Below are 72,089 nucleotides of genomic sequence, written 5' to 3'. Positions count from 1 at the left end.
TCTCTCACTCGCCTGGGCAATGGCACAGCTTGGATGGATCACAGGCATTGCCACTCTCTGCATTTTCTCATGCATTACTCTTTACACTTCAGGCTTCTTAGCAGATTCCTACAGATCTCCCGATCCAGTCACTGGCAACAGAAATCACACCTACATGGAAGCCGTCAAAGCCAACCTTGGTAAAATTTTTCTTAATATTTTATTTTAGAATTTCAGAATTAGGGTTCTTACTATTTTTTTTTTTACCGCAACTTATTCCATCAATTACTGAAAATGCATCAGGTGGAAATATGTATAAGATTTGTGGGTTGATCCAGTACACTTACATGGGTGGTTTGGCAGTGGGCTATACAATCACCGTTTCTATAAGTATGGTGTAAGTAATTAATGTTCCTATATAAATACAAAATACTTCTTGTCTAAACTCTGACTCTAAATCGAGTCAAAATACAAATATCTTAGATTTGTGAAGAAACTTATCTAAATCGGATTTATATTAACGTGTAAAATAGTAGTAGAACTCGCATGAAATTTCATGTATTTATATTATGGGTCTGTGTAAATTCTGTTAATTAAAATATATTTTTAATTCACATATACTAGACCTAAAAAATCTATCGATACTTTTAGTAGCTTGTACTACGAATTATTTATTTGTATTTTATAATTAATTTAGATCGATACTCAAATCAAATTGCTTCCGAGAGAGAGGTCGTGGAGCTCCATGCAAATATTCCCTCAATCCGTACATGATAGGAATGGGAATTATAGAGATTTTACTGTCTCAAATTCCAAACCTCCACAAGATGTCATGGCTTTCGTTTATCGCAGCAATCATGTCGTTTGGGTATGCATCGATTGGATTGGGCCTCTCATTGGCAAAGATCAGTTCAGGTAATATCCAATTCTGGATAATTAAGTAATGCAAAATAAATTACCAAAGCTCATAGCCTAGTGATCGAACATCTATTATGGATCAAGGTTTGAGTTCACCCTTGTTGCTGTAATAAAAGAAAAATAATGACGTAATATATGTACGTCATTCATTTTTTTTTTAGCATGTGCATGTAATAGATGGACTTTTGAACAGGAAAAGGAGAAAGGACTACATTGACAGGAGTGGAAATTGGGGTGAATTTAAGTGAAGCTGATAAACTCTGGACGATGTTGAGAGCCATTGGTGATGTGGCATTTGCTTGCTCATATTCTGGAGTCTTGATTGAAATTCAAGTAGGTCCTTTGAGATCTCATATCGATTATAAATATGCGTGAATTTATATATCACTAAAAAATCTTGTCAAAACTATTATGATTTTGATTTAAATTCAGTGATTATGTTCTGTACGTGTGAATTTTATCTTTTGATACCAAGTATTTCTACACTTTTATTAACAAGATTTCATTTAACTAATTTATTTATGCGATACAATAATTTTAACTAATATGTTATTTATTTATTAGTCGTGAAAATTTTTTTCTATGTCAACGTAGTCGCTCAACTCTTATTTATTTCATCCAATAATGGGTGGGTTTGATTTGAAATTGGTTATCAGGACACACTAAAGTCATCACCACCTGAAAACAAAACGATGAAGAAGGCCAGCATGATAGCCATTTTGATATCAACAGCTTTCTACATGATGAGCGGCTGCTTTGGCTACGCTGCACTGGGGAACAATGCACCTGGCAACATGCTAACTGACTTTGGCTTTCTTGAACCCTTCTGGTTAATTGACCTAGCTAATATCTTCGTTATAGTGCATCTAGTGGGAGCATATCAGGTACATTTCTTAGATTTATTTTCTCATTCAGCATCAAACTAAATGGTTATTATTTTTTAGAAAAAAGATGGTTCATTCTCTGAACTCAGAATTTTCAAAACTTAATATGTACAGGTATTGTCTCAACCAGTGTTAAATGCAGTCGAGTCCTGGGCCAGAATGAGGTGGCCGGAATCGAGATTTGTGACCAATGAGTACACTCTAGACATTATTGGGAAGAAGACTATTAGAGTAAACTTGTTGAGGTTAACTTGGAGGACAGTGTACGTGGTGATAATAACTGTGGTTGCCATGGGATTTCCCTTCTTTAATGATGTACTTGCTCTGCTTGGAGCCGTTGGTTATTGGCCTATGTCAGTGTATTTCCCTGTGGAGATGCACATTGCTCGGAAGAAGATACAAAGGCAAACAGTGAGATGGTTCTCTCTGCAGCTCATGAACTTGGTTTGCTTACTTGTTTCCTTAGCTGCAGTTTGTGGTGCTATTCAAGGACTCAGTCATGGTCTTCAAACATACAAGCCCTTCAGCTTTTAAGGGCAACTTCCAAATCTGGGATAAATATATATATACATGTACACTATGATCAATAAGCTAGTCAGTTTACCATGTAAAATTTTAAGTGAACTTCTTACCAGCTTCAATATCTATGCAAGATAACGTAAACATAAAGTTCTGAAGCTTGTAGAGAAGCATATTAACTCGCTTTTTTGGATCGATATTGAGATACACTCTCAAAATTCAAGTCTAAGGAAGTGTTTTTTTTCATTCTGTGATATGGAAAAAAAGGAATATTTGCAATGGAGGAGCTTCGTCGCTAATACTCTCATCACTAATATTCCTTGATGGTTTATAGTGTCTTTCGCTAAAGTTAGCAACAAAAAAAAGCCATCGCAAATGATAACCGATGGAATTGTGATGGTGTTTCTTTTGTAGATTTTTTGTGACGATTTATTCATAGAAAATTTCTAAGTTAATTCTCTGTTTAGCACAATTTATTTTGCTATAAAAAAATTTAAATAAATTCTTACAAAAATACACACCATTTCATTTTATTTAAAAATAAAATTTTTGTAAGTTAAAATAGAAATGAATTCTTATATTATAAACAAAAAATTTAATAAAAATAAATAAATTGAATTAAATTTTTATGAAATTTTTTATTCTAAATAAATGTTAAATGTGTATGACTATTTCCGGTCTGTCGGTAATGTTGTATTTATCGTCAAATGTAAATCCATTTACCGCTAATGTGAAAATATATTTTTTATTTCCATATAAATTAAGAGCACACTCAAAAGTAAATAAAAAAAATAATTACAATATTATTAATAAACATTAGTAAATGTCAAATATATAAATTAGTAATAATCTATTTAAAGTGATGAATTGATATCCGATGGGTTTATAAGATGAAAACACCTGGATAAAAGTTTGATCTCACGAGTAAATCAATGGGTCGGGATTGGTGAGTTAATAGAACTAATTATTGGTTTAGGTAGGTTAAGTTTTTCGGAGTAGTGAAAGTACGAAGTTATTGGGGAGTTAATTCCGTCGAATTAGGATTGGTTCTGAAACCAACACCCTCGACTCATACATCATCTTTCATCTTCTGGAGGAGTCGTTTTGGCCCTGGCGGTGGAGTTTCTTGGAGCGATCGTGGAAGTTTATCATCTTCCCTTTCTGAAGCGTCGAGATCCATCGTTTTCTTTCAGTTTTTTGGCGATGTATATTCCTTTTGTTGTCTGGTCGCAACTCCTTTCTTTTGCTCTTTTGAAGGTTTTCCATGGTTGATGTTTGGTTCCTTCTCTTTCGATATGTTTATGCTTTGGTTACATTTTTGTGAGTTGGTTATTTACTTGCCATTTGGCCAGAAAGAGGGATGGTCGAAAGATGGCAGATTGAAGGGCAGCACAACTATCTGTTTTCTCTAGGTCTAGAAGCAGGTCTTTAGTTTTCGATTAGTGTTGGATGGATCTAGAGTTTCATCTTGAGTTTTATCTGGTTGTCTTTTTATTTGGGTCTTAATAGGTTTATGGTGATTGTATAGTCTGTTTGTACCTAGGCTTTGAACCTTTTTTCTAAACATATCTTTTAAAAAAAAAATTGTGAAGTACCGAAAATCGACTTTCAAATATAAACTTTAAAGATGTTCTTGGACCTTCTTTATTACTCATGTTCTTGGACCTTCTTTATTACTCTATCTATCATTCTAATTCTGTTTTTCTAAAAAAAAAAAAAATTGAATCCCTCTTAATTTTTCCATTATTAATTCCATAAATAAAAATATGATTGTGAATTTTTTTTTTCAATTGAATCAGGTTCATTTGTATTTCTTTATTATTAATTCCTTAAATGAAAATATGCATGATGTAATTTTATGCACTCTATTTTTATTTTTTTTTTAAATGATTAATGATAATATGCACAATTATGCAGTTTTAATATTTCAAAATACTTAGATATTAGGTTTGAAATCGATTAAAATAGATTGATTCGTTTAAATTTTGTTATCTTGGTACGAGTGGAGAATAACAAGATAAATTTCCAATTTGAAATCCACATTCCGAGATCAAAGGGGCCATAATCAAATTCAGAAAAGGATGGGGGATAGAGTCATATTTGAACTCTAATTCCCAGACAAGCTGTATTATGAACGATGTTATGGGCATAAACATACTTGATGAACAGAACCCAGCTTTAAATCTGAAAATAAAACAGATAACTCTCATCTGTCAAGCTGTACTCGATTTTGATTTTTGATTTTAGCTACTTGTATTTAGGACTCTTAGCACTATAAAAAGGGGGGCATTCTAATATATCGATCATCTCGTTTTATCTTTCATCTCTTATTTTGAGCCATGAACATGTGTGGCTAAATTCCTTCTTTTTGGTTAAAGGATAGTTAATGTTCCAGTTCAATCAGTTGTGAGATTTATGTGATTTTATAGTTTTTTTAATTATTGGTATTTATATTATTTCTGCATTTATTGCTTAATATCATTGTGTGGGTTGTGCATTAATGCGCCATTGTTCAATTCATAAAATGGTAGGTTGCTATTCAGGTTAATTAAATCCGTAATTGCTTAATTAAATTGAAATAAGTAGCGAATTAGGTTGTGTAAGGCCTTCCTAAGGAATAATATAATCTAACTTAAATGAACCGAGAGTCTCGCGTTTGTTAGTTAGAATCATGTCCTTTTAATTCTTAATGCAATAATTGGGTTAAATTCTATGAGCATCTCCTACGGTTATCCAAGAGTTAGAGCTAGTTAACGAGCGTCTCTTAACTAGTTTAAAATTAAAAAATAATTGGATACCTGAAGCGTCTTCGATATATCTATAACTAGTTTATCTATAATTGATATTATTTTGTATCTGTGATCAACCCGCAAGAACTGGAACTAAAATTATTCCTTTAACTGAATGTGTCTCATCCTGATCCTCTCTTAAATTTAAATTGTTTCTTCTTTTGGATTAATTTTATTTATCTACATTCAAAACCCCCCATTTTATTTTAATTGATTTTATTTTATTTTATTTCAGTTTATTCAATAGAATTAATCTATTTACCAGTGTCTGTGTGATCGATCCTACTTACCATTATCACAAATTTTTAAGCAAGAATTTATTTTTGGTGGTTTCGACGTCCATTAATTAACTTGATCAATAGTCAGTATAGGCTGAGTAGCATAAGCAATTGAGCCAGAGTTAGAGATAGATAATCCAGGAGTGTTGGGTTTTACATAAGAGAAAGAGAAAAATAGATGGGAGAAATTGTGTTTTGTATTGTATTGCAATTGACTTTTAAATAGACTCTGTATAAAGATAAATACAGTTATAAGAAATAAGTTTACAAATATACAAATATGAAATTTAAACTAAATCGGTTATGATATTGCTTTATCACTCCCCCGCAAGTTTGAGGTACCATCAAGGACACCAATCTTGGATCTTTTATGAGTAGAACTGGTTTTGACTAATGGTTTTGTTAGTAAATCAGCCAATTGATCCTTAGAGGTCACATTAGCAACTCGTATTTCTCCTTTTTGAACCAAGTCTCGTATAAAATAAACATCAATTTTGATATGCTTCATTTTTGTATGAAATACTGGGTTTTGAAAAGTGTTAGTAGAAATGTTGTCATAATAAATGGGCAGTGAATTGTCTTGCAACTGAACTCCAAGTTCAAATAATAGAGACTTGACCCACATTACCTTAGAAGCTATTGTTGTAACCGCACGATATTCAGCATCGTAGATGACCGAGTAACAGATTTTTGCTTTCTGGAAGACCAAGAAATTGGAGTTTGTCAAGATACAAGATATACCTCATAGTTGATGTTATATCCATAGGATCCCCAGCCTAATCCGCATCTGAAAAAGCATGAAACTTAAGAGAAGATTGCGGTTTAATAAGAATGCCATAATAAAGAGTCGACTTGAGACAACGAAGGAGTCATTTCAAGGCTTCCCAATGCGACTTTGTGGGGCTTTGCATAAATTGAGAAAGCTTATTTATTGAGAAATAAATATCAGGTCTTGTCCAAGTCAAATACTGGAGTGCACCTATTGCCTTTCTATATTCAATTGCATGGATAATTTCTTCCTTTTCTGTTCTCTTCAAGAGTATCACAGAAGCTGCAAAGGGTGTGGTAATCGACTTAGCTCCTTCCATGCTATGAGTAGCAAGTAATTTCCACACATAATATTGTTGAGATAAGAACACTCTCTTTGAAGTTTATTACATATCAATACCAAGAAGCAAATTCAAAGTCAGCGGATTCTTTAATGAAAAATGGATAGCAAGCTTGTCAATGAATATTTGCATGAAGGTCTTACAACTTTCTGTAACAAGAAGGTCATCAACATATACAAGAAAATAACATAATATATTATCATTATTGTAGACAAATAAAGAGTGATCACTACTAGATTGCACAAAACCAAGAATAAGAACACAACTTCTCAATTCTTAATACTAAGCTCTATGTACTTACTAAAGTCCATACAATGCTTTGACCAACTTAAACATATCCCGGTTTAGTTTTGGCAACAAACCCAAGAGTCTACTTCATGAATACTTGTTCCTGTAATGGATCATGCAAAAAAGTATTATTAACATCCAATTGAAATATAAGTTATTTGTAAGTCACTGCCAAAGTTAAAACTATCCAAATAGTTACTGGTTTTAAAACAGGACTGAAAGTATCCCCAAAATCTATTTTGGGTTGTTGACTGTATCCTTTCGCAACAAGACGGGCTTTATATCTATCAATACTACCATCAACATTCTTTTTAACTCGAAAAAGCCATTTATAACCAACCAAGTTATGTTTCGGATCAGGTGGTACCAATACCTATGTTTTATTTCTTACTAAAGCATTAAACTCGTCAGATATAGTAGCACGCCATTGAGGATCAAGAAGAGCCTGCGAAACACATGTCGGTTCAAAAATTTTTGGAATTGGATGCTTAGTTACTTGATTAAGATTTTTTGGCTTAAATATGTTATTTTGGGACTTAGTAACCATCGGATGGGTTCGAACAAGGGGTTGGATAGGAGTAACAATATTAACATTAGTGTCTGAAGCATCATCGTTGGACGAAGTAAACTGACCAGTATTTGAAGGAAAACTTACAGTATTCATAGGCAAAGAAGAGAACTTACAGTATTTATAGGCAAAGAAGACTGACCCGGAATGTCTAACAACAATGGAGACTGACTAAAGTATGAGGAACTCAGTAAAGATGGATTGGACAAGTTGGAAGTGGAACCTGAACAAGATGAAGACGTTGAAACAGGTTCTACTGCAACAAAAAAAGGTATGACAGCAACTGCACAAAATTTTCCTGTAATTAAAACGAGACAACAGTACTAGAATTTGACGATGCGGACTGGTCAGAAACAAAATCATACCAACCAGAATTATCTAACGCAGACAAATCAAGTGAATGCCCAGAAAATTGATCCTCAACAAAGACGACATGTCGGAAAACAAACATCTTGTTATTTTATAATCAAAGCAAATATAGACGCTTTGATTTAAGGAATAATCAAGAAACAAGCACGGAAGTGATTTAAGAGAGAATTTATGTTTTGCATAAGGATGAATGCATGGATAACAAAGACAACCAAAGATTTGTAAACCAAAATAATTTGAAACTTTACCAAACAATTTAAGAAATGAACAAGAATAATTTACAGTAGATGTTGGTAACTTGTTGATTAAATATACAGCCACACAAAATGCATAAAACCAAAATTCAGAAGGTAAAGAAGCATATTGAAGAAGAGTTAACCCGATTTCAACCACATGACAATGTCTACATTCAGCAGCTCCATTATGCTATAGAGTATGAGGAGGCGTTTGAAGATGATTAATGCCATGAGCTTGAAAAAGAGATTTTAAAGCAATAAACTCCCCCTCTCCCATTTGTATATGTAGACACAATTTTTATTTGAAAGGTATTTTTAACCAATTTCTAAAAAATTGAAAAAATAATAGCAACATCAGATTTAGCTCGAAGAGGATAAAACCAAATATATTTAGTATAATGATCAACAAAGATTAAATAATATTTATAACCATCTCTAAATTGAACTGGAGCAGGACCCCATAGATCAGAATACAATAATTCTAAAGGACGAGAACTCGACAATGACGAAATACCAAAAGAGAGTCGATGACTCTTATTACAACGACAAGAATCACAATTTATTTTATTAACTTTAGAAACTGATAAAGAAAAATGAGACACGACATTATTGAAAATTTTTATAACTGGATGACCTAGGCGTTGATGCTATGATGAACTAGACACACGAACACTGTAATGAGTAGAAGGATGAAAGGAAAATCTGGAGGATGATAGAAGATATAACGACTCCTCAATTTTGCCCCTTTGAAGAATCTCCCCTGTAAACAGATCCTTAACAACAAAAGAATAAAAGAAAAATTCAATCGAAACATTATTTATATGACAAAATTGAGAAACGAAAATAATATTCTCGTTAGCTTGTGGAACACATAAGACATTTTCTAATGAGCAGAATTTAGATGGAAAAGATAATTTTTGATCCAACATGTGTTATGCACAAACCTGATCCATCAGTGAGGTGCAACTCATCTAAGCCATCATATGGTTTATGCAAGGACAGATTCTGAAAGTCATTAGTGACATGAAGTGAAGCACCTGTATCAAGAACCCAACTGGTCTCACTTGAACTATCAGTATTAACAGAATGAGCTTGAGGTCTAGGAAAATTATTTTTGAAAAAGTCCTTAATCCGGAAGCATTGACGAGCACCGTGTCCTGCCTTTTCACAAATCTGACACTGAATCATATTAGAAGAACTTCGAGTAGTAGAAAATTTTGAGATATTATCAGTTCTGGTTCCATAAGCAACCGAGCTACCTTGACTATTAGATCGAAAATTTTAATTGGGATAGGAACCCTTTCGAACACTATGAGCAATTAATGAAACAAGATCATAAGAGGAATTTGTACTTTTAAGATATATTTCATGAGCCAAAAGTTTATCCTCAAGTTCTAAGATATATTGTTGCTGCTATGTCACGAAATTCTAATCCGATACCATTCAAAACATAGACAATCAAATCCACATCAGAAACTGAATAACCTGAAAGAGCTAAGTCTTCTGCAACATTTTTTATTTATTGCAAGTAATCAGAAACCGATTTGTTATCACGTTTAGCAGTTGATAACTTTTCACAAAAAGATAAAACTCTTATTGTTGACTTATTGGCGAAGGCAACTCAAAGTGTTTCCTATGCATCAGCTGAAGTTGTGGCTGAAGAGAGAACATGCATAGCTAAAAAACTTGTTGAAGCTATGATCGCTGCTAGAATAAGCTGATCTTGACAAACCCAAAACTCATAATCGGGATTTGCTATTTCTTTTGTTGTGTCTTCCTCATCGACTCGAGTAAAAGCAGGTGGAGGTGGCAAAGACTTATCCACATAATCCATAAGATTGTGACCACGAAGAACAAGAAGAACCTGTACTCGCCATGTAGAATAATTTTGTGCAGATAGTTTCAATGAAAACTGATTAGAATTGAAAGAAATCAAGTTTCTGCAATTAGAATGAGGCAGACTTGTAGGACTTGATGAAGACATGGTGAATAATAGAAAATGTGATTTAGGATCGGAAAAAGTAAGTATTCTTTTTATGGCTCTAATACCATAAGAGGAAGAGAAAAATAGATGGGAGAAATCATGTTTTGTATTGTATTGCAATTGTCTTTAAATAGACTATATATAAAGATAAATATAGTTACAAGAGATAAATTTACAAATATATAAATATGAAATTTAAATCAAATATGTTATAATATTAGTTTATCATTACAATCGTAGACGAACCAAAGCTACACATCCTTATCCTCAAACTTTAATTTACTTTTTCATATAAAATCATAATGTTAAACACATGTAATACAATAGTATTAATAATATATTGATACGACATCATAATCGTCCAAAATAAGTTGTGTTACTATAAGACAGGGTCACGTGGCAAAAATTTGATCATAAATGTCTCACCTATAGAAAGGAATACCCAGACATCATAGCACTCAGTTTTTCACCAAAACTTACCCTCTCTCCAGCAGGTCGAGTGTTTATAGAAAGTTATTGTTTATGAATATAATATAGCAGATCCTCACTATACTTACAAATGTGGAATCTTCTATCCACTAGCCGAATTTTCAAAAAATTCGACAAACAACTTCATTTTCTTACAATATAAAAGTAAATATACACAGAGATCAAACACGCATTCTTACACACTAATTATGATATTAAAATAATTTATTACATTCGCTCATTTTATCAATTTACTGTCTTGAAAGTCGAAGTGATTGCTCATAAATGCCAACCACCTCACATTTTCTCTATTATAGATTGACCGATTGCAGTTCAATTTTATTTTCAATCACATCACATATCAAATTATGCATAAAATTAAAAAAAGAAAAGAAAAGAAAAGGAAAGTTAATATATACAAACGGGAGATTCATATAACCTAGACATTAATTGAGAAGAATAATATATGAGAAGAAAAGAGGTAGATACAAAATCTTAAAAAGCTGATATACACAGAGACTTCAATTTCGATTTTTAATGTTTAGTGTAGAATCTGTCTCTTATTATTACCCATCCAATTTTGGTTTCATATACAAAGATGCACAAATGCTTGAAGCTTTTTTGGACTTTTGTAAGTGGTAATTAGATATGTGTCGTACCTTTGATTGAGTCAAAATGGAATTTTGCCCTTTGATAGTTGTGGAGAGGTAGGTGTATATCTTATTCAAACTCAATTTGTTAAATTTTAAAAGAATTATTGCTAATGGAGTCTCTGTTCATCTCCCCAGGGTGGGAAAATTATTGAATTATCCTGGTATACTAATTCACTTTTAAAATTAAATTAAGTCAAATCAATTTGATTTAATTTAATTTAATTTTAAAATTAATTTTTAATTAATTATGTGCTTTGTTTAATTGAATTCATTTTAATTCATAAATTCTATTATAATTTGAACTCAAAAACTAGTAATTTAAATCTAACATAGAAGCACTTGATTCAATACAGTTTTGGCTGAAATTTTTTTCTTTTAAAATCAAACTGAATTGATCCAATAAAAATTATTAAAATTTAAAATTAAATGAATTATTTTTATTTTAAAATCCAATTAAATTTATGAATTACATCTTTTCAATTTTTTTTATTTAAATCGAATTATGTTAATTCTACTGTATTTTAAAATTTAAGCAACGGTTTTCTTACAGCATTCGTAAAATTGTTATTTTAATATTATTAAAATAATAATTTAATCATAATTTAAAATTATTATAAAAAAAATATTTTTTTATTATGTATAATAATATATTTTAATAAAAAATTATTTTATACTACATACTTATGTTAGTGGGTAAGTAGGTTTTGATAGTTAATTTTAAATAATATATTTATTTACTGTCATTCTTTGGATACGCTACCTCTTAAAGTAGTGGTATTTACAGTGCCCCTAATAATTTTCCATAGAGATGATACGTGTATATGAGTTAATTTTTAATATATAAAATAATAAATATTATTATATTATATAATGAGAAAATATTTTTTAATTATAATTATAATAATAAAAGTAATAGTTTATCTGATTAATTAATAAATTTTACTTTTTAACGGGAAATATAAATGATCGTGACATGGCATCATATTTTTATTTAAGGAATTAATAATAAGAACAAATTAAGAATATTCAATTATAAAAATTAACAACATTCAAATTAAACAAAAAATTGTGATTATTTTTCCTCTTATATTATAAAATTTGAGAAAATTTATTATATGCCTATAAGAAAGGAATGTGTGGATGGGAGATGCGAGCATTTGGTCGGTTCGGTTCAAAATTGAATCGAATTGAATAAATTGAAAATCGAAATTTTAGTATTTATAAAAATCGAACCGAACTAATTTTGATCAGAAACCGAATCGAATCGATTCAATTCGGTTCGGTTTGATCAGTTTCGATTTTTAATAATTTTTTTATTTTTTACACTTTATTTTTAATATTTTAAAATTTAATTAAAATATTTTAATCTTAATATAATTTAATTTCTCTATATTATTAAAAATAATATATTATTATCATTAATCGATTCGGTTCGATTTTTTTGATTTTTTCTGATCAAAATTGAACCGAACCGAAATAACTGAAATTTTTAAAATTAAAAACTAACCAAATCGAATTGAATAAAAAACCGAACCAAATTTTAAAATTAATTTAGTTCGGTCGATTTTTTCAGTTTGAACCGAATACTACTCGGTTCTAATGGATAGGGTATGTTTATTACTGTAAATGTTAAAATTATCAAATTATCATAAATTAATTTTTCAATAATATTGAAATTTTCTTTAATGCTATAAAATTATCTCTATTATCATACCCTTTATTTAGTATTATTCATTTTATAAGAAAAAAAATTTTAAAAATGTTTGTAAAATTTTTTAAGTTAAAAAAATTGAATTATTTCATTTAAAATTAAAAAATTTATTAAAAAACAATCAATTGAATTGAATTTTTTTTAATTTTTTATTTCAAACAGAGTGATACTGTTAAAAATTTCATAGACAATTTTCCAAAAAAATCTAAATATTGAATTGAGGAAACAGACTTTTAATTTTAAATAAAAAAAATAAAAGTAAAAATAATAAAAATTTATATTGCTTAGAAAAACTTATAGTGTTTTTAAATCGTAAATTTCTTATTAATTATGGGAACTGAATTTTGGATGTATTTTCTTATGGACTAAATTATAATTCAATTCAAAAAATTTTATGATACTACTCGAATTGAATAAAAATAGAAATTTCTATCGAAAGAGTGGGTGAGGGCCGATAAAATTATAAATAATTGTATTTTTTTATTTATGTGAGATTTCGATAAAATTAGGGTTTTGAGAATTCTGACCGATTATATTGTTATATAGTTTTATCTTTATTTTACTGAGCGGATGTAGATTTTACAATAAATCACTTTAAAGTTTTTTATATCTTTTTCTCTCTTATTACAATTATTTTAAGTGTTGTGTTGAACCAACTTGGGTACACCGAGTGATGCAAAATCTTAATTTGATTGGCTTTCTTGCCTAGGCGAGATAGTGGAGCCTCAAGACTTTGTCTCAACAACTTTATAAAGCAGTAAAAGAATTCCCACCCAGTAACAAGATTCTGTCATCATCAAGTCTCCCTTATTGACTTCAACAATAGGCCACTACAACCTCCATTGCCAATTAAGTTTCTTTCTAGTCCATCAATATTAGTACCACAAGAATTGAAAAAATTTGTTCAAGGATTAGATATTCGAGTGCTTTTGAGATTTTTATTTTCATATAACTTTACAATCTGATGTGATTTTTAATTTAATAATGGTAACTGTATGATATTATTCTCTTAAATATAAAGAAATTCAATACTTTCTATTCTATTTAGTAAACTGCACTATTTTGAATTTACATATCTTTTTGAATCGAGTTTATAAATATAACTCATTTAGAGTTTTGTTCGTTTGCGGCTAAATAGATTTACGATGGTCGTGAAATTTTCTTTGTGATTAGAATTTTTTTAATTAAAATTTATCTTAAAAAAAAGTGCCCAAGCCAATCAATTCATAGTGAACCTATTGCAATCTATTTTGCAATGTGTACTCATGGCTGACAACAACATCAATGAGCTAATGGTGGTCAAGAAAAAGTGTTTTTCTTTGTCTTTGCACTCACAAGTTCGACCATAATCAATTATTTTTCCACCTTTTAACTCCAATCTCCACACACCAGCAACCGAAACAACCTAGCAAGTTCACACCAACCCACGTCCGTACACAAAAATAAATAAATAAATAAAGCAATGACAACCCAATTGCACACAAAAGGGAAATCCAAAAGAAAAGGGATATTAGTTTCTCAGTCTCGAGTTATTTTAAAATTAATAAATACAACCATTTATTTTTAAAAGATTTTATATTCTGATTATGTCAAACTGAAAGAGTTTTCAATTCATATTCAAAAGTATAATAAGTTTATAAGTACGATAAAATCAAAATATAGAAACTAAATATTCAACGGTTAAAATTAATAAAATAAAATAATTAATTAATAAATTTTTAAAATTAAGAAGTTAATTAATAAATTTTCTTCTAAATTTATTTTTACAAAATTTACTCGAACCTCCACTCACCAGCAACCGAAACAACCTAGCGAGTTCACACCAACACTCGTCCGTGCACAAAGAATAAATAAATAAAGCAATAACAAGCCAATATGTGCATCTACTTTTGAAACTCAATAATTTAGTTTTTTATATTTTAATTTTATTATATTAAAAGGGTTCTTCTGTTTATATTTAAAATATTATTTTTATATAAATTTAATAAAATTAAAATATAAATCTTTTAAAAAAATCGAATGATATAAATGTTAATTATAACGTTATTTAAGAATGAAAAAGTAATGTATTTTTAAGGATATTTTAATAATTTTTTTATAAAATTAACGAAAAATTGAGGGGAGAAATTTCAACTTAATTAAATTATTTTGTTTTAAACATGGTTTGTTAATTTTACAGAATACAACATTTAAAAAAAAAAAAAAAAAGAAGAGATAGAGAGAGACTAATCTCAGCTGGACCACAACACAAGAGAGATTACACACACAGGTTGCCCTATTTATTAATGAAGCATGCAGCAGCCATCCCATCAAGTTCTTGCGCTTTTTCACTTCAAATTCAGAACTCAAGCAGAAGAAGAAAAAAAAAGTGAGACAATTCTGCAATCGATGGCTCAAGAATTCCGACAAGAAACCTTGGAATCTGGTCCGGTTTCTTTTAACGTTGCAAACGGAGAGCTAGACGACGATGGAAAACCCAGAAGAACTGGTATCCATACAAACACTACTGTGGTCCTTCCCTCTCTCTCCTCTCTCTCTCTATACCCAAAACTTGCAAAAATGGCTTTTATATTACTGTTTAAATACAGGAACCATGTGGACTGCAAGTGCGCATATAATAACAGCAATCATAGGGTCTGGAGTTCTCTCACTTGCCTGGAGTATTGCGCAACTTGGATGGATAGCTGGCGTAGGAGCCCTCTTGGCATTCTCATGCATTACGTACTATACCTCTGGTCTCCTCGCTGATTGTTACAGATACCCACATCCTGTAAATGGTGGGAAGAGAAATTACACCTACAAGGCAGCTGTTCGTGCCTATTTAGGTAACTCTCTGGCCCATGCACACACCACTGCGAAGAACCCACAATTTGTTTTTAGCAAAAATGGTTTAAGTTTTTGAATATTTGATCAGGTGAAAAGAAGCACAAGGCTTGTGGATTTGTTCAGTTTATATTGCTTAGTGGGTCGGCAATTGGCTATACAATTACAGCATCTATAAGCATGAGGTTGGCTGATTTGGGATTGATTTAATTAATTAGTTAATTGATTTTACTAGTTTTTGTTATGAAGAGTTGATTAGGATTTGATGATATGATTTAGGGCTATAAGAGAATCAAATTGTTATCACAAGGGAGGACATGGAGCTTCTTGCAAGTATTCAAGTAGCTGGTACATACTTGGATTGGGGATTACTGAAATTTTCGTGTCTCAAATCCCAAATTTTCACAAGCTTTCGTGGCTTTCCATTATAGCTGCTATCATGTCTTTTGCTTATGCTGCAATTGGGCTTGGACTCGCACTCGTCAAGGTCATTTCAGGTAAATTTTACTTTAGTGTAACTTTTATAATCTCCTAGTCTTGCCATGCTCCATCACACTATCACCTTTCTTCTTTAATTTTTCCTCTTGCCTCGTAGTTTTAGAGCCTCTGTCCATTATTGTGTTAATGTTAAAGATATGCAGCTTTGTTTTTCGAAAATTTATTGGATATTGAACTATGATCGAAAACTTTTGTCATATAATAGATATTTGAAACATCCCAGATCGTGGGATTTTGTTAAAGTAGAATTTATAATTTTTTAATCATAACTGTTAAATAATTTTAATTAATTACTTTAGATCAATTAAAAATATATTTAAAATTCTTCAAAAAAAAAATATATTTAAAATTTATTTAGTTTAATTTTAATTAATTTATTATAATTTACATTAAAATTCTAGAAAAATTATATAGAATTAATGAAAAAAAATACTAAATGTGTGATGGATAAAACTTATAGAAATATTAGCAAACTACAATGCCATGAGTTCACTCTTATTTAATTACTATATTTGTTTCCACATGTTGGTTTTTTTAATTAGAAATTAAAAATTAGGAGAGTTGATATACTTACCACCAGATTAAAAAAAAATTACTACTTATTTTTTGTAATATAGAAAAACTCATTAGTTAATTTTTTATTTTAAAAAATATATTAAAATATTTCTAATTTTTTAAAATATTTTAAAAGGTCTATTAATTAATTTTTTCGTTAATTTTTTTATTAATTATTTTATTATTTAGTCCTTATAATTTTAAAAATTTATTAATTGATCTATCATATTTTTAAAATTAATATGTCATATTGAAAATATTTTAATTTATTTTAATTTTTAATAATTAAAATTAATGAAAAAATTAATTAATATATTTTTAAAAAATATTAAAAATATTTTAATATATTTTTTAAAATAAAGAGATGAAATAATTGATTTTTTCGTATCATAAATAGGTTAAAATGAAACATTCCACTTGTGGATTATCATCTGACTATTTTAAATTAAATACAAAATAAATTTAAAAATTATTTATAACGATTTTAATCAACTGTTACAATATGAAAAATAAAAAACTTGTTAATATGCAGCATTTTGAAAAAATGTCTGAATAGTGATTTTTTTAATTAAAATTTATTATGTAATTAATTTTAAATTCGTAAGATTGAAAATTCGGTAGGTGAGTGAATTACAAGGAAAAAAAAAGGTAGAATCCATTTATTTTTTTCTTGGATTTATCATAAAACTGAATTTAGACGCAAATTTGGTTAGGTTCTGTCTATATAAAGTGAAATTACAAACCCCTTTTGCACATGGTCTCGGTTAGGGGGAATGAGTATTCGGTTCAAATTGAAAAATTTAATCGAATCGAATTAATTTTAAAAATCGGTTTGATTTTTTATTCAATTCGGTTCAGTTTGGTTTTTAATTTTAAAAATTTCAGTTATTTTAATTCGGTTCGATTTTGATAAAAAAATTAAAAAATCAAACCGAATCGATTAGTGATAATAATATGTTATTTTCAATAATATTGAAAAATTAAATTATATTAAAATTAAAATATTTTAATTAAATTTTAAAATATTAAAAATAAAGTGTAAAACATAAAAATTTTATTAAAAATAAAATCAATTAAATCGAATCGAATCGAACCGAATCAGGTTGATTCGATTCGATTAGGTTTTTTGACCTAAATCAATTCGATTCAATTTTTATAAATACTAAAATTTCGATTTTTAATTTATTCAGTTCGATTTAATTTTAAATCGAACCGAACAAATGCTCACCCTTAGACTCTCTGCTTGCTCAATTTTATTAAAAAATCACATCATCCTGGACTTTGTTTGTTCCCATTTTAGCCCAAGTTTTCTTGTTCATCTGGGCCCAACTATTTTTGTATACTTTGAACATATAGGAAAACAAGAAACCAGTAATGGATGTGCGTTTTTTGCCCTTTTAGTGTTAAAAAAAAAATAAAATTATTTATCTATTTAGCTCTAAAAAAATTTATTTGACAAAGATAGATCTAACCCTTGATATAGCGGTCAGATTCTTCAGGCACATGTTTGATTAGTGCTAGACAGAAGTGTATAATTTTTTTTAATTAATATATTAAACTGCTCTCACAGTCATGCAGTCATATAATTTAATTACACTATAATATTAATTTTACATCATTGTGATGATTTGAAATCCAGAAAATAGAATTTTATAAGAGTTGAGTAAGTTTAGATTGAGAGGAGAATGCTTCCCCGTTTTATCATTTTCCTTCGTTTGTCATTGATGTGTTACGGCCTCACTGCTATTGGGTCATCTGTCTCTGCTATACGGATACGGACATATGAAAATATCAGATTTTTGCTTTATGCGTAACGGTCATTTAATTCCCCCTGATACGCATGCGGATGTACCCACAAAATAAATGGGTTGGCCATCTTTTCTCCTCCGGATCTGCCTAGGAAGTGAGGCTAGAACTGAAACTCAAGAGAGGTATGAGCTGAGGGCCGAAAAGACTGGGCCGGCCCGACGTGAGAGGTTTAATAAGGGGTCCGGTCTTAAGGTCAAGTGGGCTAGACCTGAATCATGCGAGGGGCTTAAAAGCCTTCGGGTAAAGAGCTATCATCGTGGATCAGGCCTCAGACCGGAATAGAGAAATCCAGCTATCATTAATTAAATAGTATTAATAATATATTTTTATTTAAATATTAATAATATAATTAAATACTTTTTATAATATATAATATAAAATTAAAAATATTTTTCTATTAACAACATTAACTCTTATACAAAATATATTTAATATTTTATTAATAAAAATTAAAGGATATCATAACAAAATTAACTAAATATATTTTATTTATATTTGAAAACGGAAAACATACTTTTATTTATTTATAATAATCTTACAATTTTTTTAATAATTATCTATATAATATAACTAAAATTTTATAAAAATTTAATTTTTATAACTTTAAATATCCATATTATTTTTTTTTTAATTTTAAATATCTCTTTTGCTAAACGATTTCGAAATGATGTAACAATAAAACATAATTTTTATAATAAATAATATTTTATATCTTAATTTTACAGCACTAAAATTATACAGTGCTTTCGACATATTTAATGGTAAGTACTTAAAATATTTTTTTTAGTATCTCTATATTTTTTCTAATAATTATCTATATAATATAAATAAAATTTTATAAAAAATATGATAATAGTTTATCAATAAATTTATAACAAGTACTATTTATGTTAAAAAAATAAAATATATTATAAAAAATAATTAAAAATATTTATTATTATAAATAACACAATCTAATTAATATAATATAAATATATTATTATAATATAATAATTATTAAAAAAATAAAAGTAAGATAATTAAAAAAAATTTTAAACATTCAAAGTCTGGTAGACATATGCCACCTCTGAGATTTAACCGATACATAGGCGGATCAATCTCTCTTTCACAAATAGTTTTGGGTCAAATTTAAAAAGATTTTTTTTTTCAACACCAAAACTAAAAAGCCCAATGTATGTTCTAGAACTTTCCGACCCGATATTGATTCTTCAGCAGGCTGAAAATGGAGTGAGCGATCTAAATGAGAGAATTAATCATGTATTCAAGGACATAAATGAGGTTTTTTAGCAGCGTTTTTGGCCAATTATAGACATGACTTTTCTGCAAGTAGCTTCTGACAAATATAGTTATTTACAAAAAAAAAAATTTCGATTTAAATTCAAAATGTCAAAATGTGTAATGTGTTGAGTTAGTCGTAAAGAAGAATAGAAGAAATAAATTAATATATTTATTATGAATAATTTACTATCAATGATTTATTGAATTTAATCGATTTGAAGTTTAAACTTATAATTGATGATTTTATTGATAATAGAAAATAAATATCCTTGAAGATATTCTGTTCTGATAAGAGAGTGAATGCATTAAAATTTTATATTATAAAAATCCGTAAATTTAACTACCATGTGAAACAGGGGACGGAGGAAGAACAACTTTGTCTGGAATAGAAGTTGGGATGAATTTAACAACAGAAGATAAAATTTGGAGGATGTTTAGAGCAATTGGTGACATGGCATTTGCTTGTGCATATTCTCCAATTTTAATTGAAATCGCAGTAAGACAAAAATCCACTGTCATCTCAAATTCCAATTCCAGAATAGCAATGATATCTGAAGAAAAATGCTTACAATTAATTTTATTCCTTTAATGGAAAATGATCAGGACACTCTGAGGTCATCACCACCAGAAACCAATGTGATGAAGAAAGCAAATGCAATAGCTGTTATAACATCAACAACATTCTACATGATGTGCGGTTGTTTAGGCTACGCTGCATTTGGTAATAATGCACCTGGCAACATGTTAACTGGCTTTGGTTTCTACGAGCCCTTCTGGTTGATTGACCTCGCCAATCTCTGCATTGTTGTCCACCTCTTGGGAGCTTATCAGGTTCCTTGCTATTTTCCTTTTTTTCTAAAATAAATAAATACTACACAATAATTTCAGGCTTATAGCATTGTCATTTCCTTGGTGACAGGTTCTATCCCAGCCTGTATTCAATACAGTAGAATTATGGGCTAAAATGAGGTGGCCCGAGTCTAAATTTGTGAGCAGGGAATACCCACTTAGCATCGGCGACAAAAAGTTCAATAATTTTAGCATCAACTTGTTAAGGGTGGGTTGGAGAACGACGTTTGTGGTGGTGGTAACTGTGCTAGCCATGGCTCTTCCTTTTTTCAATGACATACTTGCTCTCCTTGGAGCTCTTGCCTATTGGCCCATGGCTGTCTACTTCCCTGTGGAGATGCACATTGCTCAAAACAAGATTAAACGACGTAGCATAAGGTGGTTAGGGTTGGAGATTTTGAACTTCGTTTGCTTCCTTATTAGCATTGGTGTGGCTTGTAGTGCCATTCAAGGTTTGAATCAAGGTCTCCATACTTACAAGCCATTCAAGTTTTGAGTTACTTCTTATACAATCAAATTTTATGCTTCTTGTAATTAGTTTTCTTAATAAATTTATATTAGCAGGCACATAGATGGTAATTGAGTGATCGACTTGATATGTATTTAATGAGAATCAAAGAATTTTAATATAAGATATCTTCAGTGAAAACTCTTCGACATTCAAGTCACGATTTATAAAATAGAATAATCATTATAAGTAAATTAGAGATAAAGTCTGACCGACTGTGAGAAGGAAATCTCCCTTTTGAGAGAGATAAACTTTATTTATAAAATCTATCAATATTAAAAAAGAGTTTCATTTATCTTGTTAAATATTATTTACATAAAAATATAAAAATATTTTTCTTGGCATATTTCAGAAATGAAATCTATATTTTTGAATAAAATAATATTATAATATTTATATGTTAATTATTGATTATAATTTAATATTTCAATAATGGTAAAACAAAACTGAGAACGATTATTTGTTTTATTTAATAAAATATTATTTCTTTAGTTAGTTACTATTTATAATATGAAATGTAACCTTAGGTTTAAAAAAATTTCAAATACATCAAAATAACTTACAATAAGTATATTTCGTTAAATTTATATTTATTTTTGATATTTAAAGAGGTTGACACAAATATAATTACATTATTCAAATAAAATCTTCCATTCTAAAATTAATTTTCCCTATTTTTCCGTAAATCAACCGCCTACAACGATCGATAAAGATTCTTTAAACAATTCAAATTACGTTTCTAAATCTAAGTATTCACATGAATATCAGTAACAATTAAAACTGACAAAAAAATTAAAAGAAAACAACAACGTGATAATCCTAAAATGTTAGGATAAAATATGAAAATAAAATATTTATTTAAGTAAAAATATAATAAATAAAATAAAATTAAAAAAAAAGAGAATATATAAATTTATTAGGTAAATTATATACTTTAGCTAAATATTTATGTAAAGTCGTTCTAAACATATAAAACTTACTTTTTTGACTCCGTAAATCATATTAAAATCAATTCATTATATTATTTCTATAAATGCTGTAAAATTAAACATAAAATTTGATTGGAAGGAAATTGCAAATCCGTAGAGTAAAAGGACCGCAAAGAAGCACAATTTTCTCTTAGATGAGGTGGATGAAGCCACCTACCGCGAAACAGATAAGGCTTAAAACGATCTTGTGAAGAGGAGGCGAACTCCCTCAAGTCAAAAATCAAAAGACAGTGTTTCTCCCTCTAAGAATCAGACCACTTAAATTATTAGGGAATCTTCATAGGGAGTTAGGCACGTAAACACGTGCGTAGAGTCATCTTTACCAATTAAAGGCCAGCATTTTCATGATGTTGATTCTTCTTTTTAGTTTTCTATGCATTAATTGGATTTTTTACTTTTTTTTTTTTCTAGAAAGACTCAGCTTTATTGACTCTGCGTTATAATTCCACGACAGCAGCAGCTGGGAATTCATTCTCTATTTGTCCTATTTTTAATACATTTCATGTCAACATATTAATTAACAACGTATTTTCTTGAAATAATATATCTCAAATAATTTTAATTAATTATATTATTATTTTTTAATTTTGAAATTTGATAAATTTAATAAATTAATTTACATATTTTAACATTATTATTTAATTCTAATATTTATCACAATAAAATACACTAATTAAAAGTTTGTATAATATATATATTAATATGAAAAACTAAAATTTTAATTATAATTATATTTATTATTCTCTTTGTACTATAATTTTTATTCATTTTATTTTAATTATAATTTTATTATAAAATTGGTATTATAAATTTATAGTAGTAAATTTTTATATTTTTTATAATAAAAAATTTTACTATTAATTTTAGTATTTATTTTTTTTAGTGTATGCATTTTTATCATAATTACTTTGAGAAAAATAGTATTTTAAAATTATTTTTTCCAAAAAACTATGAAAATTTTTTCGAGAAATGTTAAAAGAACTTGCTATTTGATTGTCTCATCCTTGAACATAAATATTTAAAGGAGAGATTTTTTTTTATTATTATTATTTAACATTTTTTTTCTTAATCAAACAATATTTTTGTTAAAAATTGATTTTTTGGAAGGAAATTTTCAAAAAATTATTAATAAAAAATAATTTTATTAGAAAGTTTTTATTATTGAGAATATTTATAAAATTTCATAAGTTTTTAAAATCTTTAACTAATAACAAATATAATAAAGTGAATAAAAGGATTAAATATTAATAAAATAAAATGTTAACTGGGAATAATCAAATTTGATACTAAAAATAAACATTACATATTTATTTTGTTAAATTTTAAGATTATTAATATTTTATCCGACATTTATGATTAATTTAAAAAAAATCATTAATGAATTTAACTAGTAGGAAATTATATATATATTAGACTCGAGACTTTCAATAATGAGAGTTTAAAAATTAATGATTTTTATTAAAATTTTTAAAAAATTGAAAAGTGAGTCTTAACTAATTAAAAAAAATACTCTTTATAATAGAAAAAAAAATTTAATATATAAAATTATTAAAATATTTTTAAAAAATAATTAAAATATAAAATTTATTCGTAAAATTTTTATCTCAAATTTTATGATCGATCAAAATTAAGTCTGATTTAAATTTATCATAACGTTTCAGCTAATTACTCTGCAGTATATTGCAAATATGCCAGACTAAGGCATTTTTCTATGAGATATACTATAGCTTTCTCTCTTTCACACATGTAGCTACCAATCTCCACTTGCAATTTTATTCAAAACTATATGCAATTTGAGTTGGAGTTATCTGCTCAACCACCATTTACTTTGCAAGTTTTACTCCTCCACTTCTAAAAACCCTAATTATTTTTTCCAAAGTGAAACCCTAATAATTGACTTTTCTAGTTTGCTAGCCCTAGGTTGGTACAACATCCATAATCGAAGTGCTCTGGAGAGAATTACTATTATATTCTTGGATTTTTTTTAAAAGGAATAATTTATTTTATTTTAAAAATTACTCAATTAAAATATTATTTTATTTTATAAAATTCTTTTAATTCTTTTATCAAATAAACTATTAATTTCATTTAATTTTATACTATTTAATTTTTTGTAATTTAAATTATATATATTATTTAATTGTTATAATTTTAAATATTTATATTATTTAGTCTATTTTATTAAAATTTAAATAAATTAACAGTTTTTTATAAAAAAAAAATGTAATTTTATGAAATATAAAAAAATTTAATTAAGTAATTTTAAAATATAAACGAATTAGTAAATTATAGAACTACGTCATAAATGATAAATCTACATATAATTTTCTTTCTATATGCCATCATTGGATTTAGTACTATTTTTTTCTGGAAGGACCGCGCTTTGTCGACTCAGCTTTCGTCAACAACCGAACCTCGTTCATATTTTCCCACGAAAGCGCCAGCTGGAGTGAAATTGGCAAAGATTCATTCCACTTTTTCAATTCTGGATGCATTTCGTGTGTTCAGATTAACTAACCACATATTTTCCTGAAATAATATATCTAAAATAAATTTTATTTATTTATTTCATAAATTCGATAAAATTAATAAATTAATTTAAATAAAAATAATAACATATACTTGAGTTTATAAAAAATTTAATAGTTTGTACCTGTTTCTTCATCATTTAATTAAAATATTTTTATATTTTATAAAATTAAAATTATATAATTTTTTATTAAAAATTAAATAATAAAAATATTTAAAATATAAAATAAATAATAGGATAATTAAATTATAAAATTGAATAATATAAATATTCAATTTATTTTAGATAATACTGTTATTAATATTTTCATATTTTTAATTTATGGTCCAATTATATTCCTTATTTGTGCTAATATAAAAATTATTTTTTAATTTCTATATTACTAATAACGTTTTTTGACATTTTAATAAATATATTAATTAATTATTTTATTAATTTAAATTATTAAATATTTTATTATTTAGTTCTTATTATTTAAAAAATTAGTTAATTAATTTTTAATTTTATAAAAAATATTAATTAATTCTTTTATACTGAAAATATTTTAAATTTTTTTACTCTTTTCTATCTATAATTTTTATTTATTTTTATATATATTAAAAAATATAATTTTTATTAACTTTTTAATTATACCACTTTAAATATATTAAATTTTATTAAATATTAAGAAATATTTTTAAATAATTTTAAAAATAAAATTATAATAGTAAATTTATATATTATTATAGTAAGTTTACTATTTTAATATATAATAATTTATCTTTCTAAAACTTCGAGTATTATTTTTCTCTTGACTAAAGGTTGATATAAATTAGACTCTGTATATTTTTAAAAAATAATTTATATAAAAAAATATATTGTGTTATGTTAAAAATATTTTTTAATAAAATAATTTATTTTTATTATTTAATTTTAATTTGAAAAATAAAATGTATTAATAATTTATTTATAAAATTTTAATAAAAATACTAAAATATAAAAAATAATTTTTTATTTTTTTAAATTATAGATTTAATTATTTCGATTGATTTATAATAATAGATTTTGAAATAATGGTAGATAAAGTTGTGTACACTTAATAATTGTTAATTTGTTTTTTACGTAAAATTAAGTTTGTATCAAATGCATCTAATTATTAAAGGTTATATCATTTATTGCATTTTGTTATTTATTCAACGTTATTTCCTTTTCATAGGCACGTCGACACGTGCGTGGGGTCATCTTGACCAAATAAAAGTGAGCATCTTTTATTTTCATAATTTTATATTATATATATATTTTTTTAATGATAAATTAGTACGAACATTGAGTAGTATTCTGTTAAAATTAAAAAAATTAATAAAATTAAATTAATTTGAATTTTTAATTTAATTTTTATTTATTTTGATTTAATTTTTAATTTTAAAAATTTTAATTAAATTTTAAAATATTAAAAATAAAAAAAAATTATTAAAAATTCAAACCAATTAAATTAAATTGAATCAAATCAGATCAGTTCAATTCAATTCGATTTCTGATCAAAATCGATTTATTTTAATTTTTATAAATATTAAAATTTTAATTTTTAATATATTCTATTGAAATTTTAAACGAATTGATCGAATGCTCACTAATAATTATTTAATATTTTTATATTTATTAAAATTGACTATTTAATTTATATTATTAAATTATGGCAATTAAAATATTTTATAAAATTAAAATTTTTTTATTAAGTAAATTATTAATCAATTAATTTTAATTTATAATATAAGTATATTTAAAATCAAAATAACGTATAATTTTTTTATTTAAATATGAGAATGGAAATTTAAATTTAAATTTAATCAGTTCTAAATAATATAAATATTTAGCTTAAAAATTAAATAATATAAATATTAAAAGCTATTGAAACCTTATTCGTAATTTTTTCAATGAAAGCGTCAGCTTCGGACACATTTTTCAATAATTTGAGTTAGGCTTAGACCGATTTCATGTTAAATTTCCACACTCATTTAAGATATTAATTAATAATATAATTTTTAAGGAATTTGAGATTTAGACGCTTCTATTAAGCTAGCTTTTTTAGAATAGTTATTTTAATAAATATTTATATATGAAAATATAATGGATTTAATTCTTAAATAACTATGGATTTATTTATTTATTTTTAATAAGTATTTATTTTTAATAAATATTTAAAAAATATACTGAAAAAACTATTTTAATTTTAAAAAATATATTAAAATATTAATAATATTTTAAAAAATCAATTAATTAATTATTCCGTTAATTTTGATTATTAAGTATTTTAAATTATTTTATAATATTTAACGGTTAAAATTAAAAAAAAAATAATTAATAAAATTTTTAAAATGTTAAGTATGATTTAATATATTTTTTAAAATTAAAAAATTAATTAATAATTTTTTTATTGAATATTATATAAATAATAATTAATCAATTGCAACCTCATACCAGAATAATGTATTTAATGAATTAATTATCAAAAAATTAATTAATTCTAATTTTGAGAATGTAAATAATAAGAATTTTTAAATATTATTTTATTTATTTATTCATTATAAAATTTATTATTTTTATTAAGAGTTGAGAGTTATCAAAGTATTCTATTAATAGCGATCACTCATTCCAAGTGATTATTGAAAGAAAAATACACGTGCACATGCCAGAATTACTACTAATTTCTTGGATTTTTAAAAATTTATCATACTTTAAAATTATTTAATTAAAATATTTATATATTTTATAAAATTAAATTATATAATTTTTTATAAAAATTATTAATAATTTATTTTAACTGAAAAGACTAAATAATATAAATATTTAAAATTATATAACTAAATAATATAAATATTTAGAGTAATTAATTATTAATTTGATAAAATAAGTAAAGAATTTAATTTTACAAAATAAAAAATATTATATTTATGTATATACATATGGCCAAATGTATAATTTATTATTTTTTTTGTTCTTTTAAAAAACAGTATATTAATTTTATTCTCCACTATTATAAGATTTAAGTTATTTTTAAAAAAAATAAAGACATTATATATTTACATCAAATTAATTAAATTTTAAAAATTTTAAATTTAATTTATCAAAATTATTTTCAAACTCAAACTTTCAATTATTTCAATAGTTATAATATGATCGTCCATTTATTAGGTATAATATAATCAATATTTATAATTAGGGTTTCCATTCAGTCGATTCGGTTTAAAATCGAATCAAATTAAATAAATCAAAAATTAAAATTTTAATATTTATAAAAATCGATTGATTTTGATCAGAAATCAAACTAAATCAAAATTTTTTATTTTTACACTTTATTTTTAATATTTTAAAATTTAATTGAAATATTTTAACTTTAATATGATCTGATCTCTCTAAATTATTGAAAATAATATATTATTATCACTAATCTATTCAGTTTGATTTTTTTTAAATTAAAATTAAACTGAAATAATTAAAAATTTTAAAATTTAAAATCAAACCAAACTGAAATATAAAATCAAATTTATAAATTAATTCAGTTCGATCAATTTTTTTCAATTTAAATCAAATAATGGTCATCCCAATTATAATAGTTATAATACAATCCTTCAGTAGGGAAGCCACGTACGATTTTAGGTATGCAAATGCCTTTTTTCTTTTTTAATTTTAAAAATTTTCTTTATTTTTTTAGATTTTATAATTTAAAATTAATATTTGATCACTTTTTATAAATTTTTAAATTATTTTTCTTTTAAAAAATGAATTTGTATTAATATAAATTAAATTAAAAATTTTAAACATAACTAGATCAATGATATTACTAAAAATTGTAAAAAATACTTAAACATATTTAATCATTTTCATTATACATACAATGTACAATGGTTATACTCTAAACACTATATTTTTTTTAAAAAAAAGGCAATTCTTTTTTAAATTTAATTAATTAAATAATATTATAAGTTAAATTTATTTTTATTTTAACAATTATTATTTGGTTTGCAGTGCCTTTTGAAAGCCGACACTCGTAGACAGCAACCATCAATATTGGTTATTGGCCTGCCACACAAATCCAACAACATGTTACATGCTGCCTCATTATCACTCACCATCTCAATTAAATATATTTATTTTTAACTCTTTATAACTTAATAAATTAAAAATAAGGATACACTGCAATTTAGTTCCTCTGATTTAGTGAAATACAACATTTTGTCCCTCTGTTTTAAAAAACTTTCAATTTAATCCTTCACATTTAAAAAAACTGCAAAATAGTCCCTACCGTCAAATTTTCAGTTAACATTCTGTTTATTTTAATGAAAATGACTAAACTACCCTTTTCTCCTCATCCTTTTCCTTCTTTTCCCGATCCTCTTCTTCCTTTTCTCCTCATCTTCCTCATCATCCTCCTCCTCCTCCTCCTCCTCCTTCTTCTTCTTTTTCTTCTTCTCCTTCTCCTTCTTTTTCCGATCCTTTCTCCTCCTTCTCCTTCTCCTCCTTCTCTCGATCCTCTTCTTCCTTTTCTCCTCATCTTCCTCCTCCTCTTCCTCCTCCTCCTCCTTCTTCTTCTTCTTCTTTTTCTTCTTCTCCTTCTCCTTCTTTTCCAGATCCTTTCTCATCCTCCTCCTCCTCCTCCCGATCCTCTTCTTCCTTTTCTCGTCATCCTCCTCCTCGTCCTCCTCCTCCTTCTTCTTCTTTTTCTTCTTCTTCTTCTTTTTCTTCTTCTTCTTCTTCTCCCGATCCTTTCTCCTCCTCCTCCTCCTCCTCCTTCTTCTTCTTCTGTGTTGGGATGGAGTGAATACTGTTTGGTTGAGTTTTTTTTACTTAAAGGGTAGTTTAGTCATTTTCATTAAAATAAACGGAATGTTAACTGAAAATTTGACGGTAGGAACTATTTTGCAGTTTTTTTAAATATGAAGGATTAAATTGAAGGTTTTTTAAAACAGAGGAACGAAAAGTTGTATTTCACTAAACCAGAAAGACTAAATTGCAGTTTACCCTAAAAATAATCGAGTATATAAATTAATTTCAAATATTTAAAAAAAAACCTTAATTACATCCTCATTTATTTCAATTTTTTTTATACTGACTAAAATCACTTCACTTATTTAAAATTCCAAAATTTAAGGTGTGAAATGCAAATTTTTCAAAATTTGTGGTGCTATTAAGCTCTCCAAGTGAAAGCTACGGATAAAATATACATATTCTTTGGTCTGTTTTTTTTTTAATAGAAAATAGGTAAAAAATTGAGTAGAATTGACAAATTATACAGAATTTTTTATTATAAAGGTTAATGAGGAAGAATAAGTAAATAAAGAGATTTGAATATGATGATTACCGGGTGTCGGTCACTTAGGTCACGATCGAGCCTTTGTAAAAAAAGTCAGATCTAAAACTCACCATAGTTCATTACGCGAATCTGTCCACTAACATACAATTCAGATCACGTTCAAGCAGGTCCAGTAGACTAGGGTCCGGACTCAACAAAGAGGGATTCAGCTCATTTGACTTGATGGGTCAGTGGGAATGGACCCATCTGCACTCATAATCCTGTTAGCATGTGCGCCGGAGGGAATTAAATAGTCGCCTGACGATGGAGAGAGAGGAGGATACGTCCGTATGATAGCGACAGGTGACGTTGTAACAGGGTTGCGGTTATAAGTCACTAGAGGACAAATAGAATAGGAAATAAAGAAAGAAGGCGTGAACCATTTAGGTTAGGCTTACTTACGCATACCAAAATTCTACCATCTTCTGGATCTCAGATCATTAATTGGGATCGTCTGTGAGAATGAATGAGATCTTTTCATCACCGGAGTTTTCATCCTCATTATCCCCACTGAGATCCACATGGCCAAACATAGCGAAAATCACACCGGAAATACCCCAAACGACCTAAGTTCCACCTACGAAGGTCATCAATTTTCATTCTCCAGTCCTATAGCCCCATCTAGCCAACCACCTGCATTACTCAACCCATCGCCGAGTTCGGTAGGGAACGTGCCCAGAACCACCCTTTCTGACCAAGAACTACAAAATATGACTATCCAACTACAGAACACCATCCACTGGCTAGGGCAAATGTTACAACATTTAGAACTCAGTACTCCATTGAGTGTACCACCTATGGCTGAGGGCTTCAATGTTAATGAGTATCAGCCTACCTTGAACCACCAAGTCCCTCAGCAAAGCAGCAGGAGGACTAGCGAAGGAGGTGAAGAGGCCTGCATAAGAAATGAGCCAACAGCCAGAAGCCAGAGTAAGGGACATAATGGTTAAAGAGCTCATCGAAAATGATGAATTCGAGAGCTATTCCTCTGAGCTGATATGAGGATTGGGAGGTGAGGAGCTGGAAGGAGGATACCGCCTAGAAAAGAGGCCGAGACAGGAAGAGACAGATGTGGACTAAAAGCTAAAAAGGTTGAAGGAATAGCTCCTAGCAGAATTGGGGGCACGAGATAACAGCAACCCCTGCTGCCCATGTCCTCCCCGTTCATGAGATGGGTGCAGCAGGAGACTATTCCCAAGAAGTTTACGGCAGCTTATGACAACACAGGAAACCCCCGAGAGCACGTCCTAAATTACAAAACGTTTATGGAGCTCCAGACTCATTCGGATGCCATGATGTGCAAAGTCTTCCCCACTACCCTCACAGGGCAAGCTTGGGCATGGTTTAACAGCCTGATAGGCATTCGGAAGGCCCCCTTATATATAGCCTCATTCATCTTGTGGAGGCCTTATACTCCTCTAGTCGCGCCTCACAAGCCTGGTGAATTATATCTTTAAACTCGAAAGAGTCTTTATACTCCTAAAGGTGCTCCTTACAAGCTCGCTGACCCTATCCTTTGCAGCCCAGGCATCCTTGAATAAGGCAGAACATCTCTCTTCTAGAGCTAGAGTACTGACCTCTTGGCGGAGTTATTGTTGCTAAAGGCGAGACTCCTCCGCTGCCAAGGCCATGCCTTTCAGGTCTTCGATGTGTTTATTAAGCTTTTGTTGGAGGACGACAGCATGGGCCAAAGCCTCGTGGCGCTGATAATCGCTGGGCCTCGAGCACCCAGGCCACGGTCGAGCCTTCGTAGAAAAGCCATACCTAAAACCCACCAGAGCCCACTACGCGAGCCTGTCCACTAGCACACAACACAGATCACGTTTAAGTAGGCCTGGCAGACTGGGGGCCGGACTCAACGAAGAGGGATCCAGCTCATTTGACTTAATGGGTCAGTGGGAGACGGAACCATCTGCACCCATAACTCTATCAGTACATGTGCCGGAGGGAATTAAATAGCCATCGACGATGGAGAGAGAGGGGGTACGTCCATATGTACGGCTCTATTTGACAGCGATAGGTGGCACTATAGCAGAGTGGTGTTTATATGTCACTAGAGAACAAATGAAGAAGGGAATAAAGGAAGAAGACGTGAACAATTTAGGTTAGACTTATTTACACTGAAATCCTACCCTTTTATGAATATCAAATTATCAAAATATAATATTTTATCTATATTAAAAGTGAAAAAAAAAAAATCCTAAGATTACTTAACTTTTTTATATATATATATATAGAAAGAGAGGAAAGAGAAGAAAAACTAAACATTCTTAGGCACATGGTTGATGATCCCAAAATTGCTGTCATGTTCATTCACTAAAATATTTTATTTTTCTTCTGGATTAATTTTCAGAATACTATAATTTATAAATAAATACTGCGATAGATACGGCAGTCCCTTTATTGTTTTAAAAAATTTAGGTCAAAAGTATGAACTTGAAATACTTAAATTAAATAAAACAAAATGGAATATTATAAAGATTATCTTATCTAATTTTTTTTTATATCTTTTTCTTAAATAATAATAATAATAATAATAATAATAGACCAGTGATGTTGTCGTGCAGCAGCAGCCCATGAAACGCGGTAGAGTCGATAACTAGAAGTCACGCAACTTGGTGAGGTCACCCTGGTGCAATGTAGGGTCGTTCTCCTAATCATTTTTATGGGATAAATTAATATCTAAAAATACTTTATCAACAAAATTATTATTTTGAATTTTGAATTCGTCATCATTCACAGAATTTTAGTATATATACTATTCTGCATTGATGAGAATACTACATATTCTCAATAGGTGCAAATTATTCATAATTAATTTTTGAATAAATTATTTTCATAAATATTTAAATTTTATTAAATTAATACTAGTTAAATTATAATTTTCGACTGCAATTTAAATATTCCTATTACAGATAATATTGATTTAATTTTAGAATTATAATAAAAATTAATTATTTAAATTTATCTTCTGTTATAATTTTAGTAGAGATAATGTTAAAATTACAATTAAATATATATATATTTTAAATTTTAATTTTAGTAATAACATAGTAATGATGTTAAAATTCCTATTGCAATCTAATATCAAAATACATTATTTCACTTTGACATTAACATAAAAGATTATTTGGCATTTTAATCTTTTTATAATTAATATTTAATATGGACCTAATTTTTATAAATTGTAATTATTTAATTTTTAATAATTATATTTTATAAAATTTAAAAATTAAATAGTTACATTTGTAAAAATTATGCACTAAATATTAGCTATAAAAAGAATTTTTATGTAAATTTTAGAGGGTAAAAACAGATTTTGCCATATTAAAATTTTAACATTAATATAGTTATTAGATTTAATTATTTTATTAAATATAATTTTATATAATAAAGGAAGGAGAATTTTCAATTAAAGTTAGTCAACATTGAACCGCTCCTAGAAAAGCGAATGAGTGGAAAATTTGAAGTATGAAAGTTCCTCCAAGTTGGCTTTTGGCGTCTCCATTAATTTTGTTTGTCATTATTATAACACTAACTTTGACCAAAACCATTGTGAAATCATCATCTTCAAAATTACACAACTGCCCTTTCATGTCCAACAAGTGGCGTCAGCATTATCCATTGAAATCGAAAAAATTAATTCAATCTAATTAATTTAAAATTTTAATTTTAATTTTTATTAATTTAGTTTGATTTAATTTTTAATTTTAAAAATTTTAATTAATTCGATTCAATTTGATTTTATTATAAAAAAATTAAAAAAATTAAATTAAATTTATTAATAATAATAATATATTATTTTAAATAATATAAAGAAATTAAATTATATTAAATTTATTCTAGTTAAATTTTAAAATATTAAAAATAAAGTCTAAAAATTAAAAAATTTATTAAAAATTTAAACCGATCAAATCGAATTAAATTAAATCAATTTAATTTTTAATCAAAATCAGTTTAATTCGATTTGATTTTTATAAATATTAATATTTTAATTTTTAATTTATTTAATTTAATTTAATTTTAAATAGGTCATAAATGTTTTTAGACTATTGTAAGTTTGTTTCTCTATCGCCGCTTTAAAATTTTATTTTTTTAAAAGATAATTTTTTAAATATTTATAAAATTCAAATAATTTTTAAGTAATAAATCTAACTTTATAAGTTAAATTAGAATTTAACATGAGATATTATCAAAAAGACGGTAGGTATTCGGTCGATTTGATTTAAAATTAAATTGAATTAAATAAATTAAAATTTAAAATTTTAGTATTTATAAAAATTAAATTAAATTGATTTTAATTAGAAATTAAATTAAATCAAATTCATCTAATTTAATTTTATTCGGTTCAATTTGATAAATTTGAATTTTAATAATTTTTTTATTTTTTAAATTTTATTTTTAATATTTTAAAATTTAATTGAAATATTTTAATTTTAATATAATATAATCACTTTATATTATTAAAAATAATATATTATTATTATTAATAATTTTGATTTGATTTTTTTTATTTTTTATTAAAATTAAATTAAATTAAAAATAATTAAAATTTTTAAAATTAAAATTAAATTGAATTAAAATAAATAAAAAATTAAATTAAAATTTTAAATTAATTTTATTCCATCGATCTTTTCAATTTAAATCAACTTAACGGCCGCACTTTAACATTTGTTGGTAAAGATACTGCTTGCTAATTAAACCCACAGAAAAACAAAAACATTGAATACATAATAATCCACTTTCTATTAGGTGAAGAATTTGCGGTTAAGATTTAAAATAATATAAATAAAAACTTCATTCTGGCTTCAACGGTTATTTTTCACTAAATATTATTTATTAATTAAGGTTCTGTCTATTTTATAAAAAATATATATATTTTAATATTTGAAATATTTAAAAAATTTGTTTAATAAAAAATTAATTATTTTTTAAAAATGTAAGAATATTACTAAAGTTACTGTATAAATAGATTAATATTTTTTATTTTTTATTTTTTATATTAAAATTAAGCAATAAAAAATAAATTATAAAAAATATTTCTCATAAAAATATTTTTTAAAAACAAATTATTTTTTCACAAATAAATGAAAGATAAATTTTCAATTCTTTTTTTAAAGGAATATTTACGTACGGAATTTTATACTTTTAAAACTATTTAACTCAAATATTATATATTAAATTATAATTCATTAATATTTATTTTAAGGAATTACTACCGTTTGAATTTTTTTTTTTATATCTTATTACAATGACATTATCTTTTTTTTTCTTTTAAATTTCAGTATCATAAATTTTGAGTTGGATTTTTTTTTCTCTTAACTTTTTACAATTTCTAAAAATTATATTTTTTAATTTTATATTTTAATTCTATTTTTCTGGCATTAAAAATAAATCATTTAAGCTAATTTTTAAAATTAAAAAAAAAATATACATTCCAACTAGAATATGAAGATCATTAAAATATTTGGAATAAATCATCTAAAAAGAGAATTATTGAATTTTTATAAATTTTATAAAATAAAAAGAATAAAATTACTTTTATTCCAAACATGAGAATTAACAAAAAATTCAATTAAATCAAATACACATAATTTTTTTTTAAAATCCGAATTGGATGTTATAAATTGAATAAATAAAATGTAAGGTTATGGAGAGCTTAAATTTATATGAGAAAAATTAACTTGGCAAATATAAAAAATATTTAGTAATACACTAATCATGGTCTGATTTAAAAAGAAAATATATAATTTAAAACTGAATTTTAATTAAAATTTAAGTTGATTAGAAATCAATTAAAACTGAATTTCTATTTAAAAATTAATTATTAAATTAAAATTCAAGGGAATAACATCTAAATATAATTACTCAAATTAAAATTTCATTCAATAATACTAATTAGGGTAAATTGTAAATTTCTAATTAACATATTAATCTCAATATTTTTAAAATTAAATATTTAATTTTTTTTATAATCCTAATCAGTTAATCCAATTGAAAAATATTTTATATTGTATAAATTATATTTTAGTAAATTAATTTTTATATTTTTTAAATTAAATTTTTAAATTTTTTTATATTCAACTCATTTTAAATTATAATTTTTTTCATTTATTATAAATATTAATTTAAAGTTAAATGGGTGGTCAAATATCTAAAAATATAATTTATTTTTAAAATACTTTTTATAAAAATTTATAATTTATTTATAATTTATTTGATATTATTTAAAAATGGCAGAAATTATAAATATTTTTTAAAAATTTTAAAATTATCAAAAATATTTTAATGAATAAAAATTAAATAATAAAAAGTGTTAAAATTTAGTTAAACATAATAATCTAATATAAGTTAATAATTAATAACTGAATAATAAAGTATTAAAATGTTTAAATTTTAATAGAAGAAAGAAAATAAATAAGATTCTGACTCTTTAATATTTTTAATTTAAAAGAGAAATAATAAAGATATTTTTATATTTATTAAAATCTAAATGGATCATTATTGAAAAATTTAAGTGTTAAATTTTAAAATTTATAAGAATTAATCTTTTAATTATATTCAAATTTAAGGGTTATATATAATTTATCTATTTTAAAGAATAATAAAAATATTTTTACACTTTAATGATTAAATTAAATAAAAAATATTTCTATTTAAATGAACTGATTATAAAAAAAGTTAAAATATTTAATTTTAAAAATAAATTTATTAATTATACTAAAATTTAAAAATTAAAATACAGTTAGTCTATTAATTATTTTAATACAGGTTAATTGTTTTGATATTGTGCTTTCTATTATTTAGTCTCTCATATTAATATTTTAATTAATTTAAAATACTAAATATTATCTTTGAAATTATTAAAAAAAAAAATCAAAACCAATGGTTTGGCACAAATCAGTAGAAGTATGATAGTGGTGGGTTCGTGCTAGTACGAAGACTTTACCATTGTGGGGAAAAAAGAAGACTTTACCAGTTGACGACTCCAATCGCTCTCTTCCAGTGGACCTGTAATTATTGCCAATTTCAGTGGCATTTCCCCAACTTCAACCCTTGCATATTATATCCCCTAGCTCACCGAATTTGAGAGCCAGCAGTTGGCCTTCTCTTCCTGAAACCAACTGAAACCTACTCCAAATGTCTAAACTACCCCTCACATTTCTGAACTTCTTTCTGTTCTTCTTCCTAACGTCTATACCCTCCTCTGTAATTTCACAAAATGTCATCACAGAGCAAGCCATTCTCTTGAAACTCAAGCAACAACTGGGGAATCCACCTTTACTCCAGTCATGGAACTCCTCATCATCGCAGTGCAATTGGACGGAAATTACCTGTACGGACGGCAAGGTTACCGGCATTTCTCTCCAAACCAAGAACATCACAACAACAATCCCGGCGACAATCTGTGACCTCAGAAACCTCACTGTTCTTATCTTGTCCGATAACTTCATCCCCGGAGGATTTCCGAGAGTTCTATACAATTGCTCAAAGCTCCAAGTCTTGGACCTTTCTCAAAATAATTTAGTTGGTCCAATACCTGATGATATTGATCAAGGGCTTTCAACTCTCAAATACTTGCAGGTTGCTGGAAATAACTTCTCTGGCGACATTCCACCTGCGATAGGTAATCTAATGGAGTTGCAGTCCCTGTTTCTGAATTCAAATCAGTTCAATGGAACGTTTCCTAAGGAGATTGGTAACTTGGCCAATCTAGAAGAATTAGGATTGGCCTATAATTTGTTTGTGCCTTCAACAATTCCAGTGGAGTTTGGTAAGCTAAGCAAGTTGAAGTTCCTGTGGATTACAGATGCCAATTTGATCGGCACCATCCCTGAACATTTGGCCAATCTTTCAAGTCTTGTGAAATTGGATTTGGCAAGAAACAATCTGGAAGGTAGTATTCCTGATGGGTTGTTTTCATTGAAGAATTTGAGCTATTTGTATCTGTTTCATAATAAATTGTCTGGGGAGATTCCCCAGAAAGTAGAAGCATTGAATTTGGTGGAAATTGATCTTGCTATGAACGGCTTAAGCGGCTCGATACCGGAAGACTTTGGCAAGTTGCAGAACCTTCAACTTCTCAATCTGTATAACAATAAGTTATCTGGTGAAATCCCCCCAAGCATGGGTCGCATTTCTACACTCAGAACTTTCAAGCTTTTCACCAACAACTTGAGTGGAATCCTGCCACCAGAACTAGGTCTCCATTCGAAGCTCGAATTTTTTGAGGTTTCAACTAATCATTTCAGTGGCCAACTACCAGAAAATCTCTGTGCTGGAGGTGTTTTACTAGGTGTTGTCGCATATTCAAACAATCTCACAGGGAAGGTGCCTCAGTCGCTTGGAAACTGTCAGACTTTGCGCACTGTTCAGCTTTATGACAACAACTTTTTTGGGGAGATACCTTCAGGTATTTGGACAGCCTTCAATATGACATACTTGATGCTGAGTGATAATTCATTTTCGGGTGAACTTCCAAGTTCGCTGGCTTGCAATTTGTCCAGGTTGGAGCTCAAAAACAACAAATTTTCTGGTCCAATTCCTACTGGAATTTCTAGTTGGGTGAATTTGATTGTTTTTGAGGCAAGTAACAATCTATTTTCCGGTGCAATTCCAGAGGAAATGACCAGCCTGTCTCATCTTACTACCCTTTTGCTTGATGGCAATCAACTCTCTGCTCAACTTCCATCCAAGATGATCTCCTGGAAGTCACTGACAACACTGAATCTCTCAAGAAATGCACTTTCAGGCCAAATCCCAGCAGCGATGGGGTCTTTACCTGATCTGCTTGACTTGGACTTATCTGAAAACCATTTCTCTGGCAAAATCCCATCCGAGTTAGGCCAACTGAGGCTTGTATCACTCAACTTGTCCTTCAATCAACTTTTTGGCCAAATCCCTGATCAATTTGATAACCTTGCTTATGAAAACAGCTTTCTGAACAATTCTAATCTTTGTGCTGTTAATCCAGTTCTAAACCTTCCAAATTGCTATTTCAGACCTAGAAGTTCCAACAAACTGTCCTCTAAATTTCTTGCGATGATCCTTGTTCTTGCCATAACTATCTTCATAGTTACTGCTATATTAACCATGTTTGCAGTTAGAGACTATCTGACAAAGAAGCATAAACGTGAACTGGCGTTATGGAAACTGACCTCATTCCAGAAAGTAGGTTTCACACAAGCAAACATTTTGCCAAGTTTGACAGAAAATAATCTGATTGGAAGTGGGGGATCAGGGAAGGTATACCGCGTTTCTGTGAACCGTGCAGGAGAATTTGTTGCAGTTAAGAGGATTTGGAACATTAGAAAAGTTGATGAGAAGCTTGACAAAGAATTTGTGGCAGAGGTTGAAATACTTGGCACAATTAGGCACTCAAATATAGTGAAGTTATTGTGCTGCATTTCAAGAGAGGACTCGAAGCTTCTTGTTTACGAATACATGGAGAATCAGAGCTTGGATAGATGGCTTCACGGAAAGAACAGAAGGTCATCATCAGGGACAAACTCTGTCCATAATGTTTCCTTGGATTGGCCTAGAAGGATGCAGATTGCCATTGGAGCTGCAAAAGGACTATGTTACATGCACCATGACTGTTCCCCACCTATAATTCATCGAGATGTCAAGTCTAGTAACATCTTGTTGGATTCTGAATTCACTGCTAGAATTGCAGATTTTGGACTTGCCAAAATGTTGGCTAAGCAAGGAGAGGCTTACACGATGTCTGCTGTGGCCGGCTCTTTCGGTTACATTGCCCCAGGTAAGCATAAGGCACCTTTAAAAATGCTTTGTGAAGTACTAGCTAAAAGATATGAATCCTCAGTTTGACATGTTTGGTTGCTTGCATTGCAGAGTATGCTTATACAACAAAAGTGAATGAGAAGATCGATGTTTACAGCTTCGGAGTTGTTCTCCTGGAGCTAGTGACAGGACGAGAACCCAATAATGGGGACGAGAATACCAGCCTTGCAGAATGGGCTTGGAGGCGAAATGCAGAGGGAAAGCCTATTGTCGATTGTCTCGATGAGGAAATCAAGGAACTGTGTTACATAGAAGAAATGACCACTGTATTCAAGCTAGGACTCATTTGTACTAGCACTGCACCGTCCACAAGGCCTTCAATGAAGGATGTTTTGCAGATTCTACGTAGAACTTCTCTGAGGAATAATGGGGAGAAGTTAGGAATCGAGTTTGATTTTGCTCCTCTTCTTGGCCATGCTACTTATCTTTCTACTTACAAGGGAAGCGAGAAACTATCAGATGATGAGTATGACAGTAGCCTTTACAGTGTATGATGTATTATAATGGAAGAAATTCTTCTGGCTTTCTGGCATGTAAAATATATGCTGTAGTCATGAAAATAATCCCTGGGAAGCTAGTTTTGCATCCGATTTCTTGTAATGGAATGTGTGATGGGTAAAGGAGGTAAGGATGGAGAATTTAGAGGAAAGAGAGAGTAAGGAGAGAAGTAAGCAAATTTTACAATAACTACTAATAAAATATCTTTAGTTTTTCAATTTCGATGCCAAAAGAATGTTAAGGATATAGCAGATTTACTTAATTTTGCATGCAGATTTAAGAACATTGGCAACAGAATATGCCAATTTTATTTATTTTTTGGGCTCACGAACAGGGTGATTTACACAGATTTGGAGTTATTGACTCCTTGAGCCTATTGGAAGTTACAAGTAAACATGACTTGGGAAGCCAGATGCTCACACAGAATCATAGTTTCAGTTGGTTTAAGATCCAATTTTCTCAGGTGCTGCCTTTTATAATACTGTAATTAAAGTATTATTAAAATGTGTTAAAAAAAATTCATTGAATGCATTAGAAGAAGAAGAAGAAGAAAAGAAGAAGGCAGAGAAATTTATATTGGTTAATTTATTCAGTAATTAATTCCAACTACCCGAAGATCTGTCCATTTAAGGAAAAGCCCATAGGATTTTCAAAGAACACATAGATTAGGAGAACATAGGAATTTAATTTAATTTTTTTTATTTAAAAAAATTATTTTTAAATAAAATAAAATTATAAATAATTTTCTAAAAATTTATTTAATTATTTTTATAAAATAAATTATACCAGATGGAGAGTTATAAATGATAAATTAAACAATTCTCATCCTATGGACTAAATTTCTCTTTCGGTAATTCATTCTTTTCTTTTTCTTTTTTTTTTTTTAATATTTTGATAATTCATTCTTTCCTTTTCTTTATTTTTTTAATATTTAAGAATTAATGATATCTAAATTATTATTTTTAACGGTTATACCTTACTATTAACGGCATGACTAAAGATGGTTAAATTAAATTATTAATTTAATTTAATAATCATAGTTTGGATATAATTATTAAAAAAATTTTTAGAATATACTTGTTAAAATCAATAAATTATTATTATTATTAAAAATATTTACTATTAATACTTAAATTTTATCATTAATAATTATTTGGTCTTTTATTTTAGATTTTAGCCTATTTAATACTCTGATTTTGTTACCGTTACACGCTTAGACTTTTCTGTCCATTTCACCTTGGTATCTTAAGATATGTGACCGTATAGCCTCAAAATATTATAATTATTTACAATTTCATCATTTTATTTTTACTTATTTATAATTCTATCCATTAATTTTATTTCATCTTTTTTATTCTCTAGAAGACCAGATAAAGAGATAAATTTAAAAAGTGAAATTATAACTAATTATAAATATGAGACCAAACCATAAATAATCATAATATTTAAGAATTAAATAAAAAATTAATTTAAAAATAATAAAAAAATGAGAGAAATATCTAAGAATGTAATAATTTTTTAAAAAACAATAAATAATATATTTTTAAAATAGAAGGATCAAAGCGTTGCTAATGGTAGAATTTAATAATAAATATTAATAGAAAAATTTACGATTTAATTAGAATTAAATCTTTTTATTGTTTATAAGTTAATTTTTTATATTTTTAAAAATAAATTAAAATATTTCTCACTTTTACTTCCGTTAATTATATAGTTGTTACATTTATTTTTATTATTAATTTATTAAAAAATTAAATTATCTTTATTTTTTAAATTAATTCTCATTTAATAGCTATTTAATTTTTTTTATTTAATTTTATTAAAATGGGTGAGGTGTTGAGTTACTGATATAATTAAAATGTACTAAAATAAAAACTTTGATAATCTTTTACTGAATGTGGTGATTTTGATTCAATAGGTAAAGGATTAGCTAATGGTTATAAGGATAATTTTAAATTTAATTTTTTTTCTTTCTTTTAATTAAGTTTTACTTAAAAATAAATTTAAAAATAGATAGAAAAATTATATTGTTAATTGAGATAAAAATAAAGAATTATTTTTATAAATATTTTTAAAACACAAAGACTGATTTATAAAAATAATAGTAAATCTCCCATATTAATAATACATTTTCGTTATCGTTATTTGTTTCCTTCGGACGCGGGAGGATTGGACGCATTGAACAAAGGGGGTAGCATAGCAGAGCAGCAGCCAAGTCAAGCCGCCACCGGACACCAACTGCCCTTTGCCTTCGCTTCTATTCAACATTATTAAGTGAAAACAAGACCTATATGCCGCCTCCCCTCTCTCGTCTCCTCCGCACTCTCCACCCTCTCTTCCCTTCTTCAGCTCCGATGGCGCGCGTTTTCTCACGCGCCACCTCTCTCCCTCTCTCAAATCCTCTCCTTACCACTGCCTTCTCCTCCATCCACTCTTCTTCTAGCCTGTCATTCACTCCCAAATTTAACCGCTTCCGCGTCCTTTGGTTATCGAAACATTCGGCGTTTGGTAAGAATTTTCACGCTTTGAGCGGGGAAGGCGATGGTAGGCTTCTGCGGCCAACAGGAGGGAGGGTTTGGGCGGCACAGCGAGGGTACCGTAAAGTGAGGAGGCGGGCGGTGCCGAAGATTAGAGAGAAGGGGTTAGAGCTCAATGTCAGCATTTGCATTGAAGAAAAGCTTCCCGATGATCCTGAAATCTTGGTAAATAGTCAATTTGTCTATTTGAGACTGCTTGAATAGAACATATAGCTTGGAAATTGTAATTGGTAGGATTATTTTTTTAGCAAAAGAAGCATGCTTCAAGCAAAACTATCGTCTTTCTTATTATGTATTGTCCCTCTTGATTGGCAATTTGACAGTTACTTTTTGTATTTCTGTATGCAGAGTATTGCAGAATTGCTTCGTCTTAACGTGCCAATGGCAATGAAGTTAGCGTTCGATGATTTAAAAGATTCAGTTCATAAAACAAGAGATATGGCTATAAGGGATGTTGGAGGATTTGAAAGTGTTGAATTGTCTGTACTTCTTTGCAATGATGAGTTTATTCGCGAACTTAATAAGGAATGGAGGGATGAGGACCATGCTACTGATGTTCTCTCCATGTCACAACATGTTCCTCAACTCAAGCTTCCAATTGTAAGTCGCATATCTATTGACTGAAGGAAGAAATGCATCCAGTTGACAAATTTTTCTTTGGTACTTCTTTGCAGCTTATGTTGGGTGACATTGTCATATCTGTTGAGACAGCTGCACGACAAGCAGAGGAAAGAGGGCATACTCTTATTGATGAAATCCGCATCCTCTTGGTTCGTGGCTGGATTAAATCTTTGTCTTACTCTTAACATTCACGCTATTGTATCTGCTACTGGTGGCTATATTTGTTAAGCTACAAGTCTAATGAATACCATGAGAAAAGTCAGTTACCTTCAACTTTGATTGGCATCTAACAGAATGACAAATTGACACTAAAGATGGTGTTATGGTAATAAACTCATAATTAGATTTTAATGCATCAGCTTGGCAACCCTTTGACATTTTACTAAAAAACTCCTCTGTACATCACCCCTACACTCCCAAAAGTAAAGAATTTTCTAGCACCTTGAAGGTACTAATTAGATGTCATCTTTGAATGATTGACGTGACAAGAGGAGTGTCAGAAAGTAGATGGAGCTGCTTCTTGCCATATAAATAAAGCTTTGAAAGTAAAAATGAAATCACTGAAAAAGAAAAGAAAAAAAGACAATGTGAAGAGCCTGTATTCAGATTTTAGAAAATTATGTGTTGAAGCCATAACAATCATAATTCCAAACACTTCCCCTTACCCCTTTTTTGGCATTCATGACAGTTACCTCAAAATTCCATAATTTCTTTGCATGTGCAGGTTCATGGTTTATTGCATCTTTTAGGATTTGATCATGAGATCAGTGAAGAAGCTGAAGCTGAGATGGAGAAGGAGGAGGAACTTCTTTTGAAGAGTCTTGGGTGGAAGGGAAAGGGACTAATTCAGAGTGCATATGATGCTGAAACTAATGTGAATCTTCAAACAGAAAATTTACATGGTAATTACAATCTATTATGTTTATCATTGAAGGCCTATGCATTCTTTGTATATTTGGCAGCTATAATATGCCACAGACAAAAGTTGGCATTTGGCAATGAGCTTTTCTTATGGTTGCAATGCTAAAAGACAGGAAAAAAGAAGGCTGTCTCCGATTCTATAAACCAAAATTCAACTATATCTTTTGCGACATGGATGGTGAGATCACTTCGACATTGTATTTGAATGTTTTGGGGGGGGGAGGGGGTTTAGCCATTAGTTTCTAATATATATTTTTCCTCCTTTTTGAATTCAAGGGACATTGCTGAACAGCAGAAGTCAAATTTCCTGGACAAATGCAAAAGCTTTGAAAGAAGCATTGTCAAGGGGTGTAAAGGTGGTGATAGCAACTGGAAAAGTATGAAACTATGGAATCTTATCCTTTTCATTTTCAATTAATTGATTGCATTGGTAATTTCTTAGAATTGTATGTTTGATCGTTATGCTATTAGGAAATTTCATTTTGTGTTTAGTTATTAATGCCATGGCTGGATTCTCTTTTTTATTTTTCTCCTTCACTGGACATGCTTGTATTTGATGAAGGTTCTAGCCTGTAGTCATTAATTTTAACTCTGGAACAGGCTCGACCTGCTGCAATAAGTATTTTGAAGAAGGTGGAGTTAGCTGGTAAAGATGGTGTTATCTCCGAGTTATCTCCTGGAGTTTTCTTGCAGGTTTTTCTTTTTTACATTGTTTGTTGATCTTCATGCAGTTCTAAATGGGATGTTGCAAATTCCATATTTTCAGTTATGCATCTTGACAATCTCAAACTTGCTTGTAGAGATCATTTTGTTTATTTATGTGCTTTTTTATAAATGCAATCATATTCGTAGAATTTTCTTAATCCAACTTGCTTGGAACATATTTATCTATTGTACAAATTGGTCTATTGTGTCTTCGCATCCAGGTTCTCCAAGATCACAATAAAATCAGTGTTGCCAGAATTTTATGATTCTTGATTCGAATCTATTTTTCAATAAATCGATTTGAATATATGGGTGAATTTTAAATGGACCTGAATCTTATGATTCTTGATTCGAATCTTACGATTCGATTCTACATCCTAGCGATTCAAATCTATAGGGTACATGAATTGTGACTAAATAAAAAAAATTGATAGTGAGTAAGGTAAATAAGTTATTTAACTAATTATAGTTGTTAAGTTATTATGGTTTATATTTATAATATTCTGATATGCTATCTTTTTTACTATTTAATTATTTGATCAAATTTAAATGAGAATTTTAGTATATGTATAATGATAACTATTATCGATAATTCCAAAGTTCATAATTTATAACAAAAGAAAACTATATAACATAATTCATACATATTATTAAATTATGAAGAATATTTCTAATTAAATAAATAATAATTCTATATTTATCAAAATATGTCATTATGATATATTTTTTTATTTATTTTTAGAACATATATTATTTTTAATTATTTTTGAAAGTCTTAGCTAAGCTTACAATTCGATCCTCGATTCATGAAATGAAGATTTCGATTCTCCATTCGAATCTCGATTTGATAACTATGAATATAATTGCCCTTCCACTTCAAAATGTACAAAATCTTAAACTGCCTGGAGCATTTTGTTAATATTGATTTTAAAGAGGGAAATGGATTAGTTAATAAGAGTTCCTTGAACCATCTGTTGAATTCTTTAACCACCTGTATTTCTTGGCATGTTTAGACACATGAAATAAAAATCTTACATTTTTATTATTTCACTAGCATTTGCATCTTCCTTTTACCTGCTGCCTAAACTCATTTTAGGCTCAGATTCAGAAATCAAAGAGAAGATCCTATACTAAAACTAGTGAGTAGTAACTGACCATTGACATTTAGCGATTTTGTGTGAATGCTTATGTGAGTGATGGTTAGGAGCAAAGTCAACTATCTAAAATTCCTGAAAGCTTCGTTTTACTCTCTCTACCTCCTATTGCACTCTTTCTGGCATGCTTTACTTTTACATTTTATTTTCATTCTCCTCATTCAATGAATGAAGTTAAATTCTATAATAGAAAAATATCAATATCCACTCTTTGCCAAATACTGTAAAGCTTAAAGGCCAGTAACTAGTTAACATACTTCTACTGGTATATGATGTTCTTAATGTTCAGTTTTTAGCTGCTGACCTCCATTTGTTTTTTCTTATTAGCATTCTTTACTTGATTTCAGGGGTTGCTTGTTTATGGTAGACAGGGTCGGGAAATTTTTAGAAGCAATTTAGATCCAAGTGTCTGCAGAGAGGTAGTAGTTTGCTCTAAGCTTTTATTTTATTTGCTGCTTTTGCCTAATGTTTTCATCTAGGGAAGTCTTAGTATCAAATGGATTCTATTTATTTGAGCAATAGGCCTTATCATTGATGGTAGTTCAAGTACTTTGGATGCTACTATTTTAGCCATATGTTCAATTGTGTTTATCCCTGTTGCTCTTCCAAAATGTCATTTTTTTCTTTTTTTGGGTTTGATGGTAATTCATAAAGCCATCCAAAATCTGTAGTGTGATGTTTGTCCTCTCTTCTGGATGGTGTTGTAATTTACTCTTGTTACCATGAAGGGTTTATTATTATCATCATTGTTGTCGACAACATTTTAATTCAAAATTGCAGGCATGCCTCTACTCTTTGGAGCATAAGGTTCCTCTCGTTGCATTCAGCAATGACCGTTGCTTAACACTATTTGATCATCCCATTGTTGATTCACTGCATGCCATATATCATGAGCCAAAGGTGCGTATCTGGTAACAATACTCTTGATATTGCCTGAGCAACTTTTGCATAGATCTAAATGATTAATGGAAAAAAGATCTTTGCAGGCAGAGATCATGCCTTCAGTTGAGCATCTCCTTGCTGCTGCTGACATACAGGTATGATACACAAAAATTGTTGTGTTCATTCTGAAGCTTCAGAAAAGAAACAGAATAAATATGTTACACCTGAAAGGTGCACAAGTCGAATAACTACATTTTTGAAACACCATAAAGAAAAGAAAGAAACATAAACAATTAAGATTAAGTGTTTGGCTGTGGCGTGTTGTTTATTTACTGGTATTAGCTTAGAGTGTGTTAGTGTACATTGTGGCTTTCTGTTTTTTGTCTTTTATATGATAAAAAAATATGTAGCTTATTTGGTTGTTAGTGTTGTGTTTTTATTATTACTACTTATTAGAAAACGTTTTTGAAATAAAAAAAGCCAAAACTGAAAAACTACAAATATTGGTTTTCTTGTTACAGATTTTATCGAACCATTATTTTTCTTAGCAACTTCTATTAGATTATCATTAATAATTTCAAGATTTTATTTCTATCAATCAAATTCATTTATTTTCTTTAGATTGATTCCAAAAAAAAATATTTTTCTTTAAATACATGTTCATTCAATTAATTTTAAAATACATCTTTATTTTATTATGAGGGAAATTTACTATTTAGTTTCTGTGATATGCGAAAACTCATTAGTTGATTTCTCGATTTTGCAAAATACATTAAAATGTTAAATTTGGGTCAGGCCTAAGTCATCCCAAAAGCTAGCTCAAAGGGGAGGATTGCCTATGGTCCATATAAGGGGCACATTACCCCTTTCCACAACCGATGTGGGATTCAACACACCCCCTCACGCCCAGAATTTTTACTGGTGCGTGGCACATTTATGGGGTGTCCAACATCGGATGAGAGGCTCTGATACCATGTTAAATTTGGGCCAGGCCTAACTCACCCCAAAAGTTAGCTCAAAGGGGAGGATTGCCTATGGCCCATATAAGAGGCACATTACCTCTTTCCACAACCGATGTGGGATTCAACATAAAACATTCTTCAAATTTATAAAAAATCTACTAATTAGACCTTCAATTACTTTTAGCTATTAAATATTTTATTATTTAGTTCTTTTGGTATGAAAAAAACTCATTAGTTGGTCTCTTAATTTTGTAAAAATGTCTTTTATTCCCTCTGTATTGAGAGAATTTTAGACTTTTTTATAATGCATAATGGTTAAATTAATGGGAGGACTAATTAGTAGATTTTTAGAACTTTAATGACATTTTAATATATTTTTCAAAATCGAGAGATTAACTAATAAGTTTTTCTGTATTACATGGATCAAATAGTAATTTTTTCTTATTATAATGTTATAGACTTTGTAAAAATAATTTACAATTCATTTTTGTGCGGAATCATTTATAAAATTATTTATATCCTTATTTTATTATTAAATATCATATTTCAAAAAAAATTAATTTTACTTATTTATTGTAAAATTTATAAACTTATTTTTGTACACAGTTTTTTAAAAAATAATTTTGAGAAGTAAATAATATAAGTCAAAAGACTATTTTTAGTTTTGAAAAAAAAAAAAAAGAAAATCCTAGGGTTACCGGACACACCAGTTGGAATGGTATATTTCCATTTTAATTTGGTCAATTATGTTAAGTAATCTGATTATAATCCTCAGAATGTCAGTGGTATCAACTGTTCACAGTTAAGTGCATTTTTAAAAATGGAAATAATTTGATTTTCATTGTAATCAGAATCCAAAAGAGGTGGGAAACCATGCATTCTGCCTTCTTGATATGTGCCCTTATGTACATCTCTAACATATACTTACGTACAACCTAGAAAATTCGTTTACATCAGGAGTTGAGATGTTCTTTTTACCTCATTTGACTAGTCCATTCTTTGGATTTACAGAAGCTGATCTTTTTAGACACTGTTGATGGAGTGGCTAGTTCATTGCGGCCTTACTGGTCACAAGCAACTGGGGATCGTGCAGATGTTGTCCAAGCTATTCCATACATGCTTGAAATTGTTCCACGAGGAACATCAAAGGGGAGTGGAGTAAAATTGCTCCTTGACCATTTGGGTATCACTGCAAAGGAGGTGTGCATTGTCAGAACATGTTCCTCTTTCTTTTATTTAAAATGAAAGTGAAAACACCCTATAGAGTTATGGTTGTTCTATCTCCAATATTGACTACCTTTTGGTCGTGCTGCTGAATTGAAACGTTTGGAAGGCTTTGGCAGTAAAAAGCCATCAACAGGAAACTAACAATTAAGTTTGCAAGGAATGATGTGGAGGAGGGATAGGGGGAGAACTAAAATATCATGGAGGAAAGTAATATCAAAAGGTTTACAGATTATTAATATTGATGTGGAATTTGTTCTGAAAAAGGAGAATGGTGAAAAAGGATACATAGAGTTGACTTGAACTGTCATGAGATTTAGCTTAGTTGGTGTATTTGTGCAAGAAATGAAAATTTGACAAATGATTATTTCGCATGGTAATGATATCAAAATATTGATTCTGACTCCTTATTAAGAAATATTGATGTATCCACATATTTGTTGATGGCCTATAGAGAAACAAAAAGAAAAAAAGTATATATATGATGAGGCTGACTGGCTAAATGAATCTGTGACTGCATCATATTTCTACAATTCTGTTAGTTTCAGTTATTTTTAGAATTTTCTCTTGATTAATTCTAATTTCATAATGTACAGGTAATGGCCATTGGTGATGGGGAAAATGACATTGAGATGCTTGAGTTGGCCTCTCTAGGCATTGCTCTTAGCAATGGATCAGAGAAGACAAAAGCTGTGGCCGATATAATTGGTGCCAGCAATGATGAAGATGGGGTAGCAGATGCCATCTATCGGTATGCGTTCTAAACTTTTAGGTTCAGGTGTGAAATTTTGAGTAAAGATAACATGAGATGATATCATTTTCTGGGATGCAACCTGCCAATTTTCATGTTATTTATGGTTCTTTCTGAAGAAGGATTAGGTGGTCCTAGTAGATTAGAGAATTTTTCTCTTCTTCCTTTATTGATTGATTGAATAAATAGGGCATTAACTATGATTGAGCCTTTTGAAGCAGGGTCCTGAATAGGTTATTTTATCTTATACATTTTATCCCATTTATTATTTCAATTTGGTAGAGGATTGTGAGGCTTTTGTGCCATTCTTTATTTACGAGATTATGATAAACATTTTCCTACTAGTTACAATTTTTTTTTTCTTTTTTTTTTTTTTCATTTTTATTTAATTGGAGTGGTTATGTAAATCCTATTTATTGAGAAATTTTTGGTGTAGAAAGATTATGTCAGTATAAATAGGGCTATTATATTCTCCTTTTAGTGTAAAAAAGCCCGAGAGTGTCTCTAAATATAGAGACAGTGGAACCACGGAAAATTCTTATATTCATATCTCTCTCTTTATTTTCTAATCTATGTATGTGTATTCAGAGTGCTTTCGCTGACATTTAAGTCGGTAGTAACCCTCAAACAGAGTCTCTACTGAACAAAAAGACCTACAGAAGAATAAGAAAGATCTTAGAGAAGAAAGGAAAGAAATAGAGGAGAGAGAATTGATGCTCTGTTTGAATACTTTTAGAGGAGAGGAAGGAAAATAATTAAGGAAAAAGATATTTATTTTCCTCTCTGTATTTTCCTCTATAGTGTTTGGATAAATAAAGTATGAAAAGGGAAATAATTTTTATTTTTAGTAAAAAAAATAATTTTACACTTCTGAAAGCAAAATCTTTCTCTTTCATCATTTTTCCTCTAATTTAGGGAGAAAATAACTTTTATTTTCCTCTCCCTCTTCGTTTTGCTTTCCCCTTTCAAACAAGGTAAAGTAAAAATCCTCCTTATTTTCTACCCTTTATTTTCCTTTCTTCCCATTTTACCTATGTCCAAACAAAGGGTGAGAGAAAGGATATCTGAGATATTATTCATTTTAGAATACCATCCTGAGTTATACATCGTTTTTTTTTTGGGTTTATTATTTAAATAATGTAAATTTAAAAACTAATTATAAAAATAATGCAAGTTTGGAACAATTTACCAGAATAATGTTAGTTTGAAAAACGCTAACAAAAATGGCGTTTTTAGGGAAATTTTTGCTATTGAAAACTCCGATGAGAGGCGATTTCAGAGATGATGTTGATGTTTGCTCCTGAAAATGTCACCGTTGGTGGCGTTTTCGAGAGCAATATTGACTATAAATAAATCCATTCTCTCAGCATTTCGGCCACCCATCAGGGTGGCTATTATTTGTAAGTTTTATGTTTATACTCTATTTATTTACTTCTTTATGTGTTATGTGGTATATATTGTATTGTCTGCACTGAAGTTGAAAAATAATTATTACTCATTTATTTGACAATTAAATAAAATTAAAAATAATATATTATAGGTATGTTAAGATTTAAATTATTTTTATTTATGTTATTTTATTAGATATAAAGTTTAGAATAAATATTATTTATTATTTTAATAATTTACTGTTAAAAAATCGTGATAATTTATTATTTTAATAATTTATGACTATTATTATTGAAGTGTAGATAGTAAATTGAATTAATTCACTCTTTTTACAAAAAGAGCAATCCGCAAAATATATAATACAATATTTCAAAGTAACTAATGTCCCCTAAGTGCCCTCCAGTATCACAATGTGTGGAGGCTTTCTTACACGTGGTTTTATTCGAATATCAAGCTGTTGCCTTTCTGGATGAGTTTTTGCCTTTCCTTTTGACTCCACATTTCTATTAATATTTATCTCATTTTATTGCATAAAAGAAAACGGTTGAAATGTCATAGATTGATAAAAGTCACTAAAAGAATGTATAGTATAATATGTGTTTTGCATATTATGATATGTTGAAGTAGTGTGGCAATCAGCTGCTTCCCGTCCCACATCGGCGGATTACAGAAAATCCGAATGGTATATAATAGTTAGCACGAACTACTACATAATTTGGATTAACCATTTTGGGTCAAGTAGAAAGTGGGTTTAAAAATTATTTGGGTCAGTTTGGGTTCGGCTGTTTCAATAAAAGCTGGAATGGTATATTGATGTAATGGTATACTGATGTGGTGTTGCATCTGGATATTGAATTACACACTTAGTGTCATCGTTTGATTGAATTAACTAATATGATGGTGCTCTTCATGAGGGAAATTAAATTTAAATCGAAATGAAGTGTTCAAATTTTACTCTTTCGATGGCGTGGAAGTTGATGAAGTTGGTATTGAATGATGGAAATGGTAGACATATATGAGTGGATGGATTTGCATAACATCTTCTCTTAAGGGAACATTAACTGGAATACGTCTTTTAGACATAGTATGTCTCCTCTTTTGCTGTTCTATAGGAGGATTAATACGACGTATGTGTATAGGTGGAGGAGCTGACTAAAATAATGAGCAGTCAATGCTCAATTTTGTTCATTTAGGAGCCTAACTACTGAAAACTCTTTGTCGAATTGAAGAATGCATTTGAGAAGATATTCTAGTAAATTATATACATTTTGCAGTTCATCCACCTGCAATAAAAATAAATCATTACAGAAAAAATACAATATACAAATGTATATATTTTTCAATGTAATAGTTGTGAAAAAGAAGACGTACTATATCAGCTCCTCCGCCTACAGAAATGCCTCGTATTAATCCTCCTATAGACCAATAAAGAAGTAGTAGACGCACTATATCTGAAAAACTGTGTTTCCGTTAATGCTCCCCTTAGAGAAGATATTCTACGAATCCCTCCACTCATATATGACTACCATTTCCATTCTTCAATGCCAACTTCATCAACTTTCACGCCATTAGGAGAGTGGAATTTGAATACTTCATTTGAATTTCAATTTAATTTTCCTTATGAAAAGTAATATTATACCAGTTAATTCACTCAAACGATGGCACCATCACCAAGTGTATTTCAATATCCAGATACTACACCGCATCAATATAACCATTTTTGGCTTTTAATGCATTTACTTCAACATATCATGATACTCAAGACACATCCTACGCTGTACATTCTTTTAGTGACTTTTATAAATTTATGACATTTCAACCATTTTCATCTCTGCAACAAAGCAGATGAATATTAATAAAAATGTGGGGTCAGAAAGAGAGGCAGAAGCTCATCTAGAAGGGCAATAACGTGATATTCGAAGAAATCCACAAACTGGAAGCATTTAGGGGGTTATTTTGAAACATTGTATTATGTATTTTTTGGATTGCGTAGTTCGCAAAGATAGTGAACTAACTCAATTTACTCTTTATACTTCGATAATAATAATCATAAAATAATAAATTACTACAATTTTTTAACAGTAAATTATTAAAATAATAAATACTGTTATTAAAATAATAAATAAAATTTATTCTAAAAGTTATTTCGGATAAAATAATATGGAATAAAAATAATTTAAACTTTAACATACCTGTAATGTATTATTTTATATATTTTTTAACTATCAAAATAATAATTATTTTTTAATTTCATTACAATATTATTTTTTATATTTTTTAACTATCAAATAAATGAATAATAATTATTTTTTAATTTTATTACAGACAATATAACACCAAAAAGTAAATGGATAAGAGTATAAATATAAAACTTACAAGTAATAGCAACTCTGATGAGTAGTTGAAATGTCGAGAGAATGGATCTATTTATAGTCAATATTGCTCCTGAAAATGCTAATTAAGGTGACATTTTCAGAGGTATGTTTTAGCTTCTAAAAACATCATTGTGAGTGGTGTTTTTTGTGAGAATTAATTGCTCTTGAAAATGCCACTCATAGTGGCATTTTTGAGAGCTAAAACCCCACCCACAGTGGCATTTTCAGAGCAAAACATCAGTATCAGCTCTGAAAACGTCACTTTGAGTGGAGTTTTCAATAGCAAAAATTTTTCGAAAATGTCATTTTGATTGGCGGTTTTTCAAACTAACATAATAAATTATTTCAAACTTGCATTATTTTTGTAATTAGTTTTTAAATTTATATTATTTAAATAATAAACCCCATTTTCTCTAGCTTTTAATTTCTTCCAAAAGCTAACTTTTTTTTTTTTTTTCGTCAAATCAAAAGCTAACTGAACCTTTTCCTTGCCTTCCAAAGCTGTTAAACCTCCTACTACTTAAGTTTCCCCTGTATGTGACAATGTGCTTCTCCCTGTTAGCACATTCTTTGCTTGAGAACTCAAGAAATTAGGGTTGCATAAAGTTTCTTTCTGATTTTCCTGATGATTCCTCCTCTTCAGCTCTAAGCTCTTCCCACATGCTTCCTTTGGTCTAGAGTACAAAAGTTTTTCCAACTCTGAAATCATACTTGCAATTCGGGTGCTTGCCCATAGGGATTACAACGGCCCAGTATTTTTAGGTACCGGAATAGGGGTGAGCATTCGGTCGGTTCGGTTCAAAACCGAACCGAACTGAATAAACCGAAAATCGAAATTTTAGTTTTTATGAAAACCGAACCGAATCGATTTTGGTCAAAAAACCGAATCGAACCGAACCGGTCTGATTCGATTCGGTTCGGTTCGGTTTGATCGGTTTCGATTTTTAATATTTTTTTAATTTTTTACTCTTTATTTTTAGTATTTTAAAATTTAATTAAAATATTTTAATTTTAATATAATTTAATTTCTCTATATTATTGAAAAAATATATTATTATTCCTAATTGGTTCGGTTCGGTTTTTTCAGTTTTTTTCTGATCAAAATCGAATCGAACCGAAATAATCGGAATTTCTGAAATTTAAAACCGAACCGAACCGAACCGAAATGTATAAAAAACCGAACCAAAATTTTAAATCAATTCGGTTCGGTTGGTTTTTTCGGTTTGAACCGGATTCTGCTCAGCCCTACCGGACGATCATACTCTACATGGATTTTGAAAGTATACAATTAGGTGCAGGATAATTTTATATATAGATTATTCATTATTTGAATCTATTTATATAAATAATTAATTTAATATAAAATATATTTTTTAATAATATTTATAAATTTTGTTTATATGTTTTCATTTAAAAATTATAATTTAAATAATTATTAATGAAAAATTTCTTTATATATTTGCTAATTAAAATATATAAAGTCGAACATAATAATAGTAATAATAAGATGTAGATTGAGTTTGAATAGTTTAAGATAAATTTTAATTGGGTTTAGGATGTATTTAAATATTGATAATATTAATCTAAGTTTATATATAATGTTTCGTTTATTTCACAAAATATTTTTTAAGAAAAAATTTTAAATAAAAAATTTAAATTAATTTTTAAAAAATAATTTTCTTTTTTCAAAAGATGTAATCTTATTAAGTTCTATATATATATTTATTAATAAATTTTATTTTTTAAATTAAAATTAAATAATAAAAGATAAGTTTTCTTGAGAAAATATTTTTTAAAAAAATATTTTTTAAATGTAAATTATTTTTTGTAAATAAATAGAGTTAAAGTTATTTAAATATAAATTATTTTTTTCAAATAAACAAAGTTAAAAGTTATTTTCTAAAATAAATGGATTTTTAGTCTAAACTTAAAGCTGTATTAAATCAAAATGGATGAGGTAAAAAAGAAAAAAAAGAAAAAAAAATGGAGCTATTTCTTTGGTTCTATTCGGTCCATTGGTTTTGCATCATTGTCAAGACAACAAAAAAAGTTTCACTTTTAATTGAAAAAAATAAAAACAAATTTTGATTGCAATTAGCAAATGCTTAGTTGCAATAAAATTGAATCAATCCCTTAATTGCAAATGCAGTACTCAAATTATATAATTAAACTCAATTAAGCATATAACTCAAGCATGCAAGCCCACTACAGTGGTTGATGTTCATAGGGAGCCATAGATTCCTTCTCTGCAATATCGACAGAGGAGAGGACTTGCGGCTTGGAGTTTCAAACCTTCGAGAATTCATATTCCGACGTGTGAAACTACGCCAGCGTGGCAAGCCAAGTTTTGAGAAGAGAAAATGACAGCGCCATCATTGAGGAGACACTGCCATGGCGATTGAAACCCCTTTTGGCCCACTCAATTTGCAATTCCCAATAACCATTAATACTGCCTAAAGGGAAAGACCTGGAAATGAAGAAAAACAAAAGGAGAAGCAAGGGTAGGAAGACACAAGGCAAAAGAGTGCTGTTGAGCTATAAGCTGGTTTTAAATGAAAACCCTAAAGGAACCAATTTAATCAGTTAATCGATTTGATTTCGGTTTGTACTTTTTAAAAAAATATCTATTTTTCATTTTGATTTCAAATAATTTTATATTTCTTCGTTTGACATGAAAAATTTTATAATAAAAAAATTTAAATAAATTCTTATAAAATATTTCATCAATATTTTTAAATTAAAAAAAAATATTTTATTTTAAATAAATAATTACAAAAAGAGAAATAAGTTAAATTGAGTTTTATAAAATTCTTGAAAGTGAAATTTGACTGAACCGAAACATGCAGTTACCCATTTGAGAAAAGCTTAGCTATATTCAGCCATTCCTTTACCGCTAATCCCTTTTTCAATTTACAGACATAACGGGATGCGAAAAATTTTAATTTTTATTTGAAAGATATATATATATTTTGCCGAAACTGGTGTGGCTGCCCACCCTGTCTCCGTCCTTGGCCTCAGATCACCATACCTCGTCGCTGTCGCTGTCGCTGCCGCCTCAAGTTACCATACCTCGTTGTCATCTTGCATTACTAGACTTCTCTCACTACCTTGCAACACAAGACATGGCAGCGTAATGCAATAGAGGTCGTGTTAGATATGGGTCTTCACTCCATATTTTTGGTTGATTGTGTAATGCATTAAGCAGAACTCTTGCTTCCATCCTTCGATTTTGGTTGTATTACGAATTGTCGGCTATGTCGATTGTGAACAGATTTGAGATTATTGTTTGAGATTTGAGAAAAGATTGAGAACAAATCGTTATTTGAGATTTGAGATTTGAGAAATGTCCTAAATTCTCCAATAAACATAGGGAATAAAAACCTAAATCTTCCACGGGACCAAGTGGCAATGACAGATACTAATGATTTTTGTTGAGTTAATCGCATATGAATAGCAAATTTGTTGTGCCTAAAGATATCTCATGGCAACTCATGATGAATAAATCAACAAAATCCCATCCAGAATCACAAACAGAAATACTTTATACAAGCGAAGCCAGGTCTACATTCCTAGTTCCAAACAATTCCATCCTCAAACTTAGATCCCAACATCTTCAACTATAAAATATCATTTAACTGCCAGATCCAACTTCTTGTGTGCAGATGCAAGCCTCTAAAGATAAAAACAAAGAACCCCCCAAGAAACAAAAGTCCCCAATGGTAGAATCAAATCACAGAAATAAGCAAAAACACACCAAGAGATTAAAGACCTTGATCAATTAGATAATCCCCCAGCCTTTCCACTATCATGTTGCATTGACCAGGAGTCAGAGGCTCATCATATATGCCAATTATCAATGCCTGATTGGTCTTCTTGATAGTTACACCACCAGAGCCCTGATGATAAAGTTTGGTCCATGGAAACATGTAAAAAGAATAATCAGAAACCAAGCTTTTACATAATATACATTTCTGTCCTAAGGTAAAATACTAGATGAGTTTCACTAACCTAGTTATCCAAAAAGCAGCCAAATAAAGAATATTGTTTCCACAAACTACACCTAAGTTTACTAATGAGCTTTCACTCTCCCGAACGCATATGCCTAGTATTTCCCGACACATTAAAGAATCAGCTAATATAGAATCAGGAAATGCAGAGTAGCTGAATTGCCAACAAAAAAGAAACAACATTCACATGTTTATTTTGGTATCATCAATGAGTCCCTTGTTTCCCCTCTCTATCTACTTCTCAAGCTTAGACCATTAGCAATTTTCAACCAATATAATGACAATAACAATCAAAACCTGAAAGAAACAAGGTAACTGAATATATTTTAACCATTTCATGCAAATTGATTAAGCATGCAAATTAACCGTCCTCCACATCTGAGCAGGTAGCTTTTGTTTAGGCCAATTAACAAGATTGAAATGATATTAGCTGTGTGCTACATAAAAACATTTTTGAATGACCTATTGCAGTACAAATGCTTAGGTTTCTGAAAGGAACAAAGTGCAAAGTATTACCTTCTTCCCACGAATAACAGCCCCGGGTTCACCTTGGATAACCATGTACTTAGTGCCACCAAGAAACAGCCCAGTTGGTGCAAGAGTTCCGGGTTCAGCAAAATCATTCATAATGCCAGTTATTTCTTCAGGCGTAAACTGCAATAGCAATGATAAGGTTTATAACAAGAAACTGTAATAGAATCAGAAGAATCAAATCGAAGCATATAAGCAACCATCATGTACAACTCTACATACATCCAATGATGAATCAACTTTGCAAATGAGGAGCACATTCATGCACATCAAATCAAGGGCATCACCAAATCATAACACGATAACCCAACATCAGGATTCATGCGAGATTGGTAACAGAGTCACTCTCACACACAGAGTGAATTATCAAAAGTTTGACTGACATTATTGGATACCCAATTCTAAACAAGTAACCCAAATTCAATCAAAACTAGTAAAATAACCCCACTACGCAGAATAGATCATAGAATTCAAAATTTGAATCCTGGAAAGTAGACAAGAAGGAAAGGAAACCTGAGGGAAGGTGGAGCTCTGGGCCCAAACGCTGCCGTCTTGACCGATGATAGCAGCAGCAGTGAGGTGACTACCTTCAATATCGCACATCAAGTGCTCATCCACGTATTGCTGCCACGACATCTTTGGACTTTGGTCGGACAAACAGAGAAGAGGTTTCCGATTTGGAGATTCGAGTAGCTCAACTGAGAGGGAAGAGAGATTTGGGTTTTGATATAGAGGAGAGAAATGGGGAGGACTCGGGAAGAAACAAAGCTGAATGGTTGCGTCAAAATTAAGCTCCGCAATTGATTGCTACGCCTACGCGTTTCTTCGCCGTGGATTTCCTTCGCTCCACTGTCTTCTGTGGGGCCCTTCCGAGAAAGCGGGGCCCTTACACTCGTTAGATTTATGATTATTACAAATGTTTGAAAATTTTAAGATCTTAAAATTTCAAGTGTAATTTAAAAAAAAAAAAAAAAATTCTAAATGATAAAAAATCTGTAAAAATCTGAAAGATCTATTTCTAGAAAATATTTTGTCTATTTTGCTACAAGTGTAGTGCGATTTTTTTTAATCGAAAAGTTAAATGGGTCGATAGTTAAACTGTGAACTAAATATAATTTTCTTTTTCTTTTTATTTTAAGTGATTAATTTCAGAATAAATAAATAAATAAATCCAAACTTAGAATTTTTCTTTTTGTTTATTAGCAGTAGAAAAAGATTTTAGCGTTATTAAATTAATTTACTTGTTATTTTTAATTTAGTTTTGAAGAAGTTTCATCTTATTGTAGGAGTAGGAAAGTTGAATTTAGAACACCCAGATTCAATATGTATCATTAGGCCAAACAGAAAGCTACATATTGCTAGAAGTTTATAAATCTTATAAAACCTGCTTTCTCAAGAACTGGCTTGAGACTGCTTCTGCTACTAAAATATAATTAAAAAAAATTAAATTTACTCTTAAACCATATAAAAAAATAAAATATAAAATTTTATTTTTTAATTTAAATTTATTTTTAAATTATTATTGAAAAATAAATAAAATCATCACTTATTATAATTTAAAAGTGATTAGTTATTGATGCTGTAGAGATTAGATTGATGACGTGATTGGAAGAAAATTATGTTGTGATTGGCTTAAAATTGGAGTAATATTAGATAAGAGAGTAGCTTTATCTTTGTGATCATTACTCTTTTATACCGTAAGAAGGTAGGACTAAGTATAGCATTTTCTAATAATCCGACAATGATATAGCCGGCTCATTGGTAAAGGCTCTTCATCGGTTAATCGGTTACGAATCTTGTGATCGCAGGCGTAAAGGGGATTTGTTGGATTATAGTCATTAATGATAATTTTCTTATAGAATCTCACCCTAAACTTAAGAGGGTGAGTCTGTTCGACCTGTCCTGAAGCGTCGGGGTCTTTTATCCTCTTGGTTCCGGACACTATGGTTGTCCAGGTCTTTCTTTCTACAGGTGGGACCGCACATTGGTTTATCAGATACTTGTCACGAGACTATGTCTTATGGTGACAGTTTACTACCTACTTTGAACGATTATTGCATAATATTAAAGGTTTCCTACTGATCTTTAATTCTTTAGATCCAAAGGTGACAATTGTCTTCATGATCCGGGGTATGTAGCTTGTTTGTTTGGATTGAGTGCACGATATCCTTGCTCTCTTCTTGCTTGCCTTGCCGACCAGTCAAGTTCAAGATTTTATTTGGCAAAAATCAATCGGAGTGAGATAGTAATGCCTTGACAAGTTTTCGAGCTCTTTCTAGCCCTGGGGAATCCGGGCATCTTCTAGCCCTTACGAGCCCCTTGAGCTTTTTCAGCCTTATTGAGCTTTCGACCATTTTTCAGCCCTAGCGTACTTTTAAGCATTTTCTTGCCCCGACCAGTTCTGATGAGCTTTCAGGCATTCTCTAGCCTTTGCGAGCTCCCTGGCTCTTTGCAGTCTTGACGGGCTTCCTAGCCTTTTACAGCTTTGACGGGCTTACGTATATTTTTACAGCTCTAATGAGCTTTTGGGTATTTTTTAGCCCTAACGAGATTTTGGTCATTTTCCTCCTTGCAAAAAGTTTTAGAATCTTTTTGTGAAGTGGTACTAACACCCGGTTAGTTGGCTTGGTGTATACTCACCTTGTGGCTTGTCATTGAATACCTTAGATTCTTTTTGTGAAGTAGAACTAAAACCCAGTTAGTCGGTCTAACAATTGCTTATGGCCTGACATGAAATGTCTTAGAAATACCTTGTGAAGCGGGGCTAACACTCCATCTTCTGACTTGACGGGCTCCCAACTTATGGTCTTGTTTTAGTTGGACTAACACCCGATTTTCTGGCTTGACAGATCCTTGACTTATGCCTTGACATGAGATGCCTCATTATACGAGACTCATGTCCCGATGGCCTTGTGGCCTTTTATGAATGTTTATTTTCATAGACCAACGCCTGAATTATATGCGGGACTAATGTCCGGATGGCCTTGTGATTGTCTTATGGCCTTTATTCTCCGTGCTTTCATCCATCCTACGTTTCTGATTTTCCTATAAAAAAAAGAAGTTTGAAGAATACATCCTAGTTTTATAATATTATTCTAAGGATAAAATAAAAGGCTTGGTCGTATATCTTGACCAATTTCAAAACTCGGAGTTTGACCCAGGAGTTGATGACAATATCCTTATGGCCACTCCTATTAACACTCGGTCCTCCTGCAAATACATGAGTAACCCCCACATGTTTATTATCAGAAATTGTTACCTTGCGCTCAGGTCTCCTATCTTTTTTACTCTTTTTGATGAACTTCCAAAGTGTGCCAATCCCTATTAGCCTCTTGATATTGTCTTTCAATTACCGACACTGCTCTGTTACATGTCCTGGTCTTTATGAAAATGGTAGTATCTGGTCCTGTCTTTTTTTCTAACTTTCTTAGGGTTGAGTTTGAGAGGCCACCTAATCTTCTTGTTATTTTTTCTAATTCACATTAGAATATGTGTTTGCGGGTCATTCAATAGGGTATATTTCTTATATTTAGCTCCACCATTCTTGCCTAAAGAGACCAAATAACTTCTGTGGTATCCCTTATACCATTGTGTAATACCCGGCTAGATTCAGACATCGGAATTCCTACCATCCGGGGGAGTTCGAGGATGTCAGAGGTCTCTGGAAGGGTAAGAGAAAGTTTTCTAAAATATGTGCAAGTGTTTTAAAGGTTTAGCGTAGAAAAGGATTGAGTTTTGAAGAGATATGGCCAAGGAGGCATTTTGCAATGTTCGGCCCCCTAAGGTTAAGTTCGGCCGCCTAAAGTGCCCAATGTTCGGCCCCCGAAGGTTATGTTCGGCCCCCGAAAGTTGCATAGTTTTGCATGCGATTCGGCAGCCGAACCTGAGGCGGTTGCTCATCTATAAGTGCACCGAGTGGCAGAAAAAGGAGGAGGTTTCTTCTCTCCTTCTGATCTAGGTGAGGTCTTAATCTCCTTAAAGTATTTTCATGGTTTTTCTTCAAATCTTTCACGGTTTGAATGAGTTTTACCCTTGTTTTGAAGAGTTGTGAGCTTTAAACAAGGTTTTGGAGTTTGAAGCTTTTGAAGCTTGGTTTCTCCATATCTTTGAGTTTGGATCATCTCAGCCTTTGTTCTTCAAGAGGTAAGTGTTGATCCATGGTTCTTATGATGTTTTTATGAGTTTTGTAAAAGGAAAAGGGAGCTAGGCATGAGTTTGCATGAGATGTGCATCATAGGGTTTATGAATCCTTTATGTTTGATGTGTGTCTTGTGAGCTTGTTTGTTGGAGTTTAAAGTTATTTGAAGCTCCCTTAGGCTTGTTGAAGTGTTTATGCATGTTTTAGAAGGGTTAAATGCATGTGTTGAGGTCTGAACAGGTGATGGAGGGACTGGCAGGCGTCCTTGTGCACGAAACTGAGTTCTGGCTAAACTCAGGTTCGGCCCCCGAAAGTCCAAGTTAGGCCGCCGAACATGCCTGACTTTCGTCTCTGGAGGAGACATTCGGCCGCCGAAGGTGCTGCCGAAGGTGCCCTGTCCAGCCTTCCTTTGCTTGTTTTGCATGCATGTTTTGTGATATTTTAGAAGGTTTTTGGAGAGATGTTCCTAGTTATGTTAGAGTATGTTTGGTACCTCATTTACGTCCATCTGTGTAGGATTGGACCGAGGAACCGAGGAGGCTCCAGAGTTAGAGTTGGCCAAGAGTTAGCCAGCATTGGCTAGAGGTGAGTGGAACTAAACTGAATATTTTATTTTGAGAAATGACACGATTCTAGCATGATCCATGCATCATAAAATGCCATGTTATGTAATAGGTTGTATTGCATTAGACTCCACGAATTTGATGCATTGCATAAGTTGTTGTTGTGGTGTGGATGAACGTTGGATGATCCTTAGCCCTTGACATGAGATAAGATACTACTACAGAGATATGGCATGAGATAGCCATTCCAGGTCGCTCCTGGATAGTCCAGGTCGCTCCTGGTACTCAGTTACAGATAGACATACAGCATAAGAGAAGACTGGGTGATGGCTCCGCCTCCCTAGCATTATTGGATTTGTTGTGATATGATACAGTACAGAGAAGACTGGGTGATGGTTCTACCTCCCTAGCACAGTTGGGTATAGAAGTCTAGGTGATGGCTCTGCCTCCCTAGCAAGTAGGGTATTTGTTTATAGTAGGGTGCTATAGGTGACAAGTTCATCCGTTTGATGATTTGTTTGTGATGTGACGCATTTCATGATAACATGTAATGAATGAACTGTTTTTATTGTTCCTCCTCACTGGGCTCTAGAGCTCATCCCACTCCCTTAACCCCAGTTTTGCAGGTTCTGAGATAGCTATGGGAAGTCAAAGTCAGCAAGAGTACAGAGGAAAGTTGTGCTTGAATGTATGCTGTAATAGTGTAGTGGACATGATGTAATTAAAAGATTAGTTGTAATGTAATGTATAGATATGTACTGTCGTATACTGGATAGACTTGTGCTTTTCCTAGTATCATTGCTATAGTGTGATGTATGATTAATCCCTTGTACATGAATCCTGTTTTACATTTCTTGATGAGAAATGTGTGAGTTAGGCTTAATGTATGGCTTTGATGTGATACCAGTGGATTGTGTTACAGAGTAAAAGGGTTTCAATCCCTTGATCCACAGCAGATAGTAGTCCCTGGTATAGGCCCTGAGGGCCATTTCAGATTGATATATCTGAGTAGCAGTAGTTAAGCCTACAGAGTTTTACAGGATTGTTGAGTATCTTTGTATCATGTATGGGATTTATCAGGTACACAGAGAGTATAGGCGGCTTGCTACGGGTCCCGGCGGCCTTAAGCCGATCTGGATCCTAGTGCCAGTGATGGTTCGGGCCGTTACAGAGGGGTACCGGTTTCCGGGTCATTACAGATTGGTATCAGAGCATAGGGCCTCAAGAGTACGGTGTGTTGGGATATCCCACATCGGAAAGAGGTATTGTCTTGTATAGGAAGGAAAGCACAATAAGTTAAAATCATGTCCACTAGGATAGGATGTGGAGTCCTGTTTTGCATGCTGATGTGAAATGCCATGATAAGTTGCATGTGCAGTATTGATATGTTTGATATGTGTTAAGGATTCATGTGTTTTCACATGGATCATTTGATGATTTTGTGTGTGATGTTGTGCTTTTCAGAGGCAGGATGAGAGGAACTCGTCAATCTGCTAGATTGACAGGAGCTCCGCCGGAGGATGAGGACATGGATGCTCATCTCCCCGTTCTGCAAAAGGCAACATCAGATAGTATAAACAGAGAAGGTACATCAAGGGACCCTAGAAGGTCTGATGATGAGAGTAGAAGGGGAGTTGTCCAGAGTGGTATGTCAGGGTGTATGAGAGAAATAGAGGAGAATGAGCAGAGTAGAGATGGTAGCTTTGGCAGGAGTGGGTTGGGAGGAGATTTGGGTGAGTCCCAAGGAGGCACTCAGGCCTCGAGATTTGTTCCACCTCAGTATCCACCCTACCAGTGGGGGGTAGAGTACCCGATGAGAGGTACATCAGAGTTTCCTAGTTATCACCCATATCCCACCTTTATGCCTTATCCTTCCTTTTATCCGCCATATCCACCGCCACATCCACAGTATACCATGTTTCCACCCTTCTTTGGTTATCCAAGTTTAGCAAATCCTACCTCAGGGAATGTTGCACCTCCTCCACCACCAGGAGAACCAGTAGCCCCAATTGTCCAAACACCCAAGCCTAGTTCACCTGGGGAAAGTATGGTGCAGATGACAGCTTATTTGAGGTTGGATGTTCCCAAATTTGAGACTGGTGATGACCCTGTTGAGTATCTTAGAATGGTTAAGCTGATAACCGATGAGTTGGGAGCTAATGAGAGTAGAGCCATACAGATGGCAGGGGTTACATTGAAATGTGAGAAGGCAAGGGAATGGTTCAACCAGTATGTGGACCCGAGGGTAGAAAGCTTATCCTGGGAACAGTTTGCTATAGAGTTTGCAGGATGGGCTTGTTCAGATAGCTCAAGGGAGCATAAAGAGAGTGACTGTGAGCAGCCAGGGCAGACAGAAAACATGAGTATAGAAAATGACCCAGAGACTAGTGATCGTTTTCCTTTGGGTGAAGCTGCTGCAAAGAATAAAAAGAAAGTGAGAGGCCTGAAAGGGTCAAAGAAAAGAGAGTTTTGGAATAGGGTAAAGTTTGGCATAGGTTGTCGCGAGGGTTCGAGTTCTGGTTGGGATAGTTCTAGATGTGTGAAGTGCGGTAGGAGGCACAAAGGTGTATGTCGGGCTGGGACAACAGCATGTTTCAGGTGCGGACAGGAGGGGCACATGGTACGAGAGTGTCCCATTATGACCGTATCCGTACAGTTCCCACAGACACCCTCAGATACTAGAAGTCCACCAGAAGCTCCAACCTCAGTACAGGGCAGAGATAGAGAAAGAGGGATAGTCCCTTCTTCCGGAGGTGCCTTAAGTGGAAGTCCGTTAGTTCCGGCTCAGATTTTCACCCAGGTTCAGCCAGAGACAGACACACCAAACACAGTGGTGCCAGGTAAGCTCACTTTTGCGTGTTCTGATGTGTGTGGTTTTCTGGACAGTAATAGAATATCAGTTGATGTGAGAATAATAAGGTATAGTAGAGTTAGATGTTCAGAGATAAAGGTTCAGAGACGAGTGTTTTGTTAAAGGTGAGCCAGGAAAAAGCTCGAGAGCTATAGCCGTGGCTTTGAAATCCAGGTAGAGAGAGAGTGATCTCTCATCTCTGAGTGTAGACCTCAAGTAAAGAAATAAGGCAGAGAATAGCGTAAGAAAGTGTAGAGTAAGAAAAAGAATAAAAGTAAGTAAGAGAAAAGTAAGCAAAGAAAAGAGTAAATGAGATAAGATAGAGCAGAGAAAGAACAGAATAGAATAAAGGTAAAGTACGAAAGTGTAGAAGGAGATTTCAGTTTAGTCTGGGATTAGATGGCGATGAGCTCTGGTTCAGATAGTTCTGGATGCGTGAGGTGTGGGGTTTACACGAAAGTGGTCTGTTAGTATGGGACTACGGCATGTATAGATGCGAGCAGGAAGGACTCATGTTATGTGAGTGTCCTACTGCGGCCCTGATTGGCACAGTCCCAGCAGATGACTTCTAGTAGTGTAACTCAGCCTGGAGCTCTAGCCATGTTTTAGGACAGGGGTTGAGGCAGGAGAAGAGAGTTCTCCTTTTCTTTGGTCGGTTCCCGAGGGAAGATTCATTAGCTTTAGCTTGGATCTTCATCCTGACTCAGTAGGAGGCTAACACATTGAACACGGTGACGCCAAATACGTTCTTTTGCGGGTGTTCAGATGTGTAGGTTATAGTAGACCCTGATGTTTCTTTCCCTGTTGTTTTGAGAGCCATAAATAGAGGAGGGGTTGATAACTTCTGGCTTAGAGTGTTCTCTTTGGGTCAGAGGGCCCAAGAGTGTGATCCATCTATGGCAGAGTCAATCTGTCGGTTCAGTTCAGAGTTTGGTGAGAGTAGTAGATGCCGTCCAGCTGACCTTATGGTTCTAGGGGTGACTGGTGATGTCAACCTAGGGCGGATTGGCTAGCTACTCGAGGTACTACCTACGTCTGCAAAGACAAGGTAGGACAGGTCAGAGTTCAGAGGCTCGGATGGGTCAGAGTTAGTCCTTAGAGGGGGACAGTTTAGCATACCCAGCAGTTTGATATCAACCCTACAGGCTCGTGAATTCGTTAGGGAAGTTAGTCAGGAGTTTTCTTGCTCTTGTTTGAGCGCATAGCCAGGTCAGGGAACCAGCCTCAGTAGTCATAGACAGGAAAAGAGAAAGAGTGTTATATGTTATCCTAGTAGAGTTTGAAAGTTAAGTGAGAATGGAGACTAGATACATCTTCATCTCTTCTTTCGAAATGATACCTGTAGCATGTAAGAGTTGAAACCTATAAGAGCTAGAAAAGCAGTTACAGACTGAAGAGCGATAGTAGAACAATGTGCACTTGGTAGTAAAGGCTTCTATCCGACTTAGTACTACACCCTGGAGTGTTCCAGTATCGTTGTGAGAAACGAAGGATGAAACCTTGAGATTTTGTCACAACTGTGACTAGTTGCACAAAATCACTACCAAGGACAGGTGTTCCCATGCAGAATGGATGATCTATAGGACCAGCTAGTAGAAGCTGGTTGTTTTCCATAATAGATCTAAGAGTTGGGAACTATATGGCCAAAGTCATTTTAGCAGTGGCGTAGAGGTGAGATCTTTATGATAGTGAAGAGTCTAAACCAGAGGGAAGGGGTAAAACTGCTCAGCGACTCTGAGTATACAAGACAAGATTTACTGGGTAAGACTTAGCTGCCCTCAGTCAGATGTCGCTTATCAGTTTATCCTATAGAAACAGTTAGCGAGAGAGCTAGAGATAGTCTAGCCATGTTAGAAGGGATCAAAAGAGAAGAAGCCAGTATAGTAAAGAAGAAGAAAAGCGGGCAAGGATCAGAGTGAGCAGCAAAATCGTAGAATAGTTTAGAGAAACAGAGAAGCATGCCCGTTATCTACGAAATGTTATAGATTTTCAGAGAACATGGCATAGAGGTCAAGTTCTGTAAGCTGAGTGCAATTTCAGGGCATGTCTGTTTCATTGTGATGTGTCACAATATAACATCGAAAGTAAGTAGAGAGAGAGAACGTGATAGCCAAGTCATCTAGCATTTCTGTAGAGTTATTAAGCCGAGAAGCATCAAAGAGAAAGGAAGATCCGTAGTCAGAAGTACAGGTTAGTATAACCAGAGGAGTGCGAATAAGCTGAGAAAAGGCAAAGAAAAGAAAAGTTAGTAGTCATATGAAAGAGTCAGGTCGTTTGTGTACAAGCAAGAGTGGTAAACACTGAGTGTAGACACAGCTTAAGCAGTGAAGGGTCAGTAAAGTCAGACAGTATAGCCAACCCGGGAGTTTTACTCCAGGGGTATCTGTGTCTCGTCGTAGAGACCGATGGTAGGCTTTCTTCTTGTTTCCCTGTATGTTTCTTGTTGTTGTTTTAACATTCGAGGACGAATGTTTTTAAAGGAGGGAAGAATGTAATACCCGGCTAGATTCAGACATCGGAATTCCTACCATCCGGGGGAGTTCGAGGATGTCAGAGGTCTCTGGAAGGGTAAGAGAAAGTTTTCTAAAATATGTGCAAGTGTTTTAAAGGTTTAGCGTAGAAAAGGATTGAGTTTTGAAGAGATATGGCCAAGGAGGCATTTTGCAATGTTCGGCCCCCTAAGGTTAAGTTCGGCCGCCTAAAGTGCCCAATGTTCGGCCCCCGAAGGTTATGTTCGGCCCCCGAAAGTTGCATAGTTTTGCATGCGATTCGGCAGCCGAACCTGAGGCGGTTGCTCATCTATAAGTGCACCGAGTGGCAGAAAAAGGAGGAGGTTTCTTCTCTCCTTCTGATCTAGGTGAGGTCTTAATCTCCTTAAAGTATTTTCATGGTTTTTCTTCAAATCTTTCACGGTTTGAATGAGTTTTACCCTTGTTTTGAAGAGTTGTGAGCTTTAAACAAGGTTTTGGAGTTTGAAGCTTTTGAAGCTTGGTTTCTCCATATCTTTGAGTTTGGATCATCTCAGCCTTTGTTCTTCAAGAGGTAAGTGTTGATCCATGGTTCTTATGATGTTTTTATGAGTTTTGTAAAAGGAAAAGGGAGCTAGGCATGAGTTTGCATGAGATGTGCATCATAGGGTTTATGAATCCTTTATGTTTGATGTGTGTCTTGTGAGCTTGTTTGTTGGAGTTTAAAGTTATTTGAAGCTCCCTTAGGCTTGTTGAAGTGTTTATGCATGTTTTAGAAGGGTTAAATGCATGTGTTGAGGTCTGAACAGGTGATGGAGGGACTGGCAGGCGTCCTTGTGCACGAAACTGAGTTCTGGCTAAACTCAGGTTCGGCCCCCGAAAGTCCAAGTTAGGCCGCCGAACATGCCTGACTTTCGTCTCTGGAGGAGACATTCGGCCGCCGAAGGTGCTGCCGAAGGTGCCCTGTCCAGCCTTCCTTTGCTTGTTTTGCATGCATGTTTTGTGATATTTTAGAAGGTTTTTGGAGAGATGTTCCTAGTTATGTTAGAGTATGTTTGGTACCTCATTTACGTCCATCTGTGTAGGATTGGACCGAGGAACCGAGGAGGCTCCAGAGTTAGAGTTGGCCAAGAGTTAGCCAGCATTGGCTAGAGGTGAGTGGAACTAAACTGAATATTTTATTTTGAGAAATGACACGATTCTAGCATGATCCATGCATCATAAAATGCCATGTTATGTCATAGGTTGTATTGCATTAGACTCCACGAATTTGATGCATTGCATAAGTTGTTGTTGTGGTGTGGAGGAACGTTGGATGATCCTTAGCCCTTGACATGAGATAAGATACTACTACAGAGATATGGCATGAGATAGCCATTCCAGGTCGCTCCTGGATAGTCCAGGTCGCTCCTGGTACTCAGTTACAGATAGACATACAGCATAAGAGAAGACTGGGTGATGGCTCCGCCTCCCTAGCATTATTGGATTTGTTGTGATATGATACAGTACAGAGAAGACTGGGTGATGGTTCTACCTCCCTAGCACAGTTGGGTATAGAAGTCTAGGTGATGGCTCTGCCTCCCTAGCAAGTAGGGTATTTGTTTATAGTAGGGTGCTATAGGTGACAAGTTCATCCGTTTGATGATTTGTTTGTGATGTGACGCATTTCATGATAACATGTAATGAATGAACTGTTTTTATTGTTCCTCCTCACTGGGCTCTAGAGCTCATCCCACTCCCTTAACCCCAGTTTTGCAGGTTCTGAGATAGCTATGGGAAGTCAAAGTCAGCAAGAGTACAGAGGAAAGTTGTGCTTGAATGTATGCTGTAATAGTGTAGTGGACATGATGTAATTAAAAGATTAGTTGTAATGTAATGTATAGATATGTACTGTCGTATACTGGATAGACTTGTGCTTTTCCTAGTATCATTGCTATAGTGTGATGTATGATTAATCCCTTGTACATGAATCCTGTTTTACATTTCTTGATGAGAAATGTGTGAGTTAGGCTTAATGTATGGCTTTGATGTGATACCAGTGGATTGTGTTACAGAGTAAAAGGGTTTCAATCCCTTGATCCACAGCAGATAGTAGTCCCTGGTATAGGCCCTGAGGGCCATTTCAGATTGATATATCTGAGTAGCAGTAGTTAAGCCTACAGAGTTTTACAGGATTGTTGAGTATCTTTGTATCATGTATGGGATTTATCAGGTACACAGAGAGTATAGGCGGCTTGCTACGGGTCCCGGCGGCCTTAAGCCGATCTGGATCCTAGTGCCAGTGATGGTTCGGGCCGTTACAGAGGGGTACCGGTTTCCGGGTCATTACACATTGCTTCTTTGGCTTTTGGCCCGTCCTTTTGTCCTCTTCCCATCCTTTCTGGCACCTTTGAGCAGCCCGTACTTACTTCTAGCCAACGTCCTTCGGAGTACCATCTGATGGCTCCTCTTCCCCGGGCTTATTCTTCCTCGGGCTTATTCTTCCCTTTGTACTGCATCTGAATTGCCCCTGTCTGAGTCCTTGAGGTATCTACGGGGACTTTCTCCATTCTCCTGTGAGCCATGAGCGACGCTACTTCCCAAGCTTTGTATTGTTCGAAAATAACCTGCAACTTTCAGACGTATTGGAGTATTTGCTCAATGCTCAGGTCGTTAGAATCTGTTTCGTTGACTATAGGAGGTGTGTTTTGTCCCTACCAAGAGTGGCAGGAATGATGGCATCTTCACCAGTAGCAAGCTTAGTAGCAGCTCGTGAATTATCAGCCATTTCGAGAGATAAAAGATAGAATTTTTTTTTAGAGATAAGATATTGGTTTTAATCCAAATGAACAGAAATGATTCAATAGATTTTTCAGCAACGAAACCAAATAATGTTGCAGAAATTAGATTGATGACGTGGCCGAAAAAGAGTTATATTGTGATTGGTTTAGACCTACAAGAGAAGAGAACGTAAGGTGGTGGGTACTCATGGCAGCCACTTCGACGCTCAAGTTAGTATACTAAAGAATAGAAAGGATGCAATGAACTGCTTAGAATTGAAGTAGTATTAGAAAATAGCGTACCTTTATCTCTGTGACCGTTCCCTTTTATACTATAAGAAAGTATGGATAAATATAACATTTCCTGATGATTCGACAATGATATGGTCAGCTCATTGGTAAAAGCTCTTCACCGGCTAATTGGTTAGGAATCCCGTGATCACAAGCGTAAATGGGATCTACTTAATTATAGTTGTTAATAGTAACTTCTTTATAGAGTCTCGCCTTAAAGTTAAGAGAGTGAATCTATTCAACCTGAGGCTGACTTGTCCTGAAGCGTCCGGATATTGTGATTATCCAGACTTTCTTTTTTATGGGAATCACATATTGTTTTATCAGATTCTTGTCACGTGACTCTATTTTATGATGATAGCTCACTACTTATTTATTTTAAGCGATTATTGTGTAATATCAGTTACATTCTATTTATTTTATTTTATCTTATTTGAATTTATTTAATATTGTAATAATTATTTAAGAGCAAATTTAGATGAAATGATTAAATTTAGATATTTTAGTTCTATTATATAGTTGAAGTAAATTTAGCATAATTGCCATCCTATGCTTGTACTTGTTAAAGGAATAATGATTAAGAAAAGCTTAGTGGTAATAGTAAAGTGGTCTTTAAAGCTGTGAAATTTGGATTTCAAATCTCTGCTCATAATCAATTGTATTGAAAAAGTAAAGGAAATAAGTTTAATTAAATTTTTATATTTTTATTTAAAGATTAAATAAATTTAATTTATTTT

The 72,089-nt window shown here is 31.0% G+C and overlaps 5 protein-coding genes across 7 annotated transcripts in view; 4 read left to right on the top strand and 1 right to left on the bottom strand.

Annotated features, from left to right (window-relative positions):
* The window catches only part of LOC110603458 (amino acid permease 8), a 4,779-nt gene extending 2,075 nt beyond the window's left edge, over positions 1 to 2,704 (top strand). Inside the window, exons 2-7 of the mRNA XM_021741193.2 lie at positions 1 to 179; positions 283 to 376; positions 677 to 894; positions 1,091 to 1,230; positions 1,554 to 1,781; positions 1,896 to 2,704. The exon at positions 1 to 179 is cut by the window's left edge and continues 55 nt beyond it. Of these exons, the coding sequence (XP_021596885.1) occupies positions 1 to 179; positions 283 to 376; positions 677 to 894; positions 1,091 to 1,230; positions 1,554 to 1,781; positions 1,896 to 2,315 (1,279 nt within the window). The 3' untranslated portion in view covers positions 2,316 to 2,704. The remainder of the gene's footprint in view (positions 180 to 282; positions 377 to 676; positions 895 to 1,090; positions 1,231 to 1,553; positions 1,782 to 1,895) is intronic.
* Positions 2,705 to 15,030: 12,326 nt separating this feature from the next.
* LOC110603506 (amino acid permease 6) lies at positions 15,031 to 21,201 on the top strand. Of its 2 annotated transcripts, none has more exons than XM_021741259.2 (7): positions 15,031 to 15,241; positions 15,342 to 15,578; positions 15,668 to 15,761; positions 15,856 to 16,073; positions 20,073 to 20,212; positions 20,320 to 20,547; positions 20,636 to 21,201. In XM_021741259.2, the coding sequence occupies exons 1-7, from the start codon at positions 15,046 to 15,048 to the stop codon at positions 21,059 to 21,061; spliced, it is 1,539 nt and encodes a 512-aa protein (XP_021596951.2). In that variant the 5' UTR covers positions 15,031 to 15,045; the 3' UTR covers positions 21,062 to 21,201. The 2 variants fall into 2 exon arrangements, with proteins under 2 accessions (XP_021596951.2, XP_043807630.1); XM_043951695.1 differs by having other exon boundaries at positions 15,125 to 15,264.
* A 15,664-nt stretch (positions 21,202 to 36,865) lies between these two features.
* On the top strand, positions 36,866 to 40,441 carry LOC110603441 (receptor-like protein kinase 5). The gene is made up of 2 exons (XM_021741171.2): positions 36,866 to 39,684; positions 39,777 to 40,441. The coding sequence occupies exons 1-2, from the start codon at positions 37,062 to 37,064 to the stop codon at positions 40,217 to 40,219; spliced, it is 3,066 nt and encodes a 1,021-aa protein (XP_021596863.1). The 5' UTR covers positions 36,866 to 37,061; the 3' UTR covers positions 40,220 to 40,441.
* A 1,933-nt stretch (positions 40,442 to 42,374) lies between these two features.
* On the top strand, positions 42,375 to 50,322 carry LOC110604152 (endoribonuclease YBEY, chloroplastic). Of its 2 annotated transcripts, XM_021742266.2 has the most exons (12): positions 42,377 to 42,925; positions 43,109 to 43,360; positions 43,435 to 43,530; positions 44,106 to 44,283; positions 44,412 to 44,480; positions 44,579 to 44,679; positions 44,903 to 44,995; positions 46,509 to 46,580; positions 46,942 to 47,061; positions 47,148 to 47,198; positions 49,017 to 49,205; positions 49,826 to 50,322. In XM_021742266.2, exons 1-12 carry the CDS (start codon positions 42,515 to 42,517, stop codon positions 49,991 to 49,993), a joined length of 1,800 nt encoding a protein of 599 aa, XP_021597958.1. In that variant the 5' UTR covers positions 42,377 to 42,514; the 3' UTR covers positions 49,994 to 50,322. The 2 variants fall into 2 exon arrangements, with proteins under 2 accessions (XP_021597959.1, XP_021597958.1); XM_021742267.2 differs by lacking the exon at positions 49,017 to 49,205 and having other exon boundaries at positions 42,375 to 42,925.
* Positions 50,323 to 57,265: 6,943 nt separating this feature from the next.
* On the bottom strand, positions 57,266 to 59,075 carry LOC110604185 (profilin-1). Its single transcript, XM_021742316.2, has 3 exons — positions 58,796 to 59,075; positions 58,268 to 58,405; positions 57,266 to 57,640 (listed from the first exon to the last, which is right to left on the bottom strand). The coding sequence occupies exons 1-3, from the start codon at positions 58,916 to 58,918 to the stop codon at positions 57,506 to 57,508; spliced, it is 396 nt and encodes a 131-aa protein (XP_021598008.1). The 5' UTR covers positions 58,919 to 59,075; the 3' UTR covers positions 57,266 to 57,505.
* Between the last annotated feature and the right edge of the window lie 13,014 nt (positions 59,076 to 72,089).

The sequence above is a fragment of the Manihot esculenta genome, chromosome 16 (assembly GCF_001659605.2).
Source record: "Manihot esculenta cultivar AM560-2 chromosome 16, M.esculenta_v8, whole genome shotgun sequence".
In the NCBI taxonomy this organism is placed as follows: domain Eukaryota; kingdom Viridiplantae; phylum Streptophyta; class Magnoliopsida; order Malpighiales; family Euphorbiaceae; genus Manihot; species Manihot esculenta.
This window is presented reverse-complemented; position numbering and strand designations above follow the sequence as displayed.

Bases quoted from the DNA above. Each gene is read 5' to 3' on its own strand.
- LOC110603441 (XM_021741171.2), top strand. From the start codon at position 37,062: ATGTCTAAACTACCCCTCACATTTCTGAACTTCTTTCTGTTCTTCTTC. The intron at 39,685-39,776 runs GTAAGCATAAGG...CTTGCATTGCAG, and splicing joins TTTCGGTTACATTGCCCCAG to AGTATGCTTATACAACAAAA.
- LOC110603506 (XM_021741259.2), top strand. From the start codon at position 15,046: ATGCAGCAGCCATCCCATCAAGTTCTTGCGCTTTTTCACTTCAAATTC. The intron at 16,074-20,072 runs GTAAATTTTACT...CATGTGAAACAG, and splicing joins ACTCGTCAAGGTCATTTCAG to GGGACGGAGGAAGAACAACT. The intron at 20,548-20,635 runs GTTCCTTGCTAT...CCTTGGTGACAG, and splicing joins ACCTCTTGGGAGCTTATCAG to GTTCTATCCCAGCCTGTATT.
- LOC110604185 (XM_021742316.2), bottom strand. From the start codon at position 58,918: ATGTCGTGGCAGCAATACGTGGATGAGCACTTGATGTGCGATATTGAA. The intron at 58,406-58,795 runs GTTTCCTTTCCT...TTGCTATTGCAG, and splicing joins AGAGCTCCACCTTCCCTCAG to TTTACGCCTGAAGAAATAAC. The intron at 57,641-58,267 runs GTAATACTTTGC...CTTTATCATCAG, and splicing joins CTGTTATTCGTGGGAAGAAG to GGCTCTGGTGGTGTAACTAT.
- LOC110604152 (XM_021742266.2), top strand. From the start codon at position 42,515: ATGCCGCCTCCCCTCTCTCGTCTCCTCCGCACTCTCCACCCTCTCTTC. The intron at 42,926-43,108 runs GTAAATAGTCAA...TTCTGTATGCAG, and splicing joins CCGATGATCCTGAAATCTTG to AGTATTGCAGAATTGCTTCG. The intron at 44,481-44,578 runs GTGAGATCACTT...TTTGAATTCAAG, and splicing joins TATCTTTTGCGACATGGATG to GGACATTGCTGAACAGCAGA.